Raw genomic sequence first — 72,089 nt, 5'->3', positions numbered from 1 at the left:
CTCTGATTAGATGGTTTGAGAGATCCAAGGTTAGACCATGTGGTACTGACTTTCTTTAGGAGTATTTAGATTAAGTTAGGGTAATTCAGGATAGGTTGAAAACATCTTAGAGTAGGCGAAAGGCTATCGTAGATCGTAGAATTTGTGCCTTGAGTTTTAGAGTTGAAGATCAAGTATTCATCGAGCATCGCCCATAAAGGGTGTAATGGGGTTTGGTAGGAAAGGCAGGGACATTCATAGATATATTAGAAATTTTGAGATCCTTTGCTTAATTGGAGAGGTGTCTTATAAATTGGCCTTACCCCTAGATTTTCCTGCTCTCATCAGTTTTCCATGTTTCTACATTACGATATTACATTCCCAACGAGTCTTATGTGCTTCGGTGGGACTCAATTTAATTGGATGATAGATTAACCTTCGTAGAGGAGCCAATGATCATATTGGCCAGGGATGTCATGCAATTGTGCTCTATAGAGATTTTAGTAGTTAAGGTTCAGTGGAGACACCACCCAGTATAGGATGCTACATGGGAGATCTAGAGCAAGATGTGGGCCCAGTATCCTTACATATTTGAGCCTTCAAGTACATCCAAACCCATTACTTTTGTGGATGAAAGTTCTTTTATTAGTGGATATTGTAATGACCCTCAAAGTCATTTTCTGTATTTCCATGAATTTTACCCATTTATATTGTAAGGACGAATGCAGAATAAATGACAAAAAAGACTAAAATACATAAGATAGTCCCAAAACTTTGGTGGAATCAGTACAAGAGCTTCCAATACAATGAGAATACAACACGATGTAATGAAAGAATATACTGAACAACCTATCTCTGAATACAACATAGAGACTACTCTAGTACATAAGAGTAAGAATAGAAATCCTCTGAACACCAGGAGCTCACCGTATATATCCAACCATGGCTGCTCTTTATGATGCACATAGTAATGGCTAGAACCCATACTATGATATGTAGACTCCAGAATTTTAGTATGAGTTCCAAACACGTGGTAGTCAATAGGCAACTATCGACTGAGCTCCAAAGATAATGCAAATATAATAGAATGCAACTATGAATGTAAACTACACACAAATATCTTGAAAACTACACAATAAAGCTAGTGAGACAATAAGGATAAATTATCCTATTTTATCCATACTGGAGAACCTAAAATCATACCATATATTACTAACCAGTATACGAATAAAGCACGGAAGAAGGATATATAATAGTATACAATGCCAAGGAATGGATATACAACATGAATAAATGAAGGAAGTGATATACAGTAATACCATCACTATACAGAAATATATATATATATATATATATATACACACACAAAAATCTAACTAAAGGTACCACCTAAGTAATCACACTAGTATCTCAAGGCCTCCTAATCATAGTAGGAACTATTAGTAACATAATCAGGGTCTGAAACCATACTGCCTAACCATGGGATAATCAGGCATAATAATATCAATGTAAGAATAAGGAATAAGAATCATACCTCGAATATCAGTACCAGACAAATCATCAACATGTCACGAGCTAATCATAATAACAACAACAACAATGTAAAGTAAGCGGCTGAACCAAAAAAATAGTACCTAAATCGAGCCCGATAACTCCAAAGGTCCAATCAGCACATATAATATATCGAAAGCAATACTCATCACCTATACCTATGCAACCCCACAGAAGTTTGATAGATATAGGGGCAGACTGTGATAGGGAATTCTCAGACAGGTATGAATGCAAATAGCATCCATAATACCATAACCAATCCAAGTGCCAAAATGTCACCCAGTACATACACCTCTTCCAACTCGACGGCTCGCAAAGGCAAGTCCTACATCTGTCTCTCTTCTAGGACATGATTGTTCATAGATAAAGGGGCCCTTATAGGGTTCAAAAGTACCCATATACATCGAGCAGGTCCCAATCAAAGATTTCCAATAACAATCATCATAATAATTGTAAAACCCATACTTTTTCCTAGCTTGAAATTGTGCCAAGAATGTTAAAAGCTTTCTTTGAAAGATGAATCCACTTTCGTACATGCGGAATTTTTAAGATTTTTATATAGGAAATTGAATTAACTTTCTAGTGATACCAATTTTGTCTAAATCTGGTATCGGAGTAAAAAGTTATAGATATTTTATCGAGAGATGTCAGAATCACCCATGTGTGACGGCCAGGTTGACGGATCGTCGATCTAGCGACGGACAGTCGCCTTGACCATCATAGCCAAGACAATGAGGCAACCTTCTAGATAAGGTGCGATGAAAAGGTTGACGGACCGTCAAACTTGCAATGGACCGTCGCCCAAGCCATCGCTTCTTAGGCAGTGAATCCTTTTCTTGGTCTATGTACAATGGTCGCAACGAGGACCGTCAAGACATCGATGGACCGTTGCACGAGCCATCGCACATCCCGTTCAGTTATTTTTAAGTCATTTTTAAAGGATTTTTTTGTTCTTTTACCATCCGTTTATATAGTTAGTAATATCCAACCAAGGCTCCAAAAAAATTCATTATTCTTCTACAACATCAAAAATTAGGGTTTTCTCCTTAAGAGCAATCCTTAAGCAACAAAATCCAAATCTTCTTCGAGAACTAAGAGATTCAAATTCTTCAAGTTCAAAAACTTCAAGAAACTCACTATCAGGTATGCATAGTGTTCATTCATGGACTCCTTTCGTCCATGAAGCCCAAGAATCTCTTTTCAAAGTTCAACTGTATGGATTTCTTTATGAATTTCATGTTGGGTTTGCTTTTTTTCATGTTGATTATGACCAATTGAATTCTAATCTATGTTGGGTAATCAATTTTATGTGGAATTGATTAGTATAGTTGTAGATTCATGTGAACCTATGATTAAACCCTTGGATGATGAAATTGGAGTTGAATCATGATGTTTATTTGTTGTATAATGTTGTCTACATATACTATGCATACCATATGTTTGATTAAATACCTATGTGAAGGAAAAGTGCCCAACTAGTATGATATTATGCAATCCTCATGTATGTATAAGTTTATGCATATCACATGTTTGATGAAATGCCTCAATAAATGAATTATGGATTGTGATATTGGTCATGTATTCAAGAAAGTCATGCTTTTCCAGTTTCTTTCTATTGAGTCTAGGGGGTACTTTTACCCGACAATTTAGCTGTGTGCCTAAAGATAGTGTCATGTTTTCACGATATCCTCAGTCAAGCCATGTTCAGTAGAATTTAGTTAGTCATGTGACTCAGGAAAACTCAGTAAAACTCAGAAATCCCAGTAATCTCAGTAATACAGAAATCTCAGTAATATTCCATCAATTAATAGAACTCAGTTAAATTAGTCCAGTTCAGTTCAGTAATTCATGTACAGTGTTTATTCAGATGGGAGAAGAAATTAGCGCCGAGTGAACTCAAGGATGGGAACACACACTGTCAGATAAGGGTGTGATTCTTAGAAGTCATCCTTGCATTCTAGAACTATGTAGCCAGCATAGATTGAGGCATCAACATTGTCATATGAGGGTTGATGGGGTGGATAATCACTACCAAATAAGGGCCCCACCATTCTCCTTTGGGGACATTGTTAGAGGAGGGTCACTTACAGCTTGTCCTTATCAGCGGCGCGGTATTGACACCCTTCTAATTGGGTTTACAGATTGGACCCCAACTCATCTACAATGCATTATTTAGAGCATGTCAGTTAGATAACTACTTCCTACAGTTTCAGCTACAGAAATAAGGACTGTCAGATACATTTATTCAGTCTCAGTAATAGAACTCAATAGTTCTGCAGAATTTAGGACTGTCAGATACAGTTAACTCAGAATAGTATAAAACTCAACTAGTTCTATTAGATTCAGGACTATCAGATATAGTCACTCATGTTATCAGTTATATCAATCATCAGAAATCAGTTACCAGTCATGTTAGTTATCAGTAAATTTATGTTATCACGATCTCAGTTATAGTTACTATGTATTCATGCATGCATTCTCACGTTCATATTAGTCAGTTAGTCAGTATTGTTAATGCATACGAACCCCATGCATTCAGCCTACCTCACATGCATACCAGTAGATTCAAAGTACTGATGCATTTGCGCTATGGTATCTTATACCATAAGTTCAGAGACACGAGCGCTAGAGCATCAGTAGATTCCAGTTTCAGCCGTTAGAGTTAGCAGGGAGTCCTCATCTTTTAAGGACATGACCATTACTTTGTTACCTCATTAATTTATTTATTAGTTGGAGTTAGTTGGTGACATATCCCATCAACTCCTTATTCAGACAATTCAGTCATGATTTAGAGGCCTTTTAGACTACAGTATGTTTAGACAGTTTATTTCAGTTGTTTTGGGTATTTCATACCCCACCCAGATATTATATTTTTATCAGATATTATATCTCAGTGTTAAACCTTATGGCCTTTCAGTTCATGTTTCCGCATTATACAGTATATTATGCAGCATATAGGTACAGATATCAGTCGTGGGTTAGCTTGTGTTCCTTTGGGGTCATGAGCACCGTGTAGCATTTCGGGTACCAGATTTGGGGCATTACAATAATCTATAAAATTTGTCTAGTACTAGATATATATATATATACATACATACATACATATATATATATATACATATATAAATATATAAAATGCATGAGCTATAACCATGGCTAAAAGAGTGCAGGTCTGTAAATCCATTGTCTGGGTTAAACTCCAAAACTAAACATCATAAAGGTGTAGAAAGGGTCATCTCTCACGACTGAGGTAAACAGTAGTAACAAAACTTAGGGATCGAATCTATCTTGGTATAATCTCTAAAACATTATTTTTAGTCTAAAGCCTCATAAGTTATTCATTAAGATGGTACAACTTCCGTTAAGAAGAAATTCATTTTAAAAGTGAAAAATGGGAATAGATCTTTTTTTAGGAAAACTGTAGTAAGACCATATTTTTATTTGGAATCGTACCATTTACAATCTATGTAATTATGAATATACCAAATTTATACATGCCATCACTAGTATCCAATCAATGCGATCATAAGCAACAAAAGGCTTATAAACTACGGTACGTCCTTTATACGAATAAACCACTTCCCTGAATCCAACCAATATCATAAACATAGCTTGGGCCAAATAATGTATATCCTTTATAACCATACCATCATAATACGAAGAAAAACCATCATAATCCATATATTAATGTAGCAAGTTGTAAAGCCCCGAGACTACCTCCTGGACGTCACATAGTGCTAGGACCACTAGTGATCCTAAGCTATCCTAAGATACTTGCATAACTCGTGAGCAACTGAATATATTACATAAATATGGAAGAAATAAGTAGAAAAGCTGTCTATTCTAAATATGTTACATACAAAACTATTTAAAACACTTACAACTCTAGTTATACAACAAACTGAAAATAAATACATCAACTCTAGATTACCATCTGTGAAGCCTCTACTAATACTGACTATAGCTAGCTAGGATATGACCCCCAATTATCCCTAATCAATACGACTGAATAATAAATGCCACAAGAACTATAGTCGACTAAAGTCCTCGAATCACATGAACTTATCACCTTCAGACTGGATTCTACAAACTATCTGATTCTAATTTTTAGGCTACAATTGGTACATAATTATAAAACAATGTAGCCATACAGACGTATATGTAGATCAGTACTTATAGAATGTACTGAGTATGTGGAGGTGAATACAATAAGTAAAACTGAATAGATACATGATCTTAAAATATACATAATAAGTGCAAGTAGACTCATCAAGAGACTGAAATAAACTGGAAGCTGAAGTATCTTAAAACATGAGTAACAAATATTATCTGATAAGCTGGTGAATCACTACACTTAGTTTGTTAAACCTTGAGTTTTATAGAATAAGTAGAACTGAAGTTGGGTATGTTTTCAAATCATGCAGACTAAGTGTAAAAAGACTCACCTTGATCATACGTAAACAAAAAGTTGAAATCTCATGGATAATAACTTATGTAAAATAATATCTGAATAGAACTGTGAGTCCTTAGTTTATAAAATCTTTACTTTTATTCTTTCTTATGGGAGTTTTTCTAACCGACATAAACCATATGAGCTAGCATGAAATCTAACGTCTTACACACATTGGGGAGATTTGTTCTATCCTTGCCATCGAAATAGAACCTTAACTTAAGTGATAACTGAACTTCATATATTTTAGAAAAAGCTTAACCTATGGTGGCTCGTAGTTTCAAGGGATTTAGGATACACTCATCCGAATTCCTTCTCGATGCTAAATACTACTCCCAAAATTCTTATATACTCATACTTTGAGAAATCCACCTTAAAATAGTATAAGGGTTTATAGAATAAAAACCAGTTATGCTTATCATTACTTTAAATCATAATCAAGATGAACAGTTGTGAATTTCATATCTTATATAAGGATCAACAGATCAATCTTTTCTTTAAATCATAGTATAGACTTATCAATGGAACTTAAGAGCATAATCTTCTTGAAAACTCAATACTCTTACTTGGAACTTAGAATTCATGCTTTAATTTAAGAAAATTCATAACAAAACTTCATGCTCACTTATCATATTGAAATATTTCAACAATCTCAGTCTAGATAATGAAATTAAAATCATAACATCAATCTTATAAATTAAAACATGAACATATGAAATTCTAGGTACACATAAAGCTTTCAAACTCATGACAATGTCATAATTTAAGGATATGGCTATTTGGGTATGAACCCTAATCCAAAATAAATGAATTAGATATTAAAATCATACTTTTTGGCGCAAGGAAGAAATAATAACTTTGTTCATAACCCCACATATCTCGATTGGATGAATTCTTGAAGAAAGCTTTAAATTGGAACTTAACTTCTCGAGTTCTTAAGAGAAGAAACTTGAATTTCTTTCTTGGTAAGAAGGGAAGGATTTTAAATTGTGTATTGTATATTTAGTGTTAAGAGGGTGGAAATAACGTGTTTTAAGACCCCTTAGTTCATTTAAAATGATTAGGAATGGTTTAGGAGTGTGAAGACTTTAACGTCCTTAAACTAAGTCAAAACGGAGCAATTTTACACTTTGCTTTTGCTGGGCGGCGCACAACAAAAGCACACTTGAGGGTGGGCCGCGCACGCCAAAAGCACAGCCTTAGGGGGGTGGCGTACAACAAAAACCAAGCCCATCCAGTGGCTATTGGTGTTTGTCATGTGTCGCACGGCCTTAGCGGAGAGTCTATTTGGCGACACACACCTACTTCCAACGTCCAAAAACACTCCCAACACAAACCATAACAGCTAAATATGGTCTACCATCAAAATGGGGGTCCTAAAGGTCCTTTTGAATTCATTACTAGAGCGTTAAAAACACAAGGTGTTACACTTGCCGTTTCACATGAAAAGGGCCATAACTTTTCACTCAGATATCGAATAAAGCGAAATTGATATCATTAGAAAGACAATTCAACTATCTATAATTTGGTAGGTCTTGAGATGCAAAATTTCACATTTGTAAAAAGTTATACGCATTCTAATTTGACCCTTGTAGAATCGAACACCAAAATTTGACCTAATCAAAGGCTATTAGCTCAACTTTGCTCTAAGTGTTTCGTATGAACATATTTCCACCTCATAAGGAATCTTTACACTAGGCTAATGATCATGACACATGTATTCAAATAAAAATCATGCGATTAGATTTACACACATAGGAACAATGATTTGATTTCTAGCTTAAAAATACAGGGTGTTACATTATCTCCCCCTTGGAATCATTCGTCCTCAAATGATGGGTAGGAACTTATTGAAACTTTAGAAGTATGGAATCAGGTACACATGACATGTATACTAAGGAAGGATGTAGCTGAACTAAAACATTAAAACTCTTATCATGAAATTGATTTCTGATCTAACTTGACTTTATGTACTAAAAGGAGTTGATTCATGCTGAGAGTTTAGAACTCACTTGAAATGTTCATGATACAATCATACATATAGAACTACGAAGTGATAACTGATGTAATAAAATTCTAAAAGTTACTAAGGATGTAATAATATATGTAACTTTGCAATAGGAATTGTCCCGCAGTAAAAAAATGTAGAGGAATTAAAAGAAAAGGGCTTCATGGCATTTCCAAATACATTATGTAAGAACGAATCATGAGACAACGAGACTAAGGTCATACAAAGGGTATTACAATGTCTGATCTGGAATACTTGGAAAACTGAGATCATTCACTAAAACTTATGGACTCAATCATGACTATATATGTTAATCGTAGACATGATGCATGGACTGAGCTGTGTTAACTATTTTTATGGACGAGAATGAATTACCTCATGGAATAGCTATACTCACGAGACTTCTGATAGAAAGACTAGATGGAAAAAAGGAAAACTATAGGATCTTATCTTTTCTGGTTGCTAAACTAATTTGCTGGCTATAAGGCTGAATCATACTGAAAGTTTATACCCAACTAGAGTACTTATCCAACACTTATATAAGAAGTTCTAATAACATTAGGGTGCAAAGAATTCTTGGGCATAGTCTGAGTAAGATATCTAAATAAGAAATCGCAACATGGCTACAACTCTATAATAAGGAATATAGGCCTATGAAACATAAGCTAGGATAGAATTACTACGCCTTAGGCAAGGCAACTTTTATCTTTAAAGCTTAGCTCCACTTCTCAAGTACTACCTCAACTATACTTTTCCCCTTAAATACCATGCTCATTTGATTCAACTTATAATTCTTACATGGGTACTACTACTCCCACCAAAATCTGAGTTGAACTACATACCCTTACCATGTTCAAGCCTAACTCAAAATTACAAAGTGCAACACATAACACCATAGTACTAGTATAAACCATGAATTCAATACCCCATGCATGTTTCACATCTTTCATCTCAAGCATAATTCTTCTTACCACTTCAACAACTAAATTCCACCTTTTACTAGGAATTCAGTAGCGTACAACGCACCTATCTACTTATATACCGACATGACATTTAAGACTATAATTATAACCACATATGAACATCTAGGAAAATCATCCACCAAAGCATCTTTCTCATATTCTCTAATACCTCTATCAATAACAACTTCCATGCACTATCCTCAAGAAAACACACACGAAATTTGAACTAACCATGATATATATTAAAAGCTCTACCTCAAGACTCCTTCAAACTTATAGCCTTAAATAGAACAAGCATACGATGATCTTTTCCTAATATAGAACATTTGCTCTCTTCCATCTAAACAATTGTTCATCACTACTATCTTAACATAAGAAGAGGTCACTGAAAGGTTAGAACATGAGGACTTGAAGCATGAAAGAATACTATGCATATCTCGAAAACTTAATTGAGGCTTGAGGCATAGAGTATCCATGGCCTGAATTCGTTAAAGAGATCTAAACTAAGGACATACATGACAAAATCTGAATTTTGCTGAACATTAAGTGTAGTATGAGTTCCTGGAACCACACATACTGTAAAGTATGAATACATGAGTCATGAACTACATGATCTGAGTTTGAAGTTCATGAATTCATGGAATATAAATTGTACTTATGAGTGAACTGGAAATCCTCATACTAGGAACCAGAAGTAAACCTGATTCTATGAAAAGTGCATAATTATGAGATATGATGCTGGAGTTGACATATAAGGCATGACAGATGTCGTGATCACTGAAGTACGAAACTTTGCACTGAGATAAGAATGGGTCAGGTATCTTCCTCCCCTACTATTGTTCTAGAACTCACTAGCATCACGACTAGAATCGGAGAGATTGACTTGGTTCTTTATTATATAATCTCCCCTTTAGATTCAAGTTATCGTTATAAGTCAGTGGACACCTTTAATAAACTCTAAACTAAACTGCAACCACTTTACTCTAGAGTCTGATAGCTAATATTACACATGAATACTAAATTCATCCTGAAAGACTGTACCAGAAAAAGTAAAGCACACTATCAACACTTTCTTCTAAGATACAATTCTTAACTTTCTATAGCACCACTAGGCATCATATAATAACTTGAACACTTACGAACTTAGAATCTTCATGAGTATCACCATACCCTCAGTTCACACCATCTTGAATTTCAGCTCTTCTTTCCATTAGCTTAATCATTCAATATTCAAACTTAGATTCTAACACTTAACATGGATATTCCCAAGCTTTTTAATGAACTATACTAACTTCATTCTTGGACACTTCCTTAATATATACTATCCTTAACATTATTTAGCTTCAGCAATCATTATCACATACTTACACTCTTCTTGGCAACATACTTGACTCACTAAATACATAATCTGCTTATTTTCCTTCATAGACTACTAATATCAATCTCTAAACTTATAGTTTTCCCTAAACCATGAGAATTACCATTACACCACAATACCCAACATCACAACCTATAATCCATAACTTAGTTGGTAAGAACACCATATACAATCTAACTAGCCTCATTCGCACTTAGAAACTCAAGGGTACTATCTAAGCACACACATTGTTAAAACATAGAAATAATACAATTCCATATCACCTTGGGTACACCTCTAGATTATACATACATCATCATCATATCTAATCTTAAATCAATAAACTTAAATTCTTACATACACTGTTTTAAGCCTACTTGTTCACCTTTCATACAACTAGCCTCATGGATACCTAATCTACTAAATCCAAATAAACACTATCCCCACTTTACTATGGCTAAACTTCTAGGTTTATTCCTCTAAATCTAGATCATATACTGTCATAGAACTCTCAAAAGGGATCTGAGGTCACATCTGACTTTGTTTTAGTGCATAATTGTCATGATCATGAGTGAAATCTTTCAAACTTTAGAACATAAAGGTACTGATGGGATTCTTTTTAAGTTAACTGTCTGTGGGGACTATGTGAGAAAACTTTATCGATAAGACTTAAGCTTTACTATTTTTGCTACCTTGAAAATAAGGTAAAGTTAACATGAATAGAGCATGATGAAAATCAGTAAAAGTTTATTAGAGAACCTTTCTACAGCACAATCTGAGACATAAAAGAAAGAATATATTTTTTAAATACCCTGTAGCCTCTCAAATAAAAGTACAGACGTTTGTGTACCGTTTCGCACAACCCTACTAGACACGGCTTCATAGACAGCCTAGGACACTTGAACCTTATGCTTTGATACAAAGTTTGTAACTCCCCAAGACTATACCCTGAATGTCATACAGTGCTTAAGACCACAAGTGATCCTAAGTTAACCCATGATACTTGCATAACTCGTGAGAAACTAAATATGTTACATAAATATGAAAGAAATAAGTGGAAAATGTCTTTACTTAATATGTTCCATACAAAACTATTTAAAATGATTACAACTCTTGTTATACAAAACAAATTGAAAATAAATACATCAATTCTGAAAGATCATCTATGAAGCCTCTACTAATACTGACTATAGGTAGACAGGACATAACCCCCATCCATCGCTAATCAATATGATTAAGTAAAGAATGCTACTAGAACTTTAGTTGAATTGAGTCCTAGAATAAAAAAAACTCATCACCTGCTGACTTGAAGTTGTAAATTGTCTGATTATGATTGGCTACAATTGGTACCTACATTATGAAATAATGTATCCACACAGGCGTATATATAGATCAGTACTTCTAGAATATGAGGAGTATATGGGGGTGAATACAATAAGTAAAATTGAATAGATACATAATCTTAAACCATTCATCCTAAGTGCAAGTAGACTTACCAAGAGACTAAAACAAACTGAAAGCTAAAGTATCTTAAAACATGAGTAACAAACATAATTTGATAAGCTAGTGAATCACTGCACTTAGTTTCTTAAACCTTTACTTTTGTAGAATAAGTAGAACTGAAGTTGGGTATGCTTTCAAATCATGCAAGCAAAGTGTTAAAAGTCTCACCTTGATCATACGTAAACTAAAAGCTGAAATCTCATGGATAATGACTTATGTAAAACAATATCTTAATAGAATTGTAAGTCCTTACAAGTATTTTCTAAAATTTTTACCTTTATTCTTTATTGTAGTAGGTTTTTCTAATCGACATAAACTATGTGAGCTACTATGGAGTCCAACATCCTACCCACATTGGGAAGAGTTGTTCTATCCTTGACATTAGAATAGAACCTTAACTTAAGTGATCACTGAACTTTATTCATATTAGGAAAAATCTTAACCTACGGTGGCCCGTAGTTTCAAGGAATTTAGGATACTCTCATCAGCATTCCCTTCTCGATGCTAAATACTACTCTCGGAATACTTATATGCTCATACTTTGATAAATCCACCTTAAAATATCATAAGGGTTTATACAATGAAAATCAGTTATGCTTCTCTTTACCTTAAATCATAATCAAGATGAACAATTATGGATTTCTTATCTTATCTTAGGATCAAAAGATCAATCTTTGCTTTAAATCATGGTATAGAATTATCAATGGAGATTAAGAGCATAATCTTCTTGAAAACTCAATACTTGTACTTGGAACTTAGAATTCATGCTTTAATATAACGAAATTCATAACAAAACTTCATGCTCAATAATCACATTAAAATCTTTCAACAATTTCAGTCAAGATAATGAAATTAAAATCACAATATGAATCTAATAAGCTAAAACATGAACATATGTAATTCTCAATGCATATAAATATTTCAATCTCATGGCAATATCATAATTTAAGGATATAGCTATTTAGGTATGAGCCATAATTCAAAATAAAAGAATTAAATCTTAAAATCATACATTTAGGAATAAGGATTAAAGAATAACCTTTTTCATAACGCCACATACCTCGATTGGACAAATTCTTGAAGAAAGCTTGAAATTGGAACTTAACTTCTTGAGTTCTTGAGGGAAGAAACTTGAATTTTGTTCTTCAAAAGAAGGGAAGGGTTTTAAATCATGTACTTGATGTTTAGGGTTAAGAGGGTGGAAATAATGTGTTTTAATACCCCTTAATTCATTTAAGAATTATTAGAAATGGTTTAGGAGTGTGAAGACTTCAACGTCCTTAAACTAAGTCAAAATGGAGCAATTTTAACACTTGGATTTTGTTAGACGACGCACGCTAATATAACACCTGAGGGTGCGCAGTGCATGCCAAATTAACATCCCAGGATGGGCAGTACACACCAAAAGCCAAGCCCAACTAGTGGCTATTGGTGTTTGTCATGCAATACATGGCCTTAGTAGGGGGTTTATTTAGCGACGCACACCAAATTCCAACATCCAAAAACACCCTCAACACTACCCATAACATTTAAACATGGTCTACCATCGAAATGACGGTCCTAAAGGTCCATTTGAATGCATTTTTATAGCGTTAAAAGCCTGGGGTGTTACACTTATTGTTTCTAATGAAAATGGTCATAACATTTTGCTCGAATATCGGATTAAGGAGAAATTGATATTGTTGGAAAGATAATTCAATTATCTATAATTTGGTGGGTCTTGAGATGCAAAATTAATTATATTTAAAAAGTTATACACTTTCAAATCTGATCCTTGTAGAATCAAATACCAAAATTTGGCCGAATCAAAGGCTCTTAGCTTAGCTTTGCTCTAAGTAATTCCTATGAACATTTTTCCACCTCATAAGCACTCATCACAATAGGCTAATAATCATGACACATGTATCCAAATATAAATCATGGAATTAGAGTTTACAAATGTAGGAACGACAATTTAATTTCTAGCTAAAAATAAGGGGTGTTATACAACCTTATACTAAAGGTTCATTAGCCTAAACTATGTCAAACATGCTGACATGTGTATATAAGACTACAAAAGCTAACACAAGTCTTATCCTAAAGTCGGTCGGAGGGGCCTACTTCTAGACTCCAGAACCCATTTTTAGAAAATCTTCTACCCCGAACTAGGCTAAGGTATCTTTATTCGCTTGTAGATTTTAGATAAACCACTATTAGCCCTAAGATAGCAATTCCACCTAAAACATGAACAACTAATAAGTCAATTCCATCTAAATTATGATTCCAAGGTCGTCTAAAGAGTTTAATAAGACTAATCATGCCAACCATGATTTTAATACCTAAATCTCATCCCTTACCTTGCATAGTATCATAATTATACTATGAATTAGCTCAATCTATGAAGAAGGTAATAGGATCATAGAAGTATAACAATTATTTCATCTTAAGTGTCAATTACCCTTCTACAATTACCCTTCTAGCCCCTAAACTCATAAATTAGACTTAAGTCACGGAGTTCTACCCACAATAACATCCTAACATCCCTATCTAACATGCCATATATATCAAACACAATCTCAAGAACAAGAGTAGATAGAAGCCTACCTCGATGCCGAACCACAAATCCTTGAATCATCCACGGATTGTCCGTCTTTACTCCATAATCCCAAAATTGCATCACTTTATTAAAATAGTAATATACTTATTGTTAGGAGTAAAACTAGACTTATAACTATAATAAGGGCCGGGTCAAATGTTGGGTCAAGAACGAGCCTGTGGAGCCTGTAAGAAAAATCCAAAATTAAACCTATCACAAGGTCCCTCGAAGGACTAGGAAAGTGTACTCAAAATTTGAGCACATATAGAGTACAAATCGGATCTCAAATCAAACCTCAAAATTTAGGAATTAAGACCTAATAGCTAAGAATTTTACCATGAATTTGGGTGGAAATTTAAGGAAAAATAACTAGGAGATGAACAAGAAAAGTTAGGTTATCTTACCTTAACTTATATGGATGATTTTCCACTTTTTCCTCTCTTTGATCTCTCAACTCAGTGTTAAAATGGTGGACAAAGTGATAGAAAATCGAGTAGGAAATAGGGTATTTAAAGCCACTAGGTGTCGCTTAAGTGGTCTCCGTGTCACTTAAGTGGTTCCAGGATCGCTTAAACCATCTGGAAAGCCTAGTCGATTATTGCTTAAGCAACTTTTAGGCCGCTTAAGTAATGCCCGCTTAAGAAGCCATTGACCAGATGGTTAATGTCGCTTAAGCGGTCCCATTAGCAACTTAATGTGCCAGATTTTGATTAGTTCAGAATGTACTTCAATTGGGTCGGGATTCATTCAGAACCCTATGCTTGCAAACAAAATATACTACCATAAAAAAATTAATGTTCCAAACTTAATTGAACCATCGAAACTTTTATCTGAGATCGCTTAGACTAAATATGGGGTCCACGACTATAGTTCAATTTTTCATATAATTCGCCCAACAACCCAAAATAAGTTCGAAAGCTTCAGGACCTGAACCAAGGGTCTAGCATAAAATCAAGATTCCAGAGTTGATAGGTTGTCGTAATTTTCATCTGATGTCAACTACTATAAGTTTTGGTCCGAGATTAATTCCCAAGTAGGGAAATCTCCAAATTAGGGAAATGAGCCTACAATTCAAATGAAATGTTCAATAATTGAAACAACAATTTCGGCAAGTCATAAATGACATGTAGCCAATGTGGGAAGGCTCGAATCACAAAAAATGCACACAAATTAAAGAAATAACCTATAGGGTCATTACAATATCTAATACTAAAACGACTTTCATCTAGAAAGTCAATGGATAGAAACATATCAAAAGCTCAAAAGGACGAGGTACTGCGCCCGCATGCTTCAACATGACTCCCTAGATAACCTTCAATAAGAGATAACATTTTGAAAAGATTTTTCCATGGGTATCCGTTATTCAACCAACTTCCTTTATTCACTCCCAAACAACCAAAACTCAACCTCAACCTCCAACTAGGCTCCAACTTAATCGAGAAAGGATGATGCATGCAAATCAAAACCATAACACACTGATGCTAAACTAATACCAACACAATCAAGTGAAAACTCATCCAAGACAAACGCAATCCAAGGTATGAGTCATGCAACCAACTCCAAATCCAAATATAACTTTATTTTGCCTTTACAAAGTTGTTATACACTCTAAACTAAACTGAAAGCCACCTGAGTCCTGTCCACGCGATTTCATTACACTAACCTCGAAAAAGTAAAGCTAGTCCACCAAAAATACAAATAAGTTCATAAGCCACTACCTGGGTACACAAATGGAGATGGTCAAAGTCTACAATTTATGTTAAACTACCAGGTATATCCTTACAGAATCATGTCATAATTGAAATCAAAATATAGCTGAAGCATAAATGACCACGAAGGATAATTCACTGGCATAAAACACGAGCAATCAACTCCATATCTACTGGAGGGCATGACCACCAAAATATACTCAAGAACTCACCAAGTCTACAAACTGCACTAGTAATAACCAAAACTTTGACAACTCGGAGAAATGCAACTTTAGCTGAAAACTAATCAATCCAATACTCCGTCTCGAAAATGAATACCCATAAACACATATCACTAAGGAGAAGCACTCCACAAAGTCTTATTCGGTTGAATAATTTCCAAATGAGGATTTTCCTGAATCCACCCAAGTAGGACAACCTTAACCTAATCAACCCACTAATCACATCACTGAAGAATATAGTACCAATCTCAAAACTAGTGCAAAAGTCAAGACCACTACCGGAAAAAGATCCAAGAAACTCAAGATAACAAATTTCTAATTTACCAACTTTAGATATGATTAATGGAAAGATCACTTACCTCCAACTCTTTAACTCTACTTAGAAAATAACCACTTCACGACAACAATAAAGTATCCAACTCAACGCTAAAACTAAGAGAAAACCATCACTAGGAGAAGAACCCAACAAACTTGATAGACAAATCTAAGATCTTTTGACATCAACATCAAAACCATTATTGGGCAATGAACCAGCTACAATAGAAGAATGAATCCAAATTAGTCACCCTCATAAATGGTTTACACAGAGAGGTAAAGTCAATGCTAAAACCTCCATAAACCAGGAGAAAAGTCTAAGAATCTCAAACCCAAAAACAAACAGTAGCCAATTGTCATCTCTAGAACCATAATAGAACCACAGAAGGTCAACTTACCTTCACTATCATAATCCACTTCACAAATGATCTAGCATACTCTAATAGAAAAGTAAAATGACCAACCTCACCTTGCTATAAGAGAGAAATCATTCAACTAATCTAGTTGTCCAAGACAACAAACAAGACTCATAAGAAAGGGAATTTTAACTAGATACTACCAGTTTAATAATCTACCAAGCAAGGGTTAGTAAATATTAAATAATAAAAATAATAAAAACAATAATATAAACATAAATATAAGGGATTGGTGGTACCAAAAATGAATATCAATAGCAAGTACCACTATAGGTCCATAGGAAGGGCAATATACCAAGATAAATGGACTCAAACCCAAATGTTTCACCCATAAGGGAAAATATCAATACTAATCCAATATATCCACTACTAAAAATAAACAATCTATGGGGGTAGTCATATAATCATGAACTCTATCTCAAGTGATACCACAATCGATATAAACCTACCAAGGCATACAATCATCGATGGCACAAAAACCCCAAATTCATAAATAAAAAGGGCACATAAAGAAAATAAAAATGCACCTATCACAGTGAAATCCAAAATACATACCTGAAGAGTTCGAGGAAGAACAAATCTAAACGAGTCCAAAATCAGATTGAGCATCTAAATCATCAACTAAGGCACAAAATGCATTGACTCTAACTGAAGGTGTCATAATACTATAAGACTAATCAAAATGAGTTGAGTGGCAAATAATCCCACACCAAAAAAACTCTCTAGACCAGTGATCGATCTCTCCACAGTTGTAGAAAACCCTTGAAGCCCTAACCTAGAGAGGAACACAAACTGGCTCCAACTGGCTGACCAACTGACAAATAGGGCACTCCCTACTGAAATGACCATTCTTTCCGCAATCACAACATACCTCAAGAACTCTAAGTCGATGAGAAATACATGCTAACTCATTCAAAGCAACCAACCCATATCTGGGGCACTCTCAAGACTAATACCCCATCTTATCACTACTAAAAAAGATCTCAAAATACTTTAAGGTGTTATACCCTCCGATCTTGAATGACCGCCATGACCTAAAGATCCATACCCAATACTCCATGAGATCTAATAAGAACTCTGCATGCAGTGTCATCCCAATAAATTTGAGAACCAACCATAGTTTGAAATGCTACATTCATAGAATCGATAGGTTGTAAGTGAATTTGACCTCCATCGGGAGGATCCTCACTCCCAGATGGTATACTAATAACATTATACTGATAACATAGCCTCTTACCTCCACCTTCAAAAGTCTCAATACATGCTCTCCCTGTGGCCCTTGCATAACCAACAACCTGAAGGAAGGAAGACCCAACTGCTATCCTATGCCTTGATGTTAAATAGAGTAGCAATGCTAATCCTCTAAAAAATCCATACACCATCTCATGCTCTAAAGGATATAGCATAGGAGTATACTTGTCCCACTTAATAAATCCAGCCTCGTACTCTAAAATAAATAAGGAACCCTAATGAACACCAACAAACCCAACTCTGTCCTGAGAACTACTCGATGAATCGAATGTCATCTCTAGATGTGAGGTATTTACAAAAGGACTTAGAATCTCTAGTGTTGAATCTCTAAAGGCTAAAGCAGTTATGCACTCTACCGAAGCCTGTGCTGGACCCAAATTCTCTACCTGACACTGAAGATCTTTTACATTTATTCCTGGCTCCTAGTCTAATGCTATAGTAAAGCTTTGGAAATACGTGTCAAAGTCTCATCTACATCTATCAACAACTTTGCATCATACATATGGGATAGAATAGAGCCAAAGAACGTATTTGAGGCTCATTAAAATACAGACTCACAACAAGAATCAAGAACTGAATTTTCTAAGAATGACCTGTAGCCTCCTGAAGATAGGTTATAGAAGTTTCTTGTACCGATCCGTAGGACTCTACTAGAAAATTAGCTCTCATACCAACACACTGATAAACCTAGGCTCTGATACCAATTTGTCATAACCTAATTTATCATGTCGTAATGGAACCTACTATAACCCACCAGTAGGTAACCTAACCCCGCAGTTCAAAACGATTAGTAGTATAAATGACATAAAGTCTAACATACATAAGATAGTCCCAAAACCTAAAGGAATTAATACAAGGTCTTCTAATATAATGAGAATACAACGTAAAGTAATGAAAAAATATATTGATACAACCTATCTCTCTGAATACAACATAGAGACTAGTCTAAGGCATACGAGGTAGAATAGCAATTCTCTAAATACCAGGAGCTCACTTTATGTCTCTGAATCACAACTACTCTACACGATGCACATAACAATGGAGAGAACCCATATTATGATCTGCAAGCTATAGAAATGTAGTATGAGTACTAAACATATAGTTCTTAGTAGAAAACTACCAACTGAACTCTAATGATTATGCAAATATAATAGTATGCAAGCAGGAATACAAACTAAACTTTAATATCCAACAAACTACACAATAAAGCTATTGAGACAATAAGGATAAATTATCCTATTCTAGCCATACTCGAGAACCTAAAAGCCATACCATATATCACTGACCAATACACGAATAAAGAGCAGAAAAAAATATATAATAACATATAAGGTAAAGAAATGGGTATACAACATAAATAAATAAAGTAAGGAAGAGATATACAATAATAGCATCATACACATATATAGATATGCATATATATATATATATATATATACACACACAATGTTAACTCAAGTTACCACCTAAGTAATCACAATAGCCTCTTAAGGCCTCTAAATCATAGTAGGAACTATTACTAACATAATCAGGGTCTAAAACTAAATATTCTAACCATGGGATAATCATGTGTAATAACTTATCCATAATAATAAGAAATTAGAATCATACCTCAAATATCAATACCAGTCCAATCATCAACCTGTGATGCTGATCCAAATAACTACAATAACAATGTCAAGTAACTGGCTAGCTTAAGAAAATAATACCTAAATTGGGACCCATAATTTGAAAGGTCTAATCAGCACACACAACATACTACAAGCAATACTCATTGCCTATACCTATGAAAAATCCCATAAGGTTGATAGCTATAGGTTTATACTGGTGATAGGCAATATGCAAGTAAGGATGAATGCAAATCGAATCCATAATATCATAACAAATGCAAGTACCATAAAGTAACCCTATGCATACACCTCCTTCAGCTCGATGACTCACAAAGGTAAGACCTATGATGACCTCCTTTCTGCGGCATTATGGCTTACAGATGAAGGGGTCCCTAAGGGGTTTGGGAGTACCCGTACACCAACCTAGTTTTGATCCAGGATTTCTAATAACCATCATCATCAATCCATACAATATATATATATATACATATATGTATATATATATATACATAGAATGCATATGCGAGAACTATAGCTAAAAGAGTATAGGTTTGATAATACATTATACGAGGTAAACTTCGGGATGAAATCATCATTAAAATGTAGAAATGGTCAGAATCTCTCATAACCATGGTAAATAACAGTAAAAGCTATGGCTACAATCTATCTTGATCAAATCTCTAAAATATTATTTTTAGTCTCAGTCTCATAAGTTATTCATTAAGATGGTACGATTCCCGTTATGGAGAAATCCATTTTAAAAGTAAAAAGTGAGAATAAATTCCTTTTTAGGAAAAGAGTAGTAAGACCATATTTTTAGTTAAAATCATACCATATACTATCGATGTGATCATAAATGTACCGAATATATGCATATCATCCCTAGTATCCAAATAATGAGATCAAAAGCATCAAAACATGTATAAACTATGACAACATCCTTTACAAGGATAAACCACTTTATGAAATCTAACCAATATCATGAACACAGCCTTGCACCCAATAATATAAATCTGACATAGTCATACCATCATAATCAAGAAAAAAATCATCACAATCCATCCAGTAACGTAGTAACCTTATACTGAAGGTTCATTAGCCTCAACTATGTCTAACATGTGAATATGTGTATATAAGTCTATACAAGCTAACACAAGTCTTAGCCTAAGGTGGGCCAGAGGGGCCCACTTCCAATTCCCAAAATTTATTTTTAGAAGAGCTTCTACTCTGGACTAGGCTTAGGTATCTACATTCACTTCTAGATCTTAGATAAGTCATTATTAGCCCTAAGAAAGCAATTCTACCTAAAACATGACCAACTAAGTCAATTCCACCTATTATAGTCCAAGGTAGTCTAAAAAGTCTAAATAAGACTAATGATAGCAATCATGCTTTCAATACCTAAATCCCATCCCACATCTAGCATAATATTATAATTATACTATGAATTATCAATATATGAAGAAGGTAATAGGATCATAAAATTATAATAATTATTTTACCTTAAGGTCAATTACCGTTTTAGCTCTCAAACTCATAAATTAGACTAAGTCATGGAGTTATACCCACAATCATATCCTAACATCCCTATATAACATGCAATATATATCAAACACCATCTCAAGAAGAAGAGTAGACAGAAGCCTACTTCAATGTTGAATCACAAATCCTTGAATCATCAATGAATCATCCGTCTTACTCCATGATCTTGAAATATTGTCAAGCCATCAAAATAGTAATCTACACATCATTAGAAGTAAAACAAGACCCATATTGCTATAATATAGGCCAAGTAAAATTTTGGGTCAAGAATCGACTCGTGGGGTCCGCAAATAGAATCTCAAATTGAACCTGTCTTGAGGTCTCTCAAAGGACAGGGAATGTGTGATAAAAAAATTGAGCATAAATGAAGCATAAATCGGGTCTCAAATCAATCCTCAAAATTTAGGAATTAAGACCTAATTTCTAAGAATTTTACAATGAATTAGGATGGAAATTAAAGGAAAAATTAATGAAAAATGACCAAGAAAGGTTAGGTTATCTTACCTTAACTTATATGGTTGATTTCTTACTTTTTTCTTTTTTTGAGTTCTCAACTTAGTGTAAAAAATGGTGAAAGAAGTGATACAAAATCTAGAGGGGAAGAGGGTATTTAAAGCCACCAGGAGCCACTTAAGTGGCTCCAGCATCGCTTAAGTGATCTGGCAAGCCTGGTCACATATCGCATAAGCGACTCCTAGGCTTATTAAGCGATGCCCGCTTAAGCAGAGAAAACACCGCTTTTCATTGACCAGATGGTCAATGTCACTTAAGTGACATAATATCGCATACGCGATGAGCGCTGAAGCGGTCATATTATTTCTTAAGCGGTCGCATCAGCAACCTGATGCACCAGATTTTGCTAAGTCCGGAATGAACTTCGACCGGGTGCTCGGGATTTATTTGAAACCCATGCGTGCAAACAAAATATTCTACTATACCGTATTCGACTTTCTGGACTTAATAAAACCATCAAAACTTTAATTCGAGATTGTTTCAACTAAATATGAGGCTCATACCTATAGTTTTATTTTTTATATAATCCGCATAATATCCAAAAATAAGTCTGAAAGCCTCAGGACCTGAACCAACGGTCCTCATAGCCTAAAATCTATGTTTCAGAGTTGATAGCGTTATCGTAATTCTCATATGAGTTCATCTACTAGGAGTTTTGATCTAAGACCAAATACTAAAAATAAAAGCTCCAAAATAAGAAAATAAGTCTAAAATCCAAATGAACTGTCTGGTAACCGAACCGATAGCTCTGACAAGTCATAAAAGACTTGTAGTCACTTTGGAAAGGCTTAAAATACCAGAAATACATGCAAATCAAAGAAATTACCTAGAGGGTCATTACACTGAAATGGCCAACTAGTCGCATTAGAGACCAAGGCTTTCCCAGCTGTGTCATTTAAGCGGTGGTCTGCCTGCCAAAAAGGATGTCGTTTAAGTAGAAAACTTTCCACTAAAGTGAAAGGGGCAAAGTCATCATGTACCACTTAAGTGATACTTTATCGCTTTAGCGATGACTGCTTAAGAGGCACCTAGGAGGTCATTAAATCCCTCTCTTACCTAATTTTCTCCCATATTCTCACAAGTCTCAAGAGCCAAAAGCCCAAGAGAATGTTGAAAATTGGGAGACTAATTATTGGGAGATTATAGGGTAATTATAAGCTTGGACTAATTGTTTCCTCACCGAAATATTGGTATATTTCTTCTTAGTTATTGATTTAATTTTTCTATTTAGACCCAAATCTCTAAATCCTTATTGGATTATTTTAGCGTCATTTGAGCTCAAAATTTATCCATTCTTAAGGGTAAATATTACTTAAGCAAGAGGGACATGTTGACAGTTTCAAAAGTTTGATTCCATAAGCAGGCTCTACATGAGATTTTGACTTGATTTTAGAATCAAAGAATAAAAATATAATATTGGAACCGTTATTTTCTGATTGATGAGTAGACTACCATGTTTATAGCATGACGTCATGCGAAAGCTACTCAAAAGGGAAAATCATCGACTTAACGGACTTCATAGACATTCTTCGACGTCTACATAAGCTAGGCTTATCTTTCTCTAAGATTGGGCTTAATTATAGTATTGACATGATATTACACTAGTTTTGAGATGAAAAGTAGTTCTTAAAGGTATATTTAGCATAATTTAAATTATTTAGCTGGTTAAGCAATCGTAATTAGGTGTAATTGACTTAACTACTCGTTCTTTAGGTAGAATTGTTATTTAAGGATTCAATGAGGCTTATTTAGTATCTTGTAGTAAAATTTGACACCTTTTCCTAGTATAGAATAGAATTTAACTTAGTATGAATTATTGGAGTTAGAAGTGAGCCCCCTCCGAGCCACCTTGGGTCAAGATTGTTATTAGGTCCTTATAGACATAATAGGCATGTTATGTGATCTTATTTACTTTCTTGTGTCCAAGGATATTGTAGGCATGTGATGGTATATTCTAGGTTGATGCTTGAGAGGTGATGAGACCGGTTCAATTTTGGCATTGTTGATGATATGATTTTCAATTCAAATACGGTGATTTATGATAATAGAATGGTGTGATTCCGACATCATTGATGATTTGAGTTCCGATTTAAGTCTGGCATATGGGATACTAGTTTCAGTTCGAGTTCAGCATTGAGAGATCATTTATTACGATTATGTTTACGGTATGGGATATTCCATGATTATAATTTCGAGATATGATTACTTAGTATAGTTCATGTTACTACCTCTCCTTGATTGCACCCTCTAAGCTTATGGAAGCCCGCATTGGTTATTTACTTTATTATACCTTCTGGGTTTATGTGGATCCAGTTTTGCAGTGATAGTTATGCTTTATTTAATATTATTATTCCTGTTATTTACTTACAATAGTTAGAGCATTATTTTAGATTTGCCTTCTTAGCTTGAATTTAGCTTATTTATTTCACATTTTGTTATATTTATGTTATGATTTAGCTCAGTTGATCGACGATGCCTACTGAGTATTCATGGCTTTGGTACTCAAACTACACTTCTACATCCTTTTTGGTGTAGATCCAAGTATTAGTTGTCGTTGTGATAGTGTTGGTCTAAGTTCGGAGACAGAGTGAGCTCTTGGAGTTGGAGTTGATCATTTCTCCATCTTCAACTTTTGCATAGTCTTCCTATTTTCGAGACTATTGTAAGTTGACTTGTATAGTACACACTCTTTTGATTAGTGGCTCTTGCACAGACTTTACTAGGTTGTTAGATGATATTGTTTTTCCCTTATTCCACTTCATTATCGCTATTGTCTTTATGATTTATGTCTTGTAATTTAGTTACTTGCATAATTCTGACATTTATGTCATTTTTCACTAAATAGTCCACTAATTATAATTTTGAGTTATGATTTAGTTTACGTACTTATGGAGTGATGAGTAAAGTAAATGGCATCATAGCTCACCAAAAATTCAAAACCCAAGTAACTTATCTATTGGGTTAGTATCTAAATTAAAGATTTCTGAAAGCAAAGAAAATTAAAGCAAAATCTAGCTCCATGTTACGAACAAAGGAATAAAAATAGACAATAATCCCCTTATTGTGTTTAGTTTTTTGTTTTTATTTGTTGTTCATAATTGAAAAAGTGCAGACTAATTGCAAACATTTTATTTAATTATGTCTTTGCGTATAGTCAACATGGTAATTGGTATGAATATACAACTCTGTTGGGTATCTCAGGATTGTTTTTTAATTAATCAAGTTCAAAAACATGTGATATGTAAAAAGAAGTAATTTATTTTACCTAAATAATAATTTATTAACAAAAATAATGGGTTAAAAATTATTTACCATCACATTATAGTATCTATATTATGTGTGAGATGCTCAAAAACTACTGCTCCCTCCGTTCCATTTTATCCGTCCCAAATTTTCTTATTTGGTGTCTCATTTTACTTGTCCTTTTTACTTATCAAGACAAGACAATTTTTTTTCATGTTTTGCCCTTTGCATTAATTACTTTTTCTTTAAATTAAAATGTAAACATCATTTAATAGGAATATTATGGTAAACTAGTTATGTTATTTATTATTTTTTTTAATAACTGTGTCATCCCAATTTGGGACAGGTAAAATGCAACGGAGGGAGTAAAACAAAAGAAGAAAACATTGACGACAGAAAGAGTTTAAAAATAAAATAAAATAATAATTTGTAGGCTAAGTAGCTCATTAAAGATAATCCCTCCGTCCAAAAAAGAATAACTTATTTTCTTTTTTATTTCGTTTTAAAAAGAATGATCCTTTTCTTTTTTTAATAATTTTTTAATTTTAACTTTCCACATGACATGTTTAAGAGCACAAGATTGAAGGGTATTTTGGTACATTTGACATATCTTTAATTTAATACCATAAGATTTAAAAGTTTTTTTTATTTTCTTAAACTCTGTGGCAAGTCAAACAAGTTCATTCCGTTTTTACCCAGAAGAAGTATATTTTAAAGTTAAAATAGCATAAACATTGGCATTGATTTGATCCGCATGATGATGTAGACATTGAAAATGAACCAGCTCAAGGCCCCAATAGATTAATCAAACTATTAATTGATATTCGTTCCCTCCAATAAGATTTCTTCAGTGTATTAAAAATAATTACTCAACATTATTTATTTAGTTTGAAAAATAAAAGAATAATTTATCCTTTTTAATATATTTTACCCCTGTTATTAAATAGTTTCATCGCTTAATACATCTTCAAATGCATTAAATTTATTACTTTCTCCGTTCCAAATTATCCTTCTAAATTTTCTAATTTGATTTTACCATTTTACTTGTCCTTTTTCATTAATCAAGAAAAAATAAAATTTCTTTTTTTCATGTTTTACCCTTTGCATTAATTACTTTTTCTTCAAATTAAAATATAAATATCATTTAATAGGGGCACTATGGTAAACTGGCCATATTATTAATTATTTTTCATAATCAATTTGTTATCTCAATTTGAGACGGATAATTTGGGACGGAGAGAATATATTTAAAGAATGATATATTTCCTCCACTCAAATTGTCCTTGTCATTAATTTTCTATTTTGATTTTCATTTTTGCTAGTCATTTTTGACAAATTAAGAAAAGATAATATTTCTTTTCATATTTTACTCTTACCATTAATTACTTATTCCCCAATCATTTTTCAATATCTATTATCAAACATTAATTAATTAATTTGAATAATCTTGTAAAGTCATTACATCAATCATTGTTTTTGGTTAATAGACATGACAAATATATCAAGTCAAAATATGATAAATAAATTTAAACGGAGGAAGTAGTAAAATTATTTTTATTATTTACTCCCTCTATCCCATTTTATGTGGCAGGATATGAAGTTTAAGAAATAAGGAAAGGTTTGGTAATATTTATCAAATTATTCTTTATTTATAAAAATATTATATCTTTCTTTAATTAAATGGGATCTTTTAATGGGGATTAATAAAGGTACAAATGAAATAATATCTTTAAACAGTTATTAAATATGAAAAAAATGATATTTTCTGGGATGAACTAAAAAATAATAACGATATACTCCCTCCATTTAAAAAAGAATGACCTATTTTGACTTGACACAAAATTTAAGAAAATAAAGAAGGCTTTTGAATTTTGTAGTCTTAAATTAAAGTTGTGTCAAATGTATCAAAATGTTCTTTAATCTTAGATTCTAAACATGTCATGTGAAAAATTAAAATTAAAGTATTGTCATAAAAGAAAAATAATCATTCTTTTTTAAACGGATTGAAAAGAAAAGTAAGTTATTATTTTTTAAATGAAGAGAGTATAAAATATGAGAGAAGAGAGTACTATTTATATTATTACGTAACATATGTGTGAAATTAATAGGCAAATTAATATTAGAGAAATATTGTTGTACACAGAACTACTTTACTAGTTGTTTAAAAACTTTTTTCCATCCCCACTTGTTGCGTATGGAAATGAGCACTTTTATGTGAAAAGTCAGCGACCTCCCTTTGCTTCCTCTTTCTCTCTTCAGAATAACCATCAGCCCATTTTCTCTCTCTCTTACTCTCTGCTCTCTTGGAAAGAAGTAGAGAAAAGAAGCATTTGTTTCAATATTCTCTGAGCTTTTGCTTCTTCATAAAATTACCGAGAGTTTTTCTTGGCCTGATATACAAAAGTGCATGTTCTTTACGTTTGTTCGGTGCAAAACATACCAAACTAAGTAGACTATCAAAAATATAGAGGTCAAATCAAGAATCTTCTGGTTCAAAATCTTTCCCAAAGTCGTCATAATCATACATAGTTAAAGAAAGAGAATTGCATATATAGAGAGAGGGGGGGGGGGGGGGGAAGGCATGTGCAGCCCGCAAAAAGACATGACGAATAATTATCAAGGTGATTTAGCTGATATATTCAGAGGTGGAAATAGTACCACTTCCGGTGATCAGTCATCAACTAGTGTTGTTCCTGTTCCTGACGGATGGCAGTTTCCTAGCATAAACTATTCGGCCTCTGTGATTGAAGAACCGACGGCGTCGTTGGTTCAAGATTTTGGAGATCCATTTTGTAACTTGAGAGATCCACTACTCTTCCATGATCTTGATATGATTCCACAGGCCAGTTCAAGCTTATTCAACCCGACCCAAGAAAATAATAATCATTTTGGACCAAACATTGATTCTCCATCAATGAAAATTAGACGACCTAACATCTTTTCAACGATGCTTCAGATCTCTCCTACCACCAAGTTGGCCATGTCACCATGTGATATAGCCTGCTCCTCCCCCAACTCTAATGTTAATGTTATTGGTGCATTAGTTCCTACTCAAGATGCTATTATCTCTCCTAATTCCTCCAAAACATGCTTAGTGGAAAACTCTGGCTTGCAGATCTCATCTCCGCGAAATACGGGTATCAAAAGAAGGTGAGTAAATTCTTCTAGATTTTAGTACATACTCGAATTGAAAGTGGTATATTTTATGTAATACCCACACCATTCAGTAGTCTAAATTATTTGATAAGAACATGGTTGATGCCTAGTTTAAAGAGATTTTTATGACTTGCACTTTTTTTTATTAATTATACGAGCATATAGAAGAAAGACAGAAAACTAATCATGTCTATAAATAGTAGTATATTAATGTATTACTATTTAGCTTTTACAGAACCAATTCAACATAGGGTCCTGAGTGAACAATATAAATGAAGAGAAAGAGAAACGGAAAACCTTACACATGTGCATGAAATCCGGATGATATTTTCCATCTAACTCGATAAAGAACCCAGAATTACTTCTTCTGCCACAGAATTACCTTTCAACTTATTTATCTTTCTTTACTTTTTCAATTTGTGTCCATCACTTTCAGCTTCTAAATGGAAAAAAAGTATTTTCCATGATTACCTCTTTGAGGTAAGCTTGAGAAATGAACTCTATGTTATGGCCAAAGTCATCATTTTCAGCTTCTAAACAGGAAAGAAGTATTTTCCATGATTACCTCTTGTCAAAAAGAACATGTAGAACTGGTTTGATACGTCTGGAAGTAAAATAAATTGCAAATTAATCTTCTAAAAACCGTGGGTTTCTTCTAAAATTTCTCACTTTTCGGTCATCTTTAGGTCTCACCCTATAAATATAATTGATTTACAACCAACCCTGCAATAATTTTCAGTCAACGGTTGGCTTGTTATTAATTAAAATGAAGATATCCAGCAAAGAAAGCTAAACTTGGCATAATATATTCCAGGGAGCATCCCTTTGAGAATTAATGACAGACATTAATTAATGAAGGATTAATGTATTGGAGTAACTGGTAAAATTGTTATCATGTGGTCATAGATTAACCATAGATTTCAGATTCAGAAAATGAAAAGCAGCAGATTGATATAAATTGGAGCTACCGTTGTGCTTATGGGTTCGGCAGAACTGATCAATAGCATTGGTGCATATTTTTGTTGTTCAAAAATTGACTTAATTGTTATTTATAGATAATTTTTGAAGAATCTAGTAACTTTCCTTTTCTAGAATTTAGAACCCATATATAAACTCAAAATCCTTACTTCACCAGGAGTATTTTACTTGTTACTGGGCGAATATATGGACTATATTTGGGCAGTACTAAGTTTCAACTATCAGATGCCTAAAGAAAAAAAGAGTTGATACAAATTATAGGTGTTGTTGATTGTATAATTAGGGTTTATTGGGGAAGTGAAGTACGTGGTATATATATTTATTTGTTTATTTGCAGAAAGAGTCAGGCAAAAAAGGTGGTGTGTACACCAGCACCAGCACCTGCAAATAGCCGGCAAGGGGGAGAAGTTGTTCCATCTGATTTATGGGCTTGGAGAAAGTACGGTCAGAAGCCAATCAAAGGCTCCCCTTACCCAAGGTGAGTCCTCTAATTACTAGTTCATACTAACTTGAATTAATTTTTATTTTCGGATCTGACATTGTTTTTTTACTCTAACGAGATTTTTTCTTTCCATTGCGACAATCTGCACTCCGAATTTTCTATTGAACTTATCAACTGTTTTAATTCGTACTGCCATAATAAATACTTATATTCTCCATGTTTCTCTATCATTCATGCCTGTAATAATAAGACCAAGCTTTTGCAAAGTCCAGCAGATGTTTTTACATTGTACGAAATTAAGAGATATGAACTACTACTATCATGTGTTAGGCTATTGTTTTTAGTGGTATACTACATTGTTATGTCATATGAAGACACGAGTAAGAGAGCAAAAACAAAATTAAGAGATCGTCAAGTAATACTGTCGTGATATTCACGTTTAGTTTGGATTACTGTTAATTTCACTAGTTGTTACCAATTCCCCCAAAAGATTTATCGGGAGTAAAGTTCTTTTCCTTCAAAATAGAATTGGGCCTATTTATTCAGAAAAATCTTAGAGCTTTTCATCGGTGTTTTTAAAGGTGGAGGAATAAGGTGACATATTTTATCTGGTATGAGGCGGCAAGACGTAAGCCTCGAGGTGTTGGGGTATAGGCCCCACAGATCGTTTATTTTTTAATGTTTTATTAATTAATATAATCAAAAATAAATACTTTTTGAAATAGATAAATCGCCTAGAAAAAAGAGTAAAGCTACATCAAAATTATAAAAAAAAATACATATAAATAAGTGAAATATTTATCTAGAACTACTTGAGAAAAAGAAAAACTAACCAAAGCTACATAATACAACCAATAGATAAAATCAACTTTCATATAATAAGCTATTGTATGTCCTCAAAAACACAGGTTTATTTAAAAAATTGTACATAATTAATTAATCCTAACCTGCCAATTACTCGATCAATATATTTACACACTCATATATCATATATTGTATTTTAATAGAGAGTAAAAAAAGTAGATAACTTAAAAGCTTGTCACTATGTGACTTGAAAAGAACCAAAAAAAATCCTGAAAATCCTAGTTCCGCCTCACTGAAAATCCTAAATCCGCCCCTGCCTACTACCTTTCTTGAGTTGCAATGTCTTGGACATTCATCGACAAATACATTTAAAAGTGTAATTTTTAAGTTGTCTTTTACATTTGATTTGAGTATTTAAATATTTACCAATCATATATTTTAGTATTAAGTTTAAATTAGAGACTTAAAAGGAAAAAATTATTTTACTTTATAAATTTTCAAGACTTACCCCTAATTTGCTCCTCATGCTTACGCAAAAACTCCAATACTTAGACGAATGCCTCAAATTTTGAGATTTCACCTTTTCATACTTTCGCCTTATGACAACGTTCCGAGGCCTTTTTGGCTATGGCTCACCCTGTGGAGAGCCTCAATGCAAGTCCCAGACTGTCTTTTTAAACACTGTTTTTCGGTCTGAAGTAGTATTTTCCATTTGCATTTAATTTATATGTATAATTTATTTTTTTACACTACTTAACAACATAGTTCAGTATGTTATAGCATACTGAAAAATTATATTACAACACTAATGAATTTATCATATCTACATAATATTTCATATCTTTTATTTAATTATATCACATCACATATTTTGTATGTATTCGAAAAATAATGTATTCGAAAAGTAATGTATACGAATTGACTTTACGTGAGATGGCGTATCATGAGTTATATGTATCCTGAATTAATCACGGTCACGATACATAACAATCAACCTACTAACTTATTATGATGAATTAATTATGGACATATTACATTGAAATGTATCTGATATTACGCATTATGTATAATAATACAATATATCCAAAGTAAAGTAATGTATGTGACCAGCAATTTTTGAGATTTTGTGGAATAGTAAAAAAAATCTGAGATAGAGAGTAACTAGCTCCCATAGCCGTTGTTTATACTATTAAGTAGTACATACAATTTTTTCCAAGTTATTGGATAGTCCCATATTTAAGTTTCTTCTATGTGATATGATAGTACAAATGTTTTTTTTTGACACGTCCATTTATTACAGGATTTGAATTTTACTTTTTCATCTTGTTAAAATAATACACAGAGGTTACTATAGGTGCAGTAGTTCCAAGGGATGTTCAGCAAGGAAGCAAGTGGAAAGAAGCAGGACAGACCCAAACATGTTAGTCATCACCTACACTTCAGAACATAACCATCCATGGCCAACTCAAAGAAATGCCCTTGCTGGATCAACCAGGTCTCAGCCTAATAATTCCAAACACACTACAACCTCAAAGAACAACACTAATATTATGCCAAATAATTCTCAATACCAAGGCGATACAAGTTTCAATGAAGATGAACAAAATGAGAGAAACATTAATCATGACAATAATGTTGCACAAGCGAACATTTCAACGTACCCAAAAGTGAAGGAAGAGGTGGCCGAAGAAGATCTTCAACAGCAACTAGGGGAAATGCGTAATGTTGAATTTTCTAAAGGGAGTTATCAGCCAATATTACCAGACTCGTCGAATCAGTGTCATGAGGATTTCTTTGCAGATTTGGTGGAACTTGAAGCTGACCCTCTAAACTTTTTGTTTGCCAATACTCTCTCGGGAGATATCAATGAAGTGGGACAGAAGAAGGCCATCGACGCATTCAACTTGTACAATTGGAGCAAAGACCGTAACACCAACATAAACAACAAGGGTACTCAAGCCGACACATAACATGATTCGAACAAAAAATAAAGAAGCAAATTAAATTCCACTTGGTGCATATATATTCTTGACTGATGCTAAGTTTCTTTGGTGAGAATTTTCTTCAAGCATAAGCCAAGTAGGGAAGGTTTAATTTCTCTTGGCCATAATTTTCCTTCTCTTTTTTTCGGTTGGTTGGGCATTTGGTCTAATATACCTTTTCATACTGTACAAGTATATCTTTTCATAATCCTGTCTTCTGTCATACCAGAACAGTAAAGAGATAACAGGCGGGGGAGGGGCGAGGTGTGGGGGGATGGTAAAGAAGTGCTGGTTGATTGGGAGCAGGCCCCACGAGAGTCCTCCATTCCTTTTGGGAATATTAGTGGATGGGACAGAAAGCTGAGGAACAGAAGGTTTCAACAGTTAAAGCTAGCAAGTACATCTATCAGATCAGACATGACCAGATATAGCTCATAAAGAGACGATTGACGTGAGATGGAACTCCCATTTTTTTAGTGGGAAAAATAATTGAACCCTCCCCGGCCCTCATTCCAATTCCAACTAAAATAAAAAGGACCCGAAATATTCACTATTTCCTTTGTACTTATGGATCGTTTGGCGGATATATATAAGAATCAAAATGTATTACTAATGTAGTAATATTGATATATATTAATTATGCTGATATTTTTTTTATATATTATTTAATTTGTTATATTAGATTAACATTTCTTGCATAATTTTTATTAGAAATTATTTATTTTTAAAAAATACCCTTCCTTAGCTAAGTAAACTTTTTCTGCAGTAAAATTTTGAATTCATTCAAGCGTAGAAGTGAAAAAAAAAAAGTTAGAAATGATAGTTCCAAACAATTTCTATTTCACTTTTACTATTCAGCATTTCCTTGTTTTCTGTATGCGTGTTTAATTCCATGTCATGGTGACAACTATTTGATGAATAGTTGATTTATGGCTGCGCCCCCCCCCCCCCCCCGCCCCGCTCCCCATCCCCCCCAAAAAATCCTTTCATTGTCCAACAACATTCACTGAAAAATGGTATGACATTATTTTGGTCATTTTGAAATTCAAAAAGACCAGAAATTTTTTCTCATTTTGGTCCCAGTTATCACTGATGCTTTTTCATGGCAAAGTATAGAGAAAAGAAGCAAAGTGAAACACCCCGAACTTTGACCCTTGCAAAATTCTTGAGTCTTGAACCTTTTGTTCATCATACGACTCACATCATACGAGTCATATGGTGGTGATGGGTCTAGGGACCCTAGTCGTATGTTGGTTAGTGTGATATTAGCCATGTCCTGCCCTAGGTACGAGAGACTCCATAAGAGTCGTATGATCAACTGACGAGAAGTATATGGTCCAATTGTATGTTGTCCAGTTTTTAGCCCTTGATGTTCTGCCTTGGATACGACATGAGGATACTAGTTTTATGGTGATGATACGAGTTAGGCAAGATAGCCATATATGGGAAAAAATGTGGTGTCCAACTTTCTGATCAAGTGATAAGTTGAGGGTACCACTCGTATGATGTGGTGACAAGTTGGAGGGTCCACTCGTACCCACCTACGAGTTTTTTACAGCTTTTTAAGCTGAGGGTATTTTGGACATTTTTCACCCCAAGCCCTTAAGACCCACGTCTTATAACACTTTTTGGCCATTCATTGTACACTTTAGAAGAACAAAACACTCTCTAAAAACCTCTCAAGAAGATTGGGTTAGAGTTTCTTCAAGGTGGTCATCTATAGGCTTAAGGATCAAAATCTCTCGGTGAATCTTCGTAACTTAGGCATGCGACTCTTCTTTCATTGATAGTTCACAACAATCATGTGTTTTAAACATTATTTATGAATCATTAATGGTGGTTTTGAAAACCATGGTTGAGGGTTTGAATGCATAATGTTGTGTATTGTTTTCTGATGTTTCAAATTTTGGTTATACATGTTTTGATAATGGTTTTGCTCATATGGGTGCATGGGAATTGTGGTTAATGAAAGGGGTCATGTTTAAGCCTAGATTTGATGATTGGTTTGAATAATGGTTTGATTATGGCATGCCCTCAACCTGTTAGTGAAAATGTTAATGAGAAGAATCTTGTCACATATAAACTGTGTTTTGAACTATGGCATTGCCCTATGAATGTTGATGATTAGTAAATGGTTTATGAAGGTCTTGATGACCATAAATTGATTTGAATTATAACCTTGGTGGTTTAATGGGCCAAATGAGTTTGAGTCCCTAAATGTTGAATTAAATTTAGGTCTCTTTTAGTCAATGAATCTGAGTCCCAAAGTTGATTAATCATGGTTATGGCCTGTTGTATGCTTGCAAGTAGGGTTGGTATGACGATACCAGCGAGATGCCTTTGGTAAGTAGTTGGACTAATGGTTGTGTTTGTGTGATGAATATTTTAATTAGCCTTCAAATCAGGTGTGTAGTCAGACCGTGAAAGTAGAGTTTGAAGGACTAACACTAGAAACCGCGCTAGTCAGTGCGGGTGTCCATATGATCGGGAGGTTCGAATCCCCCAAACGAGTATATGAATGTGAAGTTCGAGCCCCCCATATTGTTTACATTGGTGCTTAAGTAACCTCGATTATATTGAGAGGTTTGAGTCCCCCATAAAGGCATATAAGGATATGGATATTCTCTATTTCGCGTGGCTACACGCATTAAGTCCCTTCCAGCTAGGGGAGTGCTGGACCCATATATCCCGTGGTACCTTATTTTATGACGTTTATGCTACACAGTCCAAGTTAAGGTTTTTAAAGTTCATGCTAAGCGTTGTTCCTTATCCTAACATGATATATATTTATATGTATACATGTGATTTCATATGATGATTTGACTTAGTTTTGAATAATGAAATTATTTTATTCCTCTATCCCTAAGTTATATGCTTGCGTTCCAACCGCTAACCGTCTCTGAACGTTGTATCCTCACGCGATGCATGCATCAAAATTTTTTCTACTTTTCGTGCACAGTGATCTTATGTTCGAATGGTTCATGAGTTGACATTAAAGTGGTGAGCTTCCATACATTGGAAGACTTCATGTTATGTTCTTTATTTTCTATGTCTTAGATTTTGTTTATACTCTATTTTGGCTATCGTTGGGGACATGCCCGATATTTTATTGACTTCGAATTTGAGGAGGCTTTGTTGGATTACTGTGGACTTGGGTGTGTTGTTTTTGGTGGATTAGTTTAGATATTTCATGAGTTATTATTAGTCTTATTTTGCACTATCTTGTTATGTGTTCAAAATTCATCTGACACTTAAGGTTGTTGAGCTGACTAGGCTAGGTTAAAGGGGTGATCTCGGGTATTCGTAGGAATTTAGATACCCGTCACTGCTAGCACCTAGTTTGGATCGTGACAAAGTTGGTATCAGAGCATAGGTTCATAGTCAATTGGGTGTCCACAAAGCCGTGTCAAGTAGAGCCTCTTTTATGGGTGTGTAGTTACCACACTTAGAAGAGAGAGACTTTGAGGCATTTAGGAATATTTACGTTTCTTGTTATCTTAATTTTGAGCTATAGAGTCTTAGCTCTTGGATTCTTCTAATTTTTTTTTGCTCATCTTTCATATCATGCCTCCAAGAAGATCTAATATTCGTGTAAACTCTTTTGTCCCGTATGAGGATAATATGGACGGAGCTCGTCCAACTTCGAGGGTTTATACTCAGTCAAGCGTCGCTGCATCTCATGGGGTCCCACCTGTCCCAACTGATCAAACTTTTGAAGGTGATACTCATACTTAGTCGCCTCTTGGAGAGGTTAGAAATACTGAGTTCGGTCACTCTATTACCCTATTAACTCAGTTGGTGATGTCTTATTCGTAATAGTCGGGTTCTGTTGGTGTTGTTATGGGTTCTTCTGAGGCTACTAGAGTTGGCTAATTTATAAGGTTACATCCTCCATTGTTTACTGGTATAAAGGTTGAGGAGGATCCTTAAAGTTTCATTGATGAGATAGAGAAGATCTTCTGGGTTATACATGCTTTGGAGCTTGAAGGTGTAGAGTTTACTGCCTATCAATTGCAGGATATGGCGTACCACTTATACGAAGAGTGGGAATAGCCGAGAGGTGACGATATTGCCTCTGCCTTATGAGATAATTTCTCTAGTGATTTTCTGGATCTCTTCTTCCTCAAGAGACGAGGGAGGCAAAAGTACAAAAATTTATTAACTTGAAGTAAGGAAGACTGATAATCAAGGAGTATACTTTGAAATTCCACCAGTTGTCCTAGTATGCTCCTGATTTGGTAGCTAATATGAGGTCTCGGATGGGAAAGTTTGCTTCGATATTATATCGTGAGTTGATTCTTGAGAGTAAGGATGCCTTGTTAATCAAGGACATAGATATCTCTAGAATGGTTATGTATATTCAGCAGGTCAAATAGGAGAAAAAGAAGCAGGCTGAAATTGATGAGAGACAGAGTAAGAAATTTTTGCATTCCGAACAGAGTGGGAACTAATAACAGAGTGGTAAATGGTCTAAGAAGAAGTGTTTGGGGATTTTTAACTCCTACTCGACAGTTAGTGTTCCCTACCCATAGCCGTCTAGTGACCGATGTTCTTAGGGTAATGAAGCTTCTAGGGCACAGGGTGCCCAATCTCAGGCAAGTGAGGCCCAATCAACACTACCCTACCCTTCTTGTAGATTTTGTGGTCAGTATCATCATGGTCAATAAGAAAAGAGAAGGAACCAATGTTTTAGTTGTGGTCAAATTGGGTATATGCAGCGGGATTATCTCTCTAGAGTTTCTTCTGGGGAGAACAAGGTTCCTGTTGCATCTTCTTCAGATCCTGCAACAAGGGGTGCTACTTTTGGCTTCGGCACTGGTTGAAACCATCTTTATACACTCACTACTCGTAAGAAATTTGAGGCATCTCCAAATATTATTACTGGTCTTTAGAAAATATTTTCTTGTGATGTGTACTATTTACTTAATCCATTGTCCACTTTCTCTTATGTGACCCTATTTGTGGGTGTACATTTTGGTTTTGGTCTCGAGTGTCTATCAGGTCCTTTTTCTATTTCTACCCCCATAGGAGACTTTGTGGTTGTTGAAAGAGTCTATAGGGTGTGTGTTGTATCTGTTGGTTATAAAAAACTATTGTAGATTTGATAAAGTTAGACATAGTTGACTTTGATGTTATTTTGGGAATAGACTAGTTTCACTTGTGCTATGCTTCTTTAAACTGTAGAACCTGTAAGGTCATGTTTAAATTCCCAAATGAGTTGGTTATTCAGTGGGGAGGTGGCTCACTAGCTCCTTCGGGGAAATTCATATCATATCTTAGATCTCGGAGATTAATTTCCAAAGATTGTCTCTATCATATGGTTCAGGTTAAAGATTCTAAATTGGAAGGTCCTTGCTTACATTTTCTTTCAGTGGTAAATGAGTTTCCTGAAATCTTTCCTGATGATCTCCCTGGCGTCCCTCTTAATAGAAAAATTGATTTTGGTATTGACCTTGTTTCAGACACTTATCCTATTTTTATTCCTCCATATAGAATGGCTCCAACTGAGTTGAAGGGACTTAAGAAGCAGTTGAAGGATCTTTTAGACAAGGGTTTTATCCATCCTAGTGTGTCTCTGTGGGGTGCACCTATCTTATTTTTGCGAAAAAAGGATGGTTCTCTTCGAATGTATATTGACTACCAAAAATTAAATAAGGTGACGGTACAAAATAAGTATCCTCTTTCGAGAATTGATGATATTTTTGATCAGCCTTAAGGTACCAAATTCTTCTCTAAGATTAATTTTTGTTTTGGGCATCATTAGTTAAAGATTAGGGTGGTGGATATCCCTAAGACAACTTTCTGTACCTGGTATAGGCATTTTGAGTTCTTGGTGATGTCGTTTAGCTTGACCGATCCCCCTGCGGCATTTATGGATTTGATAAATATGGGCTTCATTCATTTTTTGGATCTATTTTTGTTTGTTTAATTTGATGACATCTTAGTGTACTCTAAGAGTAAGGAGGCTCATATCGATTACCTCCATCTTGTGTTGCAGACCTGGAAAGATCAACAGTTGTATGCAAAGTTCTCCAAATATGAATTTTGGTTGAATGCCGTAACTTATCTGGATTATGTTATATTTAGTGAGGAGTTTATGGTGGATCCTCAAAATATTTTTATGGTTAAAAAGTGGCCTAGACCCACGACTCCAATCGACATTTGAAGCTTCTTGGGTTTAGTCGGGTATTGTATGAGGTCTTTGGAGATTTTTTCTTTTATTATTGCTTCATTGACCAAGTTGACTTAGAAGAAGGTGAAGTTATTACGGTCAGATACTCGTGATGGTAGCTTTGAGAATTTAAAGGATAAGTTGACTTCAGCTCTGAACTTGACTCTACCTTAGTGTAACGAGTGTTTTATTATCTATTGTGATGCATCCCGGGTTGGTTTGGGCTGTGTTTTGATGCAGCATAGTAAGGTGATTTCTTATGCCTCTAGATAGTTAAAGGTTTATCAGAAGAACTATCCGACTCATGACTTAGAATTATTAGTTGAGGTGTTCGCATTGAAAATTTAGTGTCACTATCTGTATAGGGTCTATGTTGATACCTTTCTAATCATAAGAGCCTATAGTATGCGTTCACTCAGAAAGAGCTTAATCTCAGGCAAAGAAGGTAGATTGAGTTGCTGAAAGACTATGACATGAGTCATTACTAATATTTAGGTAAATCTATTATGGTTGCTGATGCTCTTAGCAGGTTGTACATAGGTATCTTGTCATATGTGAATAAGAATAAGCAAGAATTGGTGAAGGATATCCACCATTTGGCTAAAATTAGAGTTCGTTTCTTAGACTCTAAGGATGGTGGTGTGTTGGTGCAACCGGTGGCATAGTCATCTCTTGGTTCGGAGATAAAAAAGAAACAAGTATTATATCCTCTTTTGATAAAGATAAGGGATGATGTGGGTAAGCAAAATATGATGGCATTCGAGATTGGTACAGATGATATCTTGAGGTACCAAGAGAGGTTGTGGTGTTCCCTATGTGGATGGGTTGCAAGGCAGGATTTTGGCTGAGGCACATGAATCGCAGTACATGGTTTATCCCAGTTGAACTAAGATGTAGCATGACCTTAAGGAGATGTATTGATGGAAAAACATGAAATAAGATATAGCCAACTTTGTGGCAAAGTGTATGGCGTGTCAACAAATAAAGATGGAGCACATGAGGCTTGGTGGGTTAAATCAAGAGATTGAATTGCCGGTGTGGAAGTGGGAGATAATTAATATGGATTTCATTATCGGCCTTCTGTGGTTTTGGAATCAGCATGAATTCATTTGGGTCATTGTGGATAGGATAATTAAGTTCGCTTACTTCTTACTAGTGAGGACTACTTATTCTGCCAAGGATTATACAAAGTTGTTCCTTTAGAAAGTTGTAAAGTTCCATGGGGCGCCTATCTCAATTATTTTAGATCATGGTACTCAGTTCTCATTGCATTTTTGGTGCTCGTTTTAGTATGGTTTGGGGACTAAAGTGTGTCTTAGCACGGCCTTTCACTCCTAGTCGGATGGGCAGGCTAAAAGAACTATTCAGACTTTGGAAAATATGTTGCGAGCCTGTGTGATTGAGTATAGTGGTACTTGGTTCTACCATTTTCCTCTCATTCAGTTTACTTATAACAATAGTTACCATTTTAGCATTAGTATGGCCTTTTTTGAGTCATTGTATAGTAAGAGGTATAGATCTCCTATTGAGTGGTTCAAGGTTGGTGAAGCAGAAATGTTTGGCTCAGATTTTGTTCACCAAGCCATGGAAAAGGTGAAGATACTTTGGGAGAGTATTAAGATTGCCTAAAGTCTCCAAAATTCCTATACAGATGTGAGGTAAAGGGACTTGGAGTTTGAGGTTAGAGATTGGGTGTTCTTGGAGGTATCTCTTATGAATGGAGTAATGTAGTTTAGGAAGAAATAAAAGCTCGATCCCCAGTATGTTGAACCGTACATGGTGTTGAGAAATGTTGGAAGTGTTACGTATGAGTTGAATTTTCCCTCTAACATGAGTTCTATTCATCCAATATTCTATGTATCCATGTTATGAAAATGCGTGGGTGGTCCTTCGTTGTTTTTTTCCCTCAGAGAACATTGGGTTTTTTGATTCTTTGTCCTATGAGGAGGTCCCGACGAGGATCATAGATCAGAAAGTTCGTCGGTTGTGAATGAAAGATGTGGCTTCAGTAAAGGCTCTACGGTGGAACCAAAAGTTCAAGAAAGCTACTTGGGAAGCCAAGGAGGACATAAAGTCCAAGTATCCGTTCCTATTTTTGATTTAGAAAAATTGTGCTTGAAGTATGTATTGTTCCTAACATCATTGTTTTCTGTCTTTGTTAAAAGTAGATTGTGAATTCCTTGGCATTTTATTTTCTATCTTAAAGGTAAGAGTAGAGACGTTCGGGTTTAGTCATGCTTGTATTTCCTTATCCCATCTTTCAAGGATAAATGATTCTAAAGAAGGGAGACTGAAACAACCCGAACTTTGGCCCTTGCAAAATTCTCGAGTCTTGAACCTTCTGTTCATTAGATGACTCATATCATACGAGTTGTATGGTGTGGTGAAGGATCTAGGGACCCTAGTTCGTTATTGGTCAGTATGATATTGGCCATGTCCTTCCCTAGGTATGAAAAACTCCATACGAGTCATAGGATCAAGTGACGAGAAATATAGGGTCCAATTGTATGTTGTCCAATGTTTAGCCCTTGATGTTCTACCTTGGATACGACTTGAGGGTACTATTCGTATAGTATAACATGAATTAGGCAAGGGAGTCGTATATTAGACAGAATGTGGTGTCTAACTTTCTGATTAAGTGATGACTTGAGGGTACCACTCGTATGATATGGTGATGAGTTGGAGGGTCCACTCGTACCTACCTTTGAGTTTTCTACAACTTTTATTTAGAGGGTATTTTGGACATTTTCCACCCCAAGCCCTTAAGACCCAATGTCTTATAACACTTTTTGGCCATTCATTATATACTTTAGAAGATCAACACACTATCTAAAAACCTCTCAAGAAGATTGGGCTAGGGTTTCTTCAAGGTGGTCATCTACAGGCTTAAGGATCAAAATATCTCCATGAATCTTCATAACTCAGGCATGTGACTCTTTCTTCATTGTTATTTCATAACAATCATGTCTTTTTAACATTGTTTATGAATCATTAATGGTGGTTTTTAAAACCATGGTTGAAGATTTGAATGCATAATGATGAGTATTATTTTCTCATGTTTTATATTTTTGTTATTCATGATTTGATAATAGTTTTTCTCATATGGGTTCATGGGAATTTTGGTTAATGAAAGGGGTCTTGTTTAATCCTAGACTTGATATTTTTTGTCTTGAATAATAGTTTGATTATGGTATCCTCAACTTGTTTCTAAAAATGTCAATGAGAAAAATCTTGTCATATATGAACTATATTTTGAACTATGGCAATGGCTTATGAATGTTGATGATTGGTAAATGGTTTATGAAGGTCTTGATGGATACAAATTGATTTGAACTATAACCTTGATAGCTTAATGGGATAAATGGGTTCAAGTCCCTAAATGTTTAATTGAATTGAGGTCTTTGTTTAGACAATGGGTTTGAGTCCCAAAGTTGATTAATAATGGTTATGACATGTTATGCGCTTGTATGTGGAGTTGGTATGACGATACTAATAGGATGCCTTTGGTAAGTAATTAGACTAGCGGTTGTGTTTGTGTGATGAATTTTTTTATTGGGCTTTAAAGAGGGATGTGTAGCTGGGCTGTGAAAGTGGAGTCCGAAGGACTAACACTAAAAACCACGCTAGCCAGTGCGGGTGTCTATATGACCGGGAAGTTTGAGTCCTCCAAACGAGTATATGAATGGGAGGTTTGAGTCTCCCATATTGTATACATTGGTTCTTAAGTCACCTTGATTATGCTAGGTTGTTCGAGTCCTCCATAAAGGCATATATGACTAAGTATATTCTCTGGTTCGTATGGCTACATGCACTGGGGCCCTTCCAACTAGGGGAGAGATGGACCCATATATCCCATGGGTGCCTTGTTTTATGACCTACATAACCTAGGTTAAGATTTTTCAAAGTTCATGCTAAGCATTATTCCCATCCCGGCATGATATATATATATATATATATATATGTATTTATGTATGTATATATACATGTGATTGCATATGATGATTTGATTTGGTTTTAAATGATGTTATTATTTTATTCCTCTATCCCTGAGTTTTATGCTAGTGTTGTATCCACTAACCGTCTCCGAATTCTGTATCCCCACGTGATGCAGGCACCAAAATTGCTTTTACTTTTCCTGTGCAGTGATCAGGTGTTCGAGTGGTTCGTGAGTTAACTTTGATGTGGTGAGCTTCCATACTTTCGAAGACTTTATTTCATGGTCTTCATGTTCTATGTCTTAGATTTAGTTTAGACTTTGTTTTGGCTATCGTTGGGGGCATGTCCCGATATTTTATTGACTTTGAATTTATAAAGGCTTTATTGAATTATTATGGACTTGGATGTGTTTTTTTTGGTGGATTGGTTTAGACATTTCATGAGTTATTATTAGTCTTATTTTGTACTATCTTGTTATATGTTTGAAATTCATCCGACACTTAAGGTTGTTGAGCTGACTAGGTTAGGTGATAGGGTTGATATCCGGTCCACGTGGGACTTGAGATACCTGTCACGACCATGCTCTGGGTCTGGCCATGACAAATATTATAGAGAATAGAAAAAAAGTATGATGAAAAGGGACTTGAGAAATGGTTTAGAGGATACTTGGGGTTTACTTTTGTCATTAAACAAGTTATTGCTTGTATTAACATTTTTTGTATTACTTATTCATGGAAAATGGTGGTATTAGTAATAAATAACTTAATACTTAATGGAGTGTATAACTAATTCAGACATTAGTTATACATAGGCTAAAAATGTTCCGAACAAGGTACTAGTAGCACACATTAATTAATGCATGCATTATTTTTTCTAGTACACTCTATTGTTTATTTAGCAAAGAAGGGAGATGGAACTTTAAGATTAAACTTAAGCTTCTTTTGATTAAGGAATTTCTTCTTTCTTTTTGACAAGACAATAATTTGAGGTGGTAAGGAAGGTGTTTCTTGTCTGAGGTTTGAGAAGATTGTGTTGTCGAAATGAAAGCTTTCATGTTCCTCAGCTTTCTGATTTCACATTTTTATTGGATATTGTAATGATGTTCAAATTAAAAGGTTTTTCTTTTTTATTGGAATGTATTTATAATTCTGGGCATGTCCAGTTTACTTGTTGATAATGCTCAACTGTAAGCTTAATTGAAAAAGTAAAAGCGGAAGTCACAACCTGAAAAAATGACAAAAATGTTTCCATGAGTGTGTTAATTTTTGGGTATAAAATTTATATTTAATTCACAAAAACTTAAAATACAAGTTCAACCAACTTATGAACTCTCAAAATGAAGTTTCAAGAACTTCAAATACAGGTTTACTATCAATATGAAGTTCAAACCATTTTATGTAAAAAAAAGTAAAACCAAATTTAAGAAAGAGATGAAAACAGAAAGAATTAAGTACACCGAATTCAATGTGTGTCCTCAAAAGTATTATTTCCCTCAAGTATCCGAGGTTAATGGAATATATTCTCCTAGGATATCACGACCCGAATTATGAGTCATTATGACACCTACGTCATTCCACCGAAGGTAAGCCAAATCGTATTCGGATCTAGAAACAATGGGCTAATTTGGTGAAAAAGAACACAAATGTCCGAAATATGTAAGTAAAAACTTACAAGCAATAGAATAGGAAATAATAATAATAATAATAATAATAATATCAATAACAATAATACGAAAGATAAATAAGATAAAGATAACAATCCACGACCTAGGAGTATCGGTAACAGAGCGACTAAGAAAAGGAATATGAGTACTATAATAGTCAAATATACATTAGTCTGGAATAATGAAAGACTAAACAAAAGTAGAAGAATGAGAAAAGGTCAACACATCTTTGAGAGGCCACCCTATTTCTGAACTCTAGTCATCACGATCGTGACTTAAGCTGTGGCACTAGTACATACTCGAATCTGCACAAAAAAGGTACAAAAGTGTAGTATGAATATCAAAGTCACGGATACTCAGTAGGCATCATCAGCCGACTGAGCTAAATCATAATATAAGAATAGTAATAATGTAAGAGAAATAAGCTAAGTCAATCAAAATAACAAACTTGGAATGATTCCCCAAATACTGTAAGTAAGTAAATAAACAATCCGAAATGATAATAACATAAAAAAATGCATAACTATTACTACAAAACTAGACTCCATAAGCCAGTAATTGCAGAAAAGTAAATAACCCAATACAGGACCCCATAATCCTGGAGGGTGCAAGAGAACAAGTACCCAGAAATATACTAAATAACCACCTCTCGAAGATAATAATAGTGAACCCTTCCATACCATAAGTATATCATGATTAACCTCTCAATATCAGACATGAACTAAAGCTCATAACATCATCATCATCATTATTTGTCATACTTGAACCGAAGCGCATGTCATGAACAATGCTGAAAATAGACTGGTCTTAGGATCATAGATTAATGGAATTGAATAAAAACTAGTATAACTCACAAGTACCAATCTAGCATAAGTATCATCTATATAGCCTCTTCAAACTCTAAAATATGCATTTAAAAGGATATGGCATGCCTAATAAGTCTACAAGGAGCTAATGATAGTTTTGGCCTAAGGTGGGTCGAAGGGCCTACTACTAATTCCCAAAATTTATTCTAAGGAAAATTCTACCGAAACTAGGCTAAGGTATCTAATTTCACTACTAGATATATAATGAGACATATTGCATTCCTAAGATATCAATTTTACCCTAAGTATAAGTAGCTAGTCAATTATGCCTACTTTACGGTTTCTAAATTGACTAAGCTATTCAAATTATACTGAATATACTTCCAAGACCTAATTCTCAACCCATGTCTAGCACATTTCCATAATTATACTATAAATTAGACCAATATATGAGGAAGGTAAACCTAGCTTACCTGGACATCAAAGAAAGTCTAGGGAAATCTGCTAAATCGTTGAATTTCCCTTTCAAAAAGCTTCCCAAGATGCCACACTATCAAAATGATAATCTTCTCATCAATATGAGAATAATGGTACCCGTATTGCATTTTTATAATTCGTGTATAAAATTACTTAAAGAACTCACGTGGAGCGCTCTTGTTGAGTCACACATTCGAAACTGTCACACATTTCACTATGCTCAAGGAATATTTACCCTCAAGATTGGGTAACTTTCATGATCATATGGTGCTAAACTCAAACTACCAATAAACTAGGTATTTTGAGAATTAATAGGGAATTTAATCATGAAATTAATCAGAACTTACCAAGAATTAGAAGAAGAAACAAGTATTTTAAGCTCGCAAACATCCCAAAATCACCTATTGATGTTTCTCTCAATTTATCACACATTCTAGGATTTCCCACTCGTGAGCTTGTGTGGTTTAATAGCTCTCAAGTGCCGCTAAAGCGGTAACCGCATTTGAATTGCATGCCGCTAAAGTGGATAAGCCGACGCTACATGGCTTGTATTTTAGCAGGCGACTTGCCTCTAAAGCGGCTCGATAGGGCAGGCTAGGCCATTAAAAAAGCCTTTGCTAAACACTGTCACAACCCAATTTAAAAGTTATGCTAGAACCTACTAAATCTTGCCAGTAGGTAAGATGAACCGTAAATAAAAGCTAAACACAATGGGTTAACTTGATGGAAATGCTCCAAAAGGGCCTAAATAGGCAAACCAACACAAGAAATAAGAAAGACAATAGAAATAATTCAAACATAGTCACTACAAAAATATCATTCCATTACCTCGTAGAGTTAGTACAAGAGCATCTAGAAATAGAAATACAACCCAAATATCTAGAATAGTTCATACATCTATCTTAAAACAAAAGACTGAATATAGAATGATATAAGAAAATGGGCTACTTGGACTCCAAGAGCTCACCTTATCTCTGAATATCGACACCTCACAAACCTAAGTCAACTCCAACATCGTTATGCATACATACATAAATAAATCAAAATAATAGCATAGCATAATGTAAAGGATCAACATACACAAACATAACCACAAAATTGGTGTCCATACGCCAATTAGTGTGGAAAAGTACATAACCCATCGCAAGCCCCCATAAGACTGAAAGGTACAAAAAAGATATCATATTCCACCACCACCATTTATCCACTCTCATAATACCATTGGAATTCATCCAATTCAATACCACAATATAACCATCGATTGTCCATATCATTCACTTGTCCAATTATCAACACTTATCAACTAATCATTATTTCACAAGAATCCACTTACATCATGCATCCTTAAAGTCACTTCCTCATTATTAAACTTAGCCAAATTGTTGTTTTCAATATCACACCCTAATATCATCATACTATAATATGTATATCATCATAGCATAGTATGCATATCTAGACTTAAATTGGTAAATATAATCAATAGGCAGACTTAAACCGATAAATATATCATCAATAATCGAACTTGAGCCAATAATCATATCATTAATATCCAGACTTGAATTGGTGATTATATCATCAATAGACGAACATGAACTAGTAAGTATATCATCAATATACGAACTTGAATCCGTAATTATATCATCAATAGTAGGACTTGAACCAGTAATTATATCATCAATATCCAAACTTGGATCGATAATTATATCATTAATAGCCAGACTTGAGTCGATAATTACATCATCAATAGCCGGATTTGAATTGATAATTATATCAACAATAGCTAGACTTGAACCGGTAATTATATCATCAATAGCCGGACTTGAATCGGTATATATATATATATATATATATATATATATATATCAACATAATCTATAGTATCATCAATAGCATAAATAATAGCAGAATTAATAGGCATCAAACCTCACATAACTAACATAACCTTCAAGTGTTAAGGGTTATCAATATTTCCTTAGTAATAATTTCTAAGAGTTTAACAATTGTATAAAGGTCTACATAATATAACACGTGTCTTAGCCTAATATAGGTCAAGGGCCCACTTCTAATCCCTAAAATTACATTTTAGGAATATTCTACTCTAACTAGTCTTAAGGTATCTAATTTCACTTTTAGATGTTAAACAAGCCTTAATTTCTTTTAAGATAGGAAGTTCACCTAAAATATAAGAAACTAGATCAATTATGCCCGAATTACACTTTTCGAATAGCCTAAACAGTCCAACTAAACCAACCATTTAAAATCATCATTCCAACACCTAAAACCCATCCAAAATCTAACATAATATCATAAAAATACTCTGAATTAGCTCAATATAACAAGGAGTAAAAACTAGCCTAGCTCGACACCGAAAAAATCTCAAAGATCCTAAATCACCACTTTTCCCTTCCGAGAAGCTCCAGCAAGATGCCAAGCTATAAAAACCACATTCTACTTATTGATACGAGAATAATGATGTCCAAATTTCACTATTGTACTTTGGGTCAAACACTTACCCAAAATCCCATGTGGGTCCCATTTATGAAAAATCATATTTTCAAAGTCAACAAAATGTTCCCACATGCTCAAGGAATCATTACCCTCAAAATGGTTGTAATGGAACTTTTCTATATTTTAAGCTTTCTACGAATTAAACTCTTGCCAAGATAATGTTGGACTAAAATCAAGCCCCAAGATTTTGAGATTTTAGAACAAGATGTGAGATATTTTACCACAAAAAGGGTAAAATCTTACAACAAATCAAAGGGAAATCACAAAAATAGACGCTGACCAAGCTCCTAGTCGCTATAAGTCTCAATTTCAAGATATCTCCTATTTTACGATCTTAGCTCTCAAGAAAATGGATGAAGAATGAGCTAAGTCGAGCTGATATGGGGTATTTATACTCTTAATAGGTACTCGGGTCTCGCTATTATGACCCAATGTTTGCAATCACGGTACAGGGAATCAAGCTAAATTGTCGAGATCGCGATATATCCCCTTTGTGATTGTAGCCTTGGTCGATTGGTCAAGGAGTTGCATTCGCGACTTAAATGTGTCGCGATTGTGAAACTTACTAGTGCTACCAGATTGCAATTACGATCCGTGGTATGCGATCACGAGTGCACCAGATTGCATCAGATCAAAACTAAGACTTGGAAAATCTGTTAAGCCCTCGGGACTCATCCAAAATCCTATATATGCAAATGAATTATGTACCCATACCAAATTTGATGTTATGAACTTAATGTCATAGTAAAAATTTCCTTTTGAGGATGTTTTGACAAAATATGGGTCCCATACCCATTTTTTATTTTCTTAACTTCCGACCAATAGGTCTAAATAATCCTGGGTGCCTCGAGACTTGGATCAAGAGTCCTCCTTGCCTAAATCGATATTCTGGAGCTGTTGAAATAGTCAGAATTTGCATTCGAGGTTGTTTGACTAAGGCCATTTGGAACCACCAAAGACTTTTAAATAGGGAAATGACTCTAAAAACCAAACAAACTTCTCGGTACCTAAACTGTCAGTTCCAACAAGTCATAAATAACTTGCGACAAATATATAGAAGCTCTAATGGTGAAAATAAGCAAAAATATGGAAAATAACCTGAAGGGTCATTACAAGCGCCCCAAGGCCTGCTTTAGCGGATAGACCAGTTGGAGACTTAGAATTTCTACCTGCCCTTAGGATTCATTCAAAATTTGGCATGTGCAGGAAAACTATGATACCCAAGTAAATTTAATGTTCTAGACTCAATAATGTAGTCAAAGTTTCCATCTGAGGTTGTTTCAACAAAAAGTGGGTCCTACACCCAAGTCCCATTTTTCTTAAGTTCCTGCCAATAACCCGAAATGAGTTTAAAAGCCTTAGAACCCAGACCAAGGAGCTACCTAGCCTAAAGTCAATATTTTGGGGCTGTTGGAATTGTTAGAATCATCATATACGGTTGTTTGACTAAACTTTTCATCCAGTAACTAATTCTTATTAGTGAAGACTTCAAAATAAGGAATTGACACTAAAAACTAAACGAACTGCCCAATAACTAAATTGTCAGTTCCAGCAAGTCATAAATGACTTGGGGCGGGTATAGGAAAGCTCCAAATAATGAAAATATGTGGAAATGCCAAAAATTAACTAGAGGATCATTACGGTTTCTACTGCTAAAAGAATTTTTATTTGTAAAAGTGAAGAATTAGGATGTACTTGAAGCCTCGAACAGGTGGGGATATTGGGCCTGAATCTCTCTCTTGATATCCCAAGAGCCTCCTTTACTAGGTGGTATATCCACTGAACCTTAACTACTGAAATCTTCCTAGAATAAAAATTCCTGATATCCCTGGCTATTATGAACACTGACTCTTCCACAAAACGTCAATCTCTTATTAGACCGAACTGAGTCCCATCTGAGCACAAGAGGTGCATCTAGAATTTACTTTCGTAACATAGAAACATCTTGGGGTAAGACTAACTTATAAGCCATCTCACTAATTATGTGAAGGTTCTCACAGGGTTCAATACATCCGGTGTTGAGTTTGTTTTTTCTCCTGAACCTTATCATACCATTCATGGGTGATACTTTGAAGAATACCCATTCACCAAATTCAAACCTTATGGTATGAATTCTATAATTAACATAAGACTTTTGCCTACTCTGAGCTGCCCTCAACCTTTCCTAAATCACCCAAACTCTATCTTACAATTTCTTAAGCAAGCCAATACTACAGGGCTGAATCTCAGAGATCTTAAACCACGTAATTAATGAACCAAGCACCATCAAACCACAGGAAGTGTGAACCAATAAAAAGTTTCATAGTTATCCACTCCAACTTATACTTGGGAATGAAAAGGCCACCAGGTCTGCGATGCTCGACCTTCACCTACTGATAATATAGGCATTGAGCTACAAAGTTTGACATATCTTTCATCATACTACTCCACCAGTAATGCTGCCTCAAATATCTATACATCTTATCTGTACCCTAGTGAATGGAATATCTGGAGCTGTGAGCCTCACACATAATCGACTGAATTAAGTCACCAACCCTCGAAATACAAATGCAATGATCAAACCAGAAAATACCCTTGAAATATATGGTAGCCCTCTTAGAATCACCACTCAACACCTAATCACAGATGATGCAAAGTCTCATATCCTCAAATTGCCAACTCTAAATTTGCTCAAATAGGGTAGACCTTACCTCAACACTAACAAGAATCATCCTGGAGTCTAAATATCAAGTTGCACTATCAAGTTGGCTAAGGACTAGATGTCCCACACCAACTGCTTCTTAGAAGATGAGATAAAGATAAGCTATCCATACTTACCACCTTCTGACTCAAGGTATCCGCCACCATATTTGCCTTACTCGGATGATTAAGATAGAGCTATCATAATCTTTAAGAAACTCTATCCATCTGTACTACCTAGGATTAAGCATTCTCTGGGTCATAATATGTTGAAGACTACGATAATCCATGTAGATATCACAATTCACACCATGAAGATTATGCCTCTAAATCTTAAGTGTGAAAGCTAACGCCGCCAACTCTAAATTATAAGTTGTGCAGTATCACTCATGAACCTTCAACTGCATTAACACATAAGAAATAACTCAACCCTAGTATATTAAATCACTACCCAAACCAACATCCAAAGCATCACAATAGATGGTGAATCCCTCACCTCGATAAGAAGAACTAATATAGAAGCTAAAATGAGAAATCCCTTGAGCTTTGGAAATCCTAACTCATACTCCTTGGACCATTATAAAGGAACCTCTTTGTTTAATATGGTCATTAATTCTTTGGTTGTATCAAAACCATCAAAGAACCACCTTTAGTAACCAGCCAAACCAATGAAGCTATGAATCTCAGACAAATATGTAGGCTTAGGCAATCCCAAAATAGCCTTAATCTTCACTGGGTCCACCATAATCGCTACCATAGACACCATATGTCCTAGGAATATCACCGACTCGAGCCAAAACTCACACTAATAGAATTTGGTAAAAAGCCTATGGTTTCTTAAACTCTAGAGCACCATCCTAAAATATTGTATATGTTTCTCCCTACTCCTTAAATAAACAAGGATATCGTCGAAACAAATTCATAAAATAATATAGATAATGCTTGAACAGGTGGTTCATCAAGTCCAAAAATATGGCTGGGACATTGGTCAATCCAAAAGATATCACTAGGAACTCGTAATGGCCATAACAAGTCTTAAAGGCTATCTTTGGGATATTCTCAATCCGAATACTCAAATGATGGTAACTAAACCTCAAGTCAATCTTAGAGAACACCATTTCTATTTGAAGCCGATAAAATAAATCATCAATATGAGGTAGAGGATACTTGTTCTTCACCATCACTTATTAAGCTACCTATAGTCAATCCATACATGTAAAGGAACCATCTTTTTCTTCTTGAATAAGACAGGATCACTCCAAGATGACACACTCGGCCTAATAAAACCCTTACCTCATGAAGCTGAGAATTTAACTCCTTATGCTTAAAAAGAAACATATAGTACGGTGAAATAAAAATAGGTCAGGTGCGTGAATCAAGATCAATAATAAACTCAATATCATGCTTTGGAGAAAAACCAAATAGATCAGTTGGAAAAACATCAGGAAACTTCACAAACTATAGGAACTGAGTCAAGTGATCGACTGCCCACACTAACATCATGAATATAAGCAAGATAATACTCACAACCTCTAAAAATAAGTCTTTTATCACAAATATAAGAACTAATCCCCGTTGGCCCACGTCTAAGAGATCCATGCCACATAACTAGAGGTATACTGGGTATGGATAAGGTAACAGTTTTGGAAAAACAATCCAAGACCGCATGATTGTGGGATAACTAGTCCATTTCTAAAATCACATCAAAATCCACCATGTTTAATATAATAAGATCAACCCGAGTATCAAACTCTTGAACAATTACAACACATGATCTATAAACCTAGTTCACTACTAAAAAATCACCAATGAGAGTAGATACACACAATAACAAAGGTAAAGAGTCCTAGTATAACTCTAACCTCAAGACACAATAAGAAGATCCATAGAGTAAGTAGATCTCATATCAAATATAGCAAAAGCCAACTGATAGAACATTAAAATCATACTTTTAATAACAATATTTAAGGGCACAACCTCAGATCTAGTAGGCATAGTATACAACTAACTATGCCTGACAATGCCCTATCCTATCTGCCTATGGACCTCCTCGAGAACCCTAGGGACTACTCTGACAACCACCCATACCACACCTAGCTGAGACCTAATAGGCAAAACACTTGGAGCTGAAGAAACCATTTCTCTATGGTTGGGAAACTCTCTCGAGAAATGAAAAAGAGCCTCACAACCATAATATTCGCTAAGCACTATACTAAAACCAAAAGATACGAAAGACCCAAAATAACAACCACAACTACAATAATAAGAAAACAAACCCCTCGAAGGCTAAACATTACTTTAAAGTTACTAATAACTAATTTACTGATACTGGTTGACTGTATCTGATAGTCCTGATTCTGTAGAACTGAACTAAATTCTATTATGAAGATTAAAACTAAAACTGTGGGAGGAAATCAACCAATCGACATACCCCAAATAAGACAACTGAGTTGAGGTCCAACCTATGACCCTAGTTAGAAGGGTGTCAGTACCATGCCATGGGTAAAGACACTAAAGAGTTACCCTCATCTGGTAGGTACTCTAATGAGAATGGTGGAACCCTCATCTGTCAGGTTAAAACACCTCATCAACCCTCATTTAGCAGGTTTGATGTCACAAACTACGCTGACTACGTATATTTGGAATGCAAGGATTACTTATAGAGATCATACCCTCAACTGAAAGGTGAGCCCTCCTCCTTGGACTCACTCGGTGCTGAATCCTACTCCATACTGAAAGACACTGAACTGAGTATACTGAATTGATACTAAGCTTACTAAGTTTTCCTAAAATCAATAACTGACTGAGTTCTATTGAGTTCTGTAACTGACTGAGATTACTATTGATCATGACATGACTGAGGTTCCGTAACTGACACTGGCTCTAGGTACACAACTAAATTGTCGAGTATTAAATACCCCCAGGATTCGATAGCATGAAAAATATAGCATAATATACTCTTGAAAACCATAATCATTCATAGAGACATTTTCTCAAAAACTTGTAGGGCATAAGCTTATACATATACTAACATGCCATGATTTCATTAATTCATTCACATGTACAGTCCATCAAACACCTAGAGATCATAACTTAATGCACATAATCATGGTTAACATATATGCATGGCAATTACAATGCCCTAACTTGCAAATTCATGGATTATGACATGGGAATTACATAATTCAATGTACATGCTATTCAAACTTCACGGAATCTACAATTAATCATGAATTGGAACTTATTTAATCTCAAGAACACTAATACAATCAAATTTCAAGAATATAAATCATGGATCATAGATCTTAAAGTTTTAAAAGTAGATTCGTGGACTCTATGGGTGAAAGGGACCCATAGATGAACACCTAACATACCTTGGAATATTTTTTCTTAAAGATTCTTAGAGAAATTCTTGAGATTGATCTTGATTTCTTGGATCTAGGGTTTATTTTGTTGAGAGAGAATACTTTTAATTTGGGGGAAAATTGATTAAGAATGACATTTAAAATATTTTTAGGGATTAAATCCCGTACCTGGGCATGCAAAAATCATGGGAAAAGAACAATTTATCCCTGAACGTCACTTTTAATTTTTGATAAATTTTCCCGAACTGGACCCTTGGCACGATACGGCGCTATCGCGCTGTGTCTCTGAAAAATGACAACTGGGAATTGAGGGCTTGGCGCGATGCGGTAGGATCGCATTGATACACTGAAAAGTGAAAAATGTTAAAATAAGCCTTGGCGCAACGTGCCAATATCACGGAACAACACTGGAAACTTATAATTATGATTTTGACATACTCCGCGATGTGCTACTGTCTTGAATTATAGTGTTTCATGACTGAAACTTAAAATATTCATAACTTCTTACCCGGGTATCAGATTTAAGCGAATTTTATATCGTTGGAAAGCTAATTCAATTTCTTGCGCAATGACATGCTTTGAACTAAAAAATACTAAGTATTTAAAATTTTTTATATTTGATAACTCATGAACTAAGGGTTAAGCTAAGCTTGAGAAATATGGGGTATTACAATATCTCCCCCTTACGAATATTTGTCCCCGAATGAAACTGATTAAGCTGAGATACTAATAGGCTACATATCTGATACACGACTACATGACTGAACTACTGACAAACTGAGCTTTTACACTATACATGCATATCTAATGAATGGAATACTTGATTGAAGCTACTGGTAAATTGGGTTTTCATACTGAACATGCATATCTGATACATGAGTACAAGATTGAACTAATTCATGAATGCATGAATGAATATGAAACGGTAATGAATAGCAAGTTTATAATTATATCTGAACAAGGAACTTAGTAGAGCTAAGAAAGACTATTAACTTATGCTGGATTTAAGTTTATAGAGAAGAGGTGAGAATATTTGGTCTGCATATCTGTTTCTACTTCCCAAATAGCTCTCTCAGTGAACTGATTCCACTAAAGAAATTTTACTAAGGAAACATTTTTGTTCCTCAGTCTGTGAATCTGATGATTGAGGATTTGGATTGGAGCCGCTTCGAAAGAAAGATCATTCTGAATATTTACATCCACTAAAGGAACTACGACTGTTGGGTCACCAATGAATTTTTTTAGCAAGGAGACATGGAATACTAGATGCATTGAGGTTTGATTTGAAGACAACTCAAGCTAATAAGCTATCTTTCTAAAATGGCTGAGAATTTTGTAAGGACCGACATGTCGGGGGACTGAGCTTTCCCTTCTTGCCAAACCTCTTTACCCACTTCATGGGAGAGATTTTCAAGAACACAAAATCACTGATTTCAAACTCAAGATACTTTCTCCACATATCTACGTGCAATTTCTGTCGTCTCTGGGCATCCCTAAGCCTTTCTCTGATTAACTGAACCTTCTCTAATGCATCAAATACTAGATCAAGCCCTACTACTGTGGCCCCACCTACCTTAAACCAACCAATTAAAGATCTATATCTCCTACCATAGAGCCTTAAATAGAGCTGTCTAAATACTGGAATGATAGATATTATTGTATGAAAATTTGATCAAAGGCAAGTGTTCATCCTAACTACCCTTAAAATCGATAATGCAGACTCTTAGAATATCTTTTAGAGTTTGAATAGTCCTTTCTTCTTGAGCATCTGTTCGAGGGTGGAAGGGTATACTGAGGTAAACTCGAGTACCAAGACCTTTTTGTAATGCTTTCTAGAAATGAAAGGTAAAATGGCTACCTCTACCTGAGATGATAGATACTTGTACTCCGTGTAACTTGACTAGCTCTTTAATATAGAGTTTAGTGTAGTCCTCGATCGAATAGGAAGTATGGAATGGTAAGAAATAAGCTAATTTGGTCATCTTGTCTATGATAATGCATATAGAATCACGCTGATGACGAGTACGAGGTAAACCCATCACAAAGTCCATGTTTACTTCTTCCCATTTCCACATGGGAGTATTGAACTCCTGCATGGACCCACTAGGCTTTTGGTGCTCTATCTTAACTTGCTAACATGTAGAACACTTATCTACAAACTCTGTAATGTCTTTTTTCATCCCACTCCACCAATAAATCTCCCGCAAATTGTGGTACATCTTAGTGGCCCCTGGATGAATAGAGTAACACACACCATGCACTTCTGCAAGAATTCATTGCCTGAAGTCATCTACACCCGGTACACACAGCCTACCCTGGCAATGCCATACATCATCTTCCCCTTAGGAGAAAATCTCTATTTTCTGATCTCTAATTGACTTTTTCAACTTAACAAGACTGGGATCTCTACACTATTTTTCCTTCACCTTATAGACTAGAGTGGATTCAAAACTGGTTTGCACCCAGACACTACCTTCTGTTAAATTGACTAAGAGGATACCTAGCTGGGTAAGCTGATGAACTTCCTAAACTAACTTCTTCTTACTAAGCTCAACATGAGCAACACTACCTATAGGCAGTCTACTGAGAGCATCAACCACTACATTGGCCTTGTTTGGATGATAAAGAATACTTATATCATAATCTTTCAATAACTTTAACCACCTTCTCTAACGTAAATTTAGATCTTTCTTAGAAAAAACATACTGAAGGCTTTTGTAATCAGTGAACACATCAACATGAACCTCATACAATTAATGCCTCCAAATTTTTAAGGCAAACACTACAGCTTCTAACTCGAGATCATGGGTCGGGTAATTCTTCTCATGGGGCCTAAGCTGTCTAGAGGCATAGGATATAACCTTACCTCTCTGCATGAGGACATAACCCAAACCTACTTTGGATGCATCATAATATACAACAAACCTCTCTGAACCATTTTATAGAGTCAAAACTAGGGCTGAGGTGAGTTGAGTCGAGTCTTCAACTTCGAAAACTCTTCTGCAGGAATCCAACCACTAAAATTAAACTTTCTTTTGAGTCAATCTGGACATGGGGGATGTTATAGATGATAACCCTTCAATAAACTGATGGTAATATCCAACTAAACCTAAGAAACTCTTGATATCTGATAGAGAGATGTGTCTAGGCCTATTTGTCACCATTTCAGTATTTTGAGGATCAACTCTAATACCATTACCAAAAATATTATGAACAAGGAATACTACTGACCTTAGCCAAAATTTGCACTTGCTAAATTTGGTGAATAGCTGATGAGTTCTTAGAGTCTAAAGTACTATTCTAAGGTGATTTGTGTGATCATTCTCGCTAGGGAATAGACAAGAATGTCATCGATGAAGACTATAACAAACATGTCCAAGTACTACTTGAACACGCGATTTATTAAGTCCATAAAATCCGCTGGGACATTGGTAAGAGCAAAGGAAATGAGTAAAAACTTGAAGTGACCATACCATGTTCAAAAAGTTATTTTTGGACTACCACATTCTCTGACTCTTAGCTAATAATAGCCTGATCTTAGGTCTATCTTAGAAAAGTAACTGGCTCCCTGAAATTGGTCAAAAAATCATTGATTTTAGGAAGTGGATACTTATTCTTAATTGTGACTTTGTTCTACTAACGGTATTCAATACACATTCTGAGAGAACTATCTTTCTTACGCACGAATAGAATTGGTGCTCTCCATGAGGAAATACTGGGTCTGATGAATCCTTTATCTAGGAGATCCTTCAACTATTCTTTAATTCTCTAGTTCCACTGGTGCAATTCTATATGAAGGAATAGATATAGGCTGAGTATCTAGGAGAAGGTCTATTCTGAAGTCTATTTCCTTAACAGGAGGAACTCCAGAAAGATCTTCGAGAAACACATCTGAGAATTCATTTACTACTGGAATTGACTCAAAGGTTGGAGTTTCTAAGTTAGTCTTTGACGCATACAAGATGATAGATACATCCCTTGGACATCATTTTTCTCGCTCTAAGCTATGAAATCAACTGACCCTTAAGCGCTGTGGTACTACCTCTCTATTCAAGGACTAGTTCATTTGGAAAATGAAAATAAACTATTCTATTTCTATAATCAACTGAGGCATAGCATGAATGGAGCCAATCTATGACATTAAAATCTGCCATCTCTAGCTCTACTAAGTCTATCGAAGTAACTTTCTGAGATATCATAACCAGACAGTTCCTGTATACCCATTTGGCTTTGATAGATTTACCCACTGAGGTAGAAATTGAGAAAGGCTCTGCTAAGATGTCTGGACAGACTTCAATGTTAGTGGATTTATAAGGAGTTATGAAAGATAAAGAAGCTCCAAGATCTAGCAAAGCATAAATATGTAAATGGAAGATATATAACGTACTAGTGGCCACAAAAGGAGAATTTTCATGATCTTGTCTGAACTGAAGTGCATAAATTCTGTTTAGGCATTACCTACTGGTGGCACTAAAAGCGGTACCTTATTGATTTGGGAGACCTGACTGAGCTGAAGAATGAGTATGCTGACCCTGAGAACCTGACTGAGGATAATCTCTGACAATGTGGCCAGGATTGCCATACCCAAAACAAACATCGTTGCCTGCTCTGTAGACACCCTTGTCGTTCTTGCCACAATGCTAACATAGAGTATTTGTTCGAACACTGCTGATACTACTATAAGACTTAGACCCTGGCCCCCTATCATTGTTACCATTTCTGTACTTAGGGATTGGAGCATTGGATGAGGATAGATCTAGAACCAAAGACTTTGGATGAAACTGGGAACGGTTACCGCCCTCTGACTTATGAGAAGTAAAATTGAAGATACCTGTTCTATCTTTCTTGTTTTACCTCTCTCTCTTTGATCTTAGCATCTTTTATCTATTGAGCATGGACTATGAGTATGGATATGTCCATCTCCATAATCAACATCACTGTTCTGCATTCCTTAACCATACTATCTGATACCCCAAATACAAACTTGCTCATTCAGGACCTATTGTCTGCTACTACATGGGGAGCATTCCTGGCTAACTGAGTAAACTTTAGGAAATACTCTTTCACGCTTATACTACCTTACCTGAGGTTGATGAAATCTAACACCTTGGATTCTCTCAGCTCTAAGGGAAAGAATCTCTCTAGGAAAGCAAGAGTAAACTCTTCCCACTTTATGGGATCTACATCTGTGCCCCTATCTACCTTCCACTGCTTAAACTATGTATCAGCTGCATATTGTAGCTGATAGATAGCTAACTCAATAAACTCATTATAAGTCACTCCCATAATGTCTATGACTTTATAAACCTGATTGAGGAACTTCTGTGGATCCTCTTCTGACTTAGATCCTGAGAATTGGGAAGGATTTATTTGGGTAATGTCCCAAATCCTGGCTGCAGTATTATTGGACACTGGGTTGGCTTAAAAACTAGCTGGCCATTCATTTCGTTCTACAAAGGAATTGGCTAGAGTAGTAAATACAACATTGAATTCTGCATGAGAGACATGCTCATCTAGGGGATCTGCCTGAACGGGCTGAGATGCTGACTGATTTCCTATTCTCCTTTTGTTAGACATTTTAGGAGGCATGTTCTGTAAGCAAAAAGGAGGAAACAAATTAGACTGAGAGTTTAACTTAAGCTTATGTTCACTTACACGACATGAATATTGAAAGAAGGGAAACTATTTCATAAAATATCTCAAAGCCTCCTGTCCATAAGCATGGTGTGCTATACACCCATTCACAAAACTTTACTACATGTGACTTTTAGACTTTCTAGGACACTGTTAAACCTTAGGCTTTAATACCAAGTTTGTAACACCCTGAGATTGTACCCCGAATACTGCATGGTGCTTACGACCCTGAAGGACCACAAGCTAACCCATGACTGATATCTGCTGTGAGTACTAAATAATATACTAAATTAAGTGTGGAATAATAGGCTAAAATACCATAAGGTTTAAATATCTAAAATACTACTGAAATATCAAACTGTAATAAAAATCTGTAAAACTGAATACTGTCTAAAAAATAGTCTGAAAAGCCTCTAAGATGAACTGTCTGAATGTGGAGTTGATGGGACAATCTCCCAACTAAATCTATCTACTAAAATACTGAGTCTGCTGAAATAATGAAATAAAAAAATATCCTTGAATGATGAGGACTCACTGCTAATCTACTGCTACTGGCTGAATTTAAGTCTTTCTATGTGTGATTGGGAACGTGAGCATCCGAACCTATGATATAAGACATTATAGCACAAAGAAAGAGTATGCGTTACTACATGGAATGTATTGGTATGCTTGATGGGTTAAGGATGAATGAAAGGGTTCATATGCATGAACAATAACTGACCACATGATATAGAGTAATTGAACATGAGAGTACATGGATAACTGATACTTTTGTAAATACTGAGTATGCACTAATATATATATAAATGAATACTGTGACTGGGCTTGTCTGAAGCTAAGTCTTGAATTCTTATACTGAGTAACTGATATCTAAAGTTACTTGATTTACTAATACTAGTTGAATGTATCTAACAGTCCTGATTCTGTAGAACTGAACTTAGTTCTATTCTGAAGACTGAAACTGAGACTGTAGGAGGTAATCATCTAATCGCAATGCCCCAAATAAGATAACTGAGTTGGGGTCAAACCTATGACCCCAGTTGGAAGGGTGTCAGTATCATACCACGGGTAAAGACACTAAGAAGTTACTCTCATCTGGTAGATACTCTAATGAGAACGGTGGAACGTTCATCTATCATGTTAAAACACCTCATCAATCCTTATCTGGCAGGTTTGATGTCTCAACCTACGTTGGCTACATAGTTATGGAATGTAAGGATTGCTTCTAGAGATCACACCCTCTACTGGCAGATGAGCCCCCATCCTTGGGTTTACTCAATGCAGAATCCTACTCCTAACTGAAAGACACTGAACTGAGTATACTGAACTAGAATGAACTGATACTGAGCTTACTGAGTTTTACTAAGTTCGGTAACTGACTGAGTTATGCAACCGACTTAGAGTACTGCCGATCATGACATGACTGAGGTTCTGTAACTAACACTGGCTGTAGGCACACAACTAAATTGTCGGGTATTAGATACCCCCAGGACTCGATAGCATAAAAAATAAAGCATAATATACTCTTGAAAATCATAATCATTTATAGAGAAATTTTCTCAAACACTTATAGGGCATAAGCTTATACATATACTAACATGCCATGATTTCATTAATTCATTCACATGGACAGTCTATCAAGCATCAAGAGAGTACAACTTAATGCACATAATCATGGTTAACAAATAAGCATAGAAATTATAATGCCCTAACTTGCAAATTCAGGGATTATGACATGGGAATTACATTATTCAATGTACATGCTATTCAAACTTCACGGAATCTACAATTAATCATGAATTGGAACTCATTTAATATCAAGAACACTAATACAATCAAATTTCAAGCATGTATATCATGAATCGTAGATCTTGAAGTTTTAAAAGTGGATTCGTGGACTCTATGATTGAAAGGGACCAATAGATGAACACCTAACATACCTTGGAATATTTGTTCTTGAAGATTCTTGGAGAAATTCTTGAGATTGATCTTGATTTCTTAGAGCTAGGGTTTGTTGTCTTGAGACAGAATGCTTTTAATTTGGGAAAAAGTTAATTAAGAATGACCTTTAAAATATTTTTAGGGATTAAATCCCGTACTTGGGCATGCAAAAATCATGAAAATGACCAATTTATCCCTGTACATCACTTTTAATTTTCGAGAATTTTTCCCCGACTTGGACCCTGGCGCAACGTGGTGCTATGGCGCTATGTCTCTAGAAAATGACAATTAGGATCTGAGGGCTTGGCGCGACACAGTGGGATCGCGTTGATACATTGGAAAGTGACAAATGTTAAAATAAGCCTTGGCGCGATGTGCCAATATCACAGAGCAATACTGGAAACTGAAAATTGTCATTTTGACATACTCCGCAAATCGCTACTGGCCTGAATGATGGTGTTTAACGATTGAAACTTAAAATAGCCATAAATTCTTACTCGAGTATCAGATTTAGGCGACTTTTATATCATTGGAAAGCTAATTCAATTTCCTACGCAATGGAAGACTTTAATCTGAAAAATACTGAGTACTTCAAAAATTTTATACTAGATAACTCATGAACTAAGGGTTAAGTTAAGCTTGAGAAATATGGGGTATTACATATAGAAAGGACGTCTCAATCCCCAAACAAAACATCAAAACCGCTCATACTCAATCAATAAAATTGATGTGGCATGCCTAGAAAACTTATGAAATTGAGCCTTATGCTTCACAATAGCCACAGAGACCTATTTCAACCTTAAGAAATAATCCCTCAAACGATATCTAAGGTTAGGAGGCATATGCTTCTCCAAGAAGACCTCTGAGAATTGATTTCATGTCAAAGGGGGAGATCCAGCTAGCCTAGAATTAATATGGCCTCTCTACCAGTATTGAGCTTCCCAATCCAACTAAAAAGTAGTGTAGTCCACACCGCTTATCTCAGTTAGGCCTAAATAATGAAGACTATCTTCACAGGCAACCAAGAAATCATAAGCACCCTCGCCCAATACACCAGAAAGCCTAGGTGGTATCAATAACGAAAACTTTCCCAGCATCTTTTACACCTTAATGGACATAGTAGGCTGGGCAACCACCAGTTGAGCAACTACCGATTGAGCAACCACAAGTGTAGGAGGGACCTCTACTTTGCGAATTGTGGCTACAGGCTGTGCCCCTACCTCAGTACCGAATTAGTACCAATTTATCATGACCTAAAATATGAGTCATTATTGTACCTACTTTATCCCACTAATAGGTAATCAAAATTGAAGCCTAAAGTTAAAAACAATAGGTTAATTTGGTGAAAAAGGCATAAATGTCAGAAATATATAAGGATAAGATTGCAAGCAATAGAATAGGAAATAGTAATAATAATTATAAGAATAATAACATGGAATATAAATAAGATAAAGATAACGACTCATGACCTAGTAGTGTCGGTACAAGAGCCACTAATAAAGGGAGTACGAGTACTGTAACAATCAAATATATATTCTTCTTGAATAGTGAAAGACTAAACAAAAGTAGAAGAAGTAGAAAAGTTCAACTGTTGCTTTAAGAGCTTACCCTATATCTAAAATCTAGTCAGCATGATTGTGGAGTAAGCGGAGGTAAGCAGTGCTTGGATCTACACCAAAAGGTACAAAAGTGTAGTATGCGTATCAAAGTCATGGGTACTTAGTAGGAATCAACATCCCACTAAGCTAAATAATAATATAATAATAGTAATGATGCAGGATAAATAAGCTAAGTCAATTAAAACAACAAAATGGAGTGATGCTCCGAATACTGTAAGTAAATAAATAAATAATTTGAAATGATAATAAAATCAAAGAAAGCATAAGTATTACTAAAAAATTATCCCCCATAAGCTAGTAAGTGTGAAAATATAAATAACCCTATGCAGGCCCCCATCAGCCCAAAGGGTGCAATTAAGAAAAGAAGTAGTCAAAAATATACTGGATAACTATTACTGAAAGATAATAATCGTAAACCCTTCCTTTCCATAATCATATCATGATAAACGTCTTAACTCTGGACTCAAATTGAAACTCATATTATTATTATTATTATTATTATTATTATCATCATCATCATGTTTGGACTTGAATCGGAGCTCATGTCATAAACATTGTCGGATTCTAACCGATCTTAAGATCATAAATTGTCAGACTTAAACTAGAATTAGTTCAACAAAAAAAGTACAAATTTAGCATAAGTATCATTTAGGTAGCCTCTTAAAACTCTAAAATATGCAATTAAAAGGACGTAACATAGCTAAGAAGTCTACAAAGAGCTAATCATAGTCTTGGGCTAAGGTGGGTCGGAGGGCCCATTCCTAATCGCCAAAATCCATTCTAAGAAAAATTCTATCTAAACTAGGATAAGTATATAATTTCACTACTTGATATTAACTAAGACATATTTCAGTCCTAAGATATCAATTTTACCCTAAGAATAAGTAACTAAATCAACCATGCCTAATTTATGGTTCCTAAATTAATGAAGAGATCCAAATTATAATAAATATAGTTCCAATACCTAATTCCCAACCCATGTATATCACATTACAATAATTATACTACAAATATCCCAATTAATGAGGAATATAAGCCTAACTTTCTTGTACGACAAGGAAAGCCCGGTGAAATTCGCTAAAATGATTTTTTCTTCTGAGGAGCTTCCATAAGATGCCACGCAATCAAAATAATAAACTATTAATACGAGAAAAAAATTATTTTTATGCTTTGGGTCCAAAATTATATAAGAAAATCTCATGTGGGACTCGCTTGTGGAATCGTACTTTCAAAATTAACATGTCTCGCTATTCTCAAGGAATATTTACCCTTAAGATTAGGTAAATTTTGAGCTCATATGGCTCTAAAATCAACCTACCAATAAACTAAGGATTTTGAGAACTAATAGGGAATTTAACCATGAAAATAATAAAAGCTTACCAAGAATTTGAGAAAAAATAAGTATTTTATGCTTGCTAACACTCCAAAATTATGTATTGATGTTTAGCTCAAGTACCCACATGTTCTAGGGTTTTCCACTCTTGAACTTGTATGAAAAATGGGAGAAAATTAGACTAAATGAGCAATTTAATAAATCCCAGGTGCCTCTAAAGCATGAACTAGGCCACTTTAGCGGTCACTACTAAAGTGGCCCCATTCTTACCTGGTATATCACTAAAGTTTCTTTATTTTTAGCCATTATGTTATAGCTAAAGTGTCTCATTATGGTAGGCCAGGACACTAGAGTGCACAGTTGGCCGCTAAAATGGACTCTGCTAAAGCTTAGGAAATACACCAGCTTAGTGCACCTACTGGAGACTTAGAATTGTTCTAAGTCTTCACTGACCTCTCAGGATTCAATTAAAATCTCCTATAACATAACAAAATATGCTACCCCATAAAATTCAAAGTTTTAGACTTAGTGGTGCAGTCAAAATTTCCATCCAAGGGTGTTTTGATAAAAAAAGGGTCCCATACCAAGTGCTATTTCTTAAAGTTTTGGCCAATAGCCCGAAATGAGACTGAAAGCCTTGGGACCCAGGACAAGGATCCACATATCCTAAAATCTATGTTTTAGTGCTATTGGAACTGTCAAAATTAGCATATCAGGTCATTTGGATAAAGGTTTTTTTCGGTAGCTAATTTTTGCTAGCAAAGACTTCAAAATAGGGAATTGGCTCTAAAAATCAAACAAACTGCTCGGTTATTGAAATATTAGCTCTAGCAAGTCATAAATATATTGGGGAAAATAAATTAAAGCTTTAAATAGTAAAATATATAAAAATATTGAAAATGACTTGGCGGGTCATTACACTAGATAGATGCAATGGCTTGATTATTGGTGATTTTTGTGAATTATTTATTTTGATTTGATTTGACCATTTTACCCTACCCATGGTTTATTTATGGTATTTTTAAGGTTTGCGAATTATTTTCATAGTTATCAATGCATTTCAGTATGATTCATGTGAGTTTATGGTTTTTAGAGGTTAAAACGGCTTTACAGTTGACTTCGGTCAATATTTGTTATTCTTTGTATCGAATGGAAAAAAGAAATATGCCAAAAAATCCTAAATTTTGATTTTATGTTGGTAACATGGTTGATATGATTTTATGACTTTTATATCTTATTTCAGCCCTCGATTTAAAAAGAAATAAAATTTAATTTTGGGGGTTAATTTTATGACAAAGATGTTTTTTAAAAATTCTAATATCGTTGTTGAGTATAGAGAGTCAAATTTAGTAGGGTCTCCTAGTTTGTTTGTGTTATCAAGATTTTGGATAAATCCCAAGAGGTCTGCAAGAACTTGAAGTATTTTAAAGTTCAGATAGTGCACCACTCAGCGCCATTTTGCTGCTTTAGCGATAGGCGCTAAAGAAACCCTTATCCGCTTTAGTAGACTTGAATGCATTGTAGGGTACCTTTAAATCGGTACTTTACCACTTTAGCGTGACTGCTATAGCGTCCATTTGACCGTTTTAGTGTCACTTGGTACCCATATATATAACTTTTTTCTTAATTCTTCCATCATTTTTGATTCCTGGAGCTTTGTGTCTTAGAGTTATTGAGCAATTTCTTTCATTTTAAAGCTTGGGTAATCTCCAAATTTCTATTTCAATGTTCTTTTATTCTTGCCATTTAAATCTTGTTAAAACTCCATTTCAAAATTGGAATTTTGGCCCAAAAGCCCTAAGTTAGTAATTCTTTGATTTCAACCCTAATTTCAACATATTTTCACTTGGGTTTTCTTCTATGGATTCCTTTAATTATGGGTAGTATATTTTTGGACTAAAATTTTGATTTTACTCTTCTATTTTAAAACCCATTTTAAGTGTCCATTTTAAACCCGACACAGGAATGGGAATTATGGGTATCGTTGACATCTCTTTGATGCATATATACTATATTTATATTTTTTAGTTGATTTTGAGTTCATTCATAAGGGGAAGGATCTATGTTGAAGGATTTCAAACCTAACTTTCTTCATTCGATTAATGTTATGACTTAACCTTCTTCAGACTAGGCTTGATAGTTAATATTAATATAAAATCATGTTATGGGTGTGTAAAATAACCATAAAAATGGCTTTATTATTGTTTTGTACCTATATGGGGACCTATATTATTGTTATTTAGTGGTTTATGAGATTGTTTGCTAGGTATGATCATGTGGAGTCTTAAATGATATTATTGGCGTGGTATTTATGTTATTGGTTGTTTATTATTAGTGGAAATTATCTAAATTGGGAATTAGGTGGTATCAAAAGGCATATTATGGTATATCTAACTGCATTAGTATATGGGTTTTATTGGATCATGGATGGTTGGCTTATTGAGTTGATTTTGTAGTCACGTGCTTTGTCTATTGGTTGGATTTGGAAATTCTCATTCTGGTTGGTTATGAGCATTCCATCCTCATATTATATACATTTATAAAATATTGGTACCATCGTAGAATTATTGTTTTTTCTAACAAAAAATGTGATATCTTTAAAAACTCTCTACCAATGTACGTGCTGAAGAAGAGTTGTAATTATTTTCTTAGTAGTGGATACTTGATGGTACATGGGTTGATAAACCTTTCATGGGTCCTACCTCAAGATCACAACTTGAAATGTGCATGCAGAGGTTGTGCGACAACCTCGTGCATCGCATCATTATGTTCTTTGTATTTTATACATTGTGATTTTATGTTGTATTTTTATTCTAGATTTGATATCAATATATTTGTGCTTCTTTTTTGTACTTGTACTTGGTATATGTTTATAATTTAAAACTGTTAGTAGAGATGATAAGGGCTACTATTTGAGATAATTTCTAATTGTAGGTGATGTTCCTATAGTGTGTATTATTTTAGAACTGTTAGTGGAGATGTTGTGGGTTACCATTTGAAACATTTTCTAATTGTAGGTGATGTGCCCATAGCGTGTAATTTATGTGCTTTATTTTCTACTTTTCTCAGTCGTCCTACAATACCTAATAAGTACAAGTAGACCGTACTCACCCCTACTGCAGCCTTTCGGTGTAGGCCTAGGTATGAGTGCATCACACAGTAGCTGATTTGGGTAGTGTTTGGAGTACTTTTGAGCAAGCGGTCGGTCTATGCTTCCAGAGTTGATCTACAACCTCCTCTTGTTTATTTTATGTTTTATTTTTCATATTTAGAGACAAATTAACTTTGGACTCTTAGTTATATATTTTGAATTTGACATGTGTTTAGTTGGTTCTTACATTGTTACTCCAGATTTTGGGAGATTTATGGTATCTTTGTTATGTATTATTATTTATGTTTGGTTCAAAAAATCCCTACCTTGGGTTTTGGTGTTGTTGTTCCCTCGTCATATCAGTTTGGGCAATAGTCATGTTAAGGATTGTCTCGACAAGTGCCATAATGACCCTTAGTTTTTGGATCATGACAAATTGGTATTAGCACAGCCAATTCATTGGTCTTATCAAAGTAACAACAATATTTCTAGTATAGCCTCTGGATCGGTACATGGACGTCTATATCTATCTTTGAGAGGCTATAAAATATCTTTATGCAACTTTTCTTATTTTTTCCTTATCGTGTTGATCCTTTAATACCTTGTGTTCTAAATTATATTTTATTCTTTTTTATAAAGATGGTGAGAACTAGATCTTATAATGTGTTAGATGTCAAGCCATTATCCAAGGAGAATGCTTAGTCTAGAGGGCGGGTTATGAATCGTGGACAAGCCTGAGGTTGTGGACTGGCATAAGGATCTTCCCCTTCTCAAGGTATTATTAAGGGGCTCTTCTCTGAGCCTCATGTTGAGCATACTAGAGATAATGGGCCTATTTCAGTTCCATAGAGTTTTTCTTCCCCAATTTTTGAAAAGGTATTGATTTATTTGCTAACTGAGTTAGAGGGTGCTCCTTTGAGTGCATATATTGTTCCTTTAACTCTGAGTATTGTGTCTTCATCTTTGTGAGAGTCTACCTATGGTGTTCCTCTAGTTTTAAGTATGGAACCCCCAGTGGTACCAACATCTTCTAATGGTACTCCAAAGATTTTGAGTGTTTTTCCTCCTTTTGTGTTGGTATCTGAGTATGGTATTTCGAGAGTTGAAGTTCAACCTTCATCTGTTACCCTCTCAGGTGGGATCTCAGCTAACAAGATTCACTATGCCTACCATTATTGCGAGTATAATTATGTCTTTTAATGATCATAAGAGGTTTAAGATATTTAATCGATTAGGTCCACCTATGTTTAGTGGTGCTATAGGCGAGGATGCCTATGAGTTCTTGATTGATTGTCATGAGAAGTTTCATAAACATGGATCACTTGAGTACCATGGGTTTTCTTACACTGCTTATCAGTTAAGAGATGCATCCATAGATTTGTAGATATCACTTGTTAGTTACAGACCTCTTGATTCACCAGAGATGACTTGGGATTAGTTACCTCAGACCTTTTTAGACAAGTTTATGCCATACAATTTAAGGAATTGGATGAGAAACGAGTTTGATAACTTGGAGCAGGGATCCCTGACTTTTATGGCATATGATGAATATTTCCATGCCTTGTTTAGAAATTCGTAGGCCAGTATTACTACTAAGTTTGAGAAGATTCAGAAGTTTGTAAAGAGGGTGGATGTTTCACTTCAGCTAGCCATTGCCCAGATGGTAGTGTTAAACACATCATTTCAGAGTATAGTGGATCATGTTAAGATAATCAACACTATTCTTTGAGCATCTCAGGGAGGCACCAAGAGAGCATATAATCAGGGCAAGTTTAGAGGTCATCCTTCTCGAGGTAGAGATTCTAGAGGTTTTTGTGGGTATCATGGTAGACCCATACAAGTATCCTTGCATAGTTTAAGTAGTGGGTCATTTAGTTTAGTAAATTTTGGTGGTTGTTCTAGATCAGCCATACCTCCCTCTATTGAGTCAAGACACAGAGTGCACTTTATGTGTTATGAGACTGACTATCCAAGAATTGTCCCCACCGTGTTTTCAGGACTACTCTTTGATTGGTGGTGAGAAGTAGAGTTTCCAATAGAGGTGCATGAGGTAGAGGTAGCGCTTATTATGATGCTAGTCACAGGGCTGATCAGTTAGGTGGTGGTCGTGGATAATTCTATATTATACCTGCCAAACCCAAAAGTAGAGTCTTTCGATGTTGTTATCACATCCTATTTGTTTTAGATCTGGATCTTTATTGTTTGATCTGAGGTCAACTTTCTTGTATTTGTATATATATTTTGCTTCAGGTTTTGATTCTGTTAGTGAGCCTCTTTCTATGCCTATCTTTGTATTTACCCTTATAAGAGACTCTTTAGTGGTGGATCAGGTTTCTCGATCTTCTGTTGTGACCTTTGCTGGGTGTGCGAATTGGGTATTTCTGATTATCCTAGATATGGTAGAGTTTTATTTTATCTTGGGTATGGATTGGTTAGCTTATTATCTTGCTGTCCTAGACTTTTATGCTAAAACCCCAATCTTTGCTTTGTCGGGTTTTCCTAGGATAGCATTAAAGGGTATAATTTATTCTGGTCCCAAGAGAGTCATATCTTTTCTTTAAGCTCGTCGCTTGGTTGAGATGGAATATTTGTCCTGTATGGACCATATTATTGATACTTGTGTTATTTGACTGTCTCTTTTGGATTTTGTTTATATTTTCTGTAAGTCCATGGATATTTTCCTTACGAATTTGCCTGGTATGCCTCTGAATCATGATATTGACTTTTCTATTGATGTTGAGTCGGGCACAAAGACTATTTTTATTCTTCCTTATAGAATAGTCTCAACAGAGTTGAAGAAAATGAAGGCTTAGTTGTAAGAGTTGTCGTATAAGGGGTTTATCCAACCTAGTGTATCACCTTAGGGTGCACCTGTCTTGTTTGTGAAGAAAAAGGATGGGTCTATGTATATGTGTTTTGATTATTGGTAGTTGAACAAGGTAATGGTTAAGAATAAGTATCCTCTTCCTCATATTGATGATTTGTTTGATTAGCTTCAGGGTGCTTTAATGTTTTTGAAGATTAATTTGAGGTTTGGGCAACACTAGTTGAGGATTAAAGCTTAAGATATCCCGAAGATAGGTTTTTGGACTAGGTACGATCATTCTGCATTCTTGGTCATGCCTTTTGGGTTGACTAATGCTCCGGTCATGTTCATATAGTTGATGAACTAGGTATTTTGATCATATCTCAATTTGTTTGTCATTGTATTTATAAATGATATCTTGGTTTACTCCAAGGGTGAGGATGACTATGAGGAGCATTTTTGGATTGTAATATAAAGATTGAGGGATGAGAAGTTGTATACTAAGTTCTCCAAGGGTGAGGTTTGGTTGGATTCTATTTATTTCTTGGGTCATATGGTGACTAAGGATTGTATTATGGCCGATCGATCAAGATTACCGCAGTTCGTGATTGGGGTAGGCCTACTTTTCCTACTGAGATTTAGAGTTTTGTTTGTCTAGAAGGTTACTATTGGCATTTTGTTCAACATTTTTCATCTATTTCAGCTCAGTTGACCAAGCAACTCTGAAGAAGGTTTCCTTTAGGTGGTCCGATGCTTGTGAGAAGAGCTTTCAAAAGCTCAAGGATTTGTTGACATCAGATCATATCTTGACTTTTCCCAAGGAGTGCATGAGTTTGAGTTTTACCATATTTTATAATGCTTCAATTGTTAGGTTCGTTACAAAGTTGATGTAGGGGGTAACGTGATTGCATATTCTTCTCGCCAGTTGAAGCCTAATGAAAGGAATTACCCTACCCATGATTTGGAGTTGTATGTAGGTGTTTTTGATTTGAAGTTGTAGAGGACCTACTTGTATGGAGTTTATTGTGATATTTTCTCAAATTATCGTAGCATTAAACATTTCATTACCCAGCTAGATCTTAATAGGATGAAACATCATTGGCTTGAGTTACTTAAGGATTATGACCTACTATTCTCTACTGGCAAGGCTAATATGGTTGCGAATGCCTTGAGTAGGAAGTCCACTAGCAAGGGTAGCATGACACATCTTTTGACCAAAGAGAGGCCTTTGACCCTAAAGGTTCAGTCATTGGCTAACTAGACGGTTAGGCGTGATATTTCGATACCTAGGTGTGTTTTGTCATTTGTGATGGATAGGTTTTCCTTGATGGAGCAGATTTGAACTCATCAGTTTGATGATGTAGGGTTGAGAATGATTCTGTCATAGCCCGAACCAAGTCCTAGACATAATGGGCAATCCAAAGCCCAATTAGGACCGGGAAACGCCCCCGTTACCTAACCCATCCACCAAATGCATACCTTGAGTTGGCTG

The 72,089-nt window shown here is 35.0% G+C and overlaps 1 protein-coding gene across 2 annotated transcripts; it reads left to right on the top strand.

Annotated features, from left to right (window-relative positions):
• The first annotated feature begins 27,399 nt into the window (after positions 1-27,399).
• Positions 27,400-33,215, top strand: LOC107857635 (probable WRKY transcription factor 14). 2 transcript variants are annotated; one of them, XM_047405366.1, is made up of 3 exons: positions 27,400-28,355; positions 29,677-29,817; positions 31,940-33,215. In XM_047405366.1, exons 1-3 carry the CDS (start codon positions 27,787-27,789, stop codon positions 32,553-32,555), a joined length of 1,326 nt encoding a protein of 441 aa, XP_047261322.1. In that variant the 5' UTR covers positions 27,400-27,786; the 3' UTR covers positions 32,556-33,215. The 2 variants fall into 2 exon arrangements, with proteins under 2 accessions (XP_047261322.1, XP_016557980.2); XM_016702494.2 differs by having other exon boundaries at positions 27,401-28,355; positions 31,928-33,213.
• Positions 33,216-72,089: the final 38,874 nt, after the last annotated feature.

The sequence above is a fragment of the Capsicum annuum genome, chromosome 2, assembly GCF_002878395.1.
Source record: "Capsicum annuum cultivar UCD-10X-F1 chromosome 2, UCD10Xv1.1, whole genome shotgun sequence".
NCBI classification, from domain to species: Eukaryota; Viridiplantae; Streptophyta; class Magnoliopsida; order Solanales; family Solanaceae; genus Capsicum; species Capsicum annuum.
This window is presented reverse-complemented; position numbering and strand designations above follow the sequence as displayed.

Excerpts from the sequence above, each read along its gene's own strand:
- LOC107857635 (XM_016702494.2), top strand. The coding sequence starts at position 27,787 with ATGTGCAGCCCGCAAAAAGACATGACGAATAATTATCAAGGTGATTTA. Across the intron at positions 28,356-29,676 it reads AATACGGGTATCAAAAGAAG|AAAGAGTCAGGCAAAAAAGG; the intron begins GTGAGTAAATTC and ends GTTTATTTGCAG. Across the intron at positions 29,818-31,927 it reads AAAGGCTCCCCTTACCCAAG|AGGTTACTATAGGTGCAGTA; the intron begins GTGAGTCCTCTA and ends AATAATACACAG.